Below are 72,089 nucleotides of genomic sequence, written 5' to 3' on the forward strand. Positions count from 1 at the left end.
TGTTGATGCTATACTTGCTTCCATGTTGGTGCCTGGGGCAAAAAAGGACACACTGGTCTTGGGCATGACACATGTGCGCCTTTGAGCCAGGGGTGTGATTTATGGTACATAGTGTGCCACGCACCTGTGTGGTTGTATTTTACCTATTTCCCTGGTCGCCAGATTGCTGGGAAACTGTCCTGCCTTGTATTGTATTTATAAAGCATGTAAACCACTGCCCTAAGGTATCTGGTCGCTGCTGAACGCAGGCCGGCCCGGATTAAAGCTTGGGCTTTGGTCGGACCCTCCTCTCAGGCCATTGCCTAAGGCATCTGGGCGCTGCTGAACGTAAAGACTGGTCAAGATCCCCTACCCAAGCTTAAGCAAAGAGAAATGTCACACAAACATGACTACAATAAATACATTGCACTCCACCCACTCACTGAACAGGCACACAAAACGAACTTCTCCAACAAGAGACATGCCCACATTGGGCCACCCAGCAGAAGCCAACACGTGCAGCCACACTCCTAACCCTGACACGCACAGAGCCTCGTTCTGAAAGCTAACTGCCGAACTGCCCAGTCAGGCTCTTTCCAAGGATTCTGATAGGTCTGCGCCTGGTGAATCACTGCATAAGTGGCAGCCCGAGAAGAATAAACCCCAGTGGAGAGCAGCAAAGGCATCTCTGCTTTGATGGTGGCTGTCATTGCAAGTATGGTCAGCACCATTCTGACAATGGTTTTGACAGATTGTGCTTGGTTTCTGTTTTTCCCCACCCACACCCTCAACACACCCCCATCCAACAAACCCTACTTACCTTCTCTTCACGCTGTTTCTCCTTTTTTTTTCTCGGGTGTGCTGCAAGCGTATTCCCGGCAACACCCCGCCCACTGTATCACACAGTATAGTGAGTGGGGTGTTGCAGAGGACAGCCCCGCAGCCCCCGAAGTCTTTTTTTTATATACTTACCTACAATGCTACCACCAAAGGTTCGAACTATTGGTGTTTGAACCTTTGGTGGTAGCATTTTTCTGGCTTTTTGTAAGGTTGGACCTTTTGTTTTCGGTCCGATCGTACAATTCCCTTTGGAGTATATTCTGTATGGGGGTTGGATTGCATGACCCCATATCACAGGTTTCTGCACAGGTGCAAAGAAGACATGCCACAAGACAGACAGATTGTGTGGATTAGAGCTGGGATAGTCCTGTTGGGCGAAAGCCGGCCCAGGTCAAAGCTTGGGCTTTGGCCGGACCCTCCTCTCGGGCCATTGCCTGCCCAAAGCTGGTGGTGTCCATGAGCCCCACTGGCTGCCACTGACCCTTGGAAAAAAGTAATTTTTCTGGCATGGGCCGCCTGACTTCCTAGCCCGCCCAAGCCACTCATTCCTTGGCTGGTACAGGACAGGAGGGCTTCCCGGGTCAACTGTGCAGTGACTGGTGGACATTTCATAGGACAATCAGCACAACGAGTTGGTAGGCACTGCCTACCAACTCTTTCTGCTCCTCTGGCGACCACTCCCCTTCCCAAGCGCTCCACCCCTCCCCCTCAAAATGCCACTTTCCCCTTTTCCTCTCTCAACTACCTGACCCTCCCCAAAACACCAGCGTTGTCACTACACCACTGTCCCCAGCCCTTGTCTTCTCCCAAGGAAGAGAACTGTCAGAAAGGTCAACTACAAAGAAGACGCCTTGGCTTAGGGCCTAAATGGTGAGAGATGGTAGGCTAATTGACCAAGTGGATAGTAGTCTGAGGTTGTTCCCCTGCATCTGGGTTTCATTTTGCTTACGTGCTGCTAACCAGCCGAATGTCCAAGGTTGGGAGACAATGCCAACCAATCACCAGTGTTGTTGCTACACCCCAGTCCCCAGACCCAGCCCCTTGTCTTGCCCCAGCACCCTTTAGCCCCCTTTCATGTCCCAATCCCCCTTTAGCCCCCTTTCTTGCCTCCAGTCTCCTATAGCCCCTTATCTGTCACCCAAACCCTCTTGTTCCCCTTTCTTGCCCCCTTTCACCCTTTTTCCTGCCCTAACCCCCTTTAGCCCTTCTATTCCCCCTTTAGCCCCTTTTCTAGCCCCCTTATCCGCTGTTCTTGCCTCTTCTTCTTTAGCCCCTTTTCCTGCCCAGCACCATTTAGCCCATTTTTTTGGCCCGGCCCCTTTAGCCCCCTTTTTGCCCCTTGAGCCCCTTTTCTAGCCTCCTTTATCTCCCTTTGCCACTATTCTTGCCCCAGCCCTTTTTAGCCTTTTCCATGCCCCTATTTCGCCCTCCAGTCCCTTCTGTATCTTTTCCTGCCCCTTTTAGACCCCCTTTAGACCCTTTTCTTGCCCCAGACCCTTTCAGGCACTTTCTTTTGGCCCCAGCCCCTTTTCTTTCCTCCAGCAAGGGCATTGACCTAGCACTTCTGCTGTACCCAAATTAAATAATGCAAATTAATGTAGGAAGGGGGGTTAAAATGCTGCTAATTTCCCCACGCTTACTTATGATTGCAATGGAGTAACTTTTCTGAAAATGTTGGTGGGGACATGACATTGAAAGGGAAGGGGCCTCTGCCAAATGAAGGGGACTACATGGCCTGCCATGAAAGTTGGGGGGGACCCTTGTCCCTCCTAAAAGCATGCCCATGTATGATTGATGTTGACTACCTGTATTGCCTGATGATGTGAGGTGTTCTACATCTACTGACTTATAAGGGGCAGCCATTCCAATACAGCCTGGTCGGGGTTGGTATGCAATGCCATACCTATGCTGCCTGCAGGAGAGCAGAGTCATATTTCCTTGCGAGCGCTGGGATCATACCTGTACATCCTGAGGAGGGAAGGCGTCATACCTATGCCGCCTGGTGAGAGTGCTGTCACCCCTCGCCTCGCCTATGGGGAGGGTGTACATGTACCCTATTGCTGGGCCATAGTGAGCAATAGATGGGGTAAACCTGTTGAGCAATCAGGAGGTAGGCTACTGGGATGGTCCTGAAGATCCCTGCCCCACTTTGTAAGTGAGGGCCATCTTAAGCAGTGTCTTTTACAACATACCTCCATGAACTGTTTCATCTTTATGCAACTTGCTGTGTCTCCACCTAGAGTGACGTGCATAACTCAGGGATCCAGCGGAAGAATACAAGAATGTGAGCCTTCAAGGCAAATATATTAAAATGAGTGTACAGGCCCATGGACACAGGCCAAAGTGCAGATTTTCATTAACACAGTAGGACCGCAATATATTCCAAGCCTTCAGTACCCTCTAGTGGTGACAATAGGCAAAGCTATGTGAATTGCACCACTGTAATTCCCAATGCAACAGCTTCCTCTATCTAGGAGCATTCTGTGCATTCAGGCAGCCTCTACTGGGCATGCTGGCTTCTGACAAACATACAACTGGCCTTTTATTATATAGGATATGGCCATGTCTTGTGTTCTCAGCTAAGCAACAGTATTACATATGGGATCAAAGTCAAAGGTTCATTAAACGGTAACAGTACATACACTGCCATGCAAGTTAATGTTTTGCACAGAGATTGCTTTACCCTTTTTCTCCACAAATGCTCAATCACCTTGTTCTGTAAAGCCCCTTCACCAGCCTTGCCTTCTGGGTGGTAGGCAAGCATGGGTGTGAGAAGAGAGTGTATACATTCAGCAGGCTGAAGGATGAGCCACTCACAAAAAGAGCCTTTAGCCTCAGGCAGCTGCCGAAATAAATTTAACAATGGGGCTGTTGTGATCTGTAATGAAAGTGTGTGAAGTACAGAACAGGAGTCGTGTTATCTCTTGTGCGCAAAGATACAGTATTGTAGGGGCACGTTTTCTGAACTGCGTTACGTTGCTTAGTTGTTATGGAATGTCCCTGCTCCCACCGCGTAGAATGTTATGGATTGAAGTGTTGGAGAAACCGTGAGATGGCCTGGAGGCAAGGTCTGTGAGCAGATGGCTGCAGCTGTTTCATCACGAAGCCGATCCCCAGTGTTTTGAAGTTACGATCCTTCAAAGAGACGGAATAGGGGTCTCAGAGGAATCGAGGCCAGCTTACAACAGATGGTCCTTTGTTGTTCTCAGTTCGCTCTCTATAAGATACTGCCTGCCCACCAACATTGGTTCCAGAAGAGTCGCATCTATCCTACTCTGGCAGAAAGGGACCGGGACACTAGGTGAAAAAGCAGAGCCGTCTACCTCGGTCGCCATATGCAAAAGGTGAGCTCTCTTTTATGCGACCCACCTGGTCTCTGGGATGACCGGGAACTCCACCCCTGAGAAGCAGCGTGCAGTGTGCGGTAAGAGCCTGAGGGAGTTTGCCAGAAGAGTCCATGATTACACACAACACTGGCCCTCAGTCACCTGTGAAGTTCAAACCTTCAGGGACAGCTGCACTGATAGGCCCTGCTGACTTCTCAGAGAAGGCAGGGCTGGACATAGGACAGGTGACCTTCTAACAGCTGCGCTTTGCTGAGGGGCTTGTGATGTTAGACCGGTCCAGGAAGAGTCCACTAATCAGTGAAAGGGGGCCTGCACTCCAGTGGCACAAATGTTCTGATTAATGGACTATTCCTAATACGTTGAGAAGACCTGCTTTACAGAGCACACTTATTGCAAGCTGTTCTCCCACTCCGCTATTACCTGCCGCATGTTGCCCCCAGAAGACCCGGCTCTGATTCTTCTGCAATTACATTTCATCAAAGGTTCCTTTCAAACATTGCAATTCCCCATCTTGTGCCTGGCGCGCACAAACCACGTAAGGGATATTCGTACATGTTGAATTAAAATGGTAGACAGGCATGTTTCCCAAGTACTTGCACTCCCTACTTTCCTGTACTGCAGGAGGGCAGGGGGTATTACATATAGCTGCACTGCGTATGAAAGAAGCTCCATACCTGTACTGCCTTGTGGGGACGCAGGTGTCTGAACCATATTGCCTGGTGATGACGTGAGATCATACCTATGTCGCCCAATGAAGGGCTCCAGCATACCTTTGAGGGAAGGTGCCCTGCCTAAACACCCTTTCTGCCTTCTGGTAGCCTCATTATGGTGGTAACGGTGATACCGTGTGGTACATTTACCACATGCAGTACTTTCTATGTACCCCTTCTGATAGTGGTCTTATAGCTGTATTGCTTGCTGCAATACACCATGCTTGCACCTCATTACGGTGGTAACGGTAATACCAGGAGGTATATTTACCCCATGCAGTACTTTCTGTGTACCAGTTGCAATATATATCCCATGTGACTGCAACTCATAGTTGGCTGGTATTTTAAAGTAGGACATGTTTCAAATACTAAATGTTCTTACCGTAAGTGCCATATCCTATCCCTTTAACTAAGTCTGGTAGGAAGAAGTTCAAAAGGGACATCCTGCCCTCCAACCCAGGCCTCCCTATCGCTGATACCTACACCAGTGCTTCCTCCAGACAGACCCTTACCGACATACTCTTTGTCTTTCCCTCTCCAGGTTTATGGACCCCCCATATGGTCTCTGTTCTCTCCCCCTTTTCCTCCTCTCCCATTAATGGTGGCACTCAGTGGGAGGTCCTCCTGGCCTCCTTCAACTCCTCCAAGACCATCAATAATGTCTATCTGAACGGCACCGTCTTGGTCCTGGGCCCTCAGCCCAATCTCCTCCTTTTCGATAGACGTTTCCCGCGTCTTAACTTCATTCTCCTGCTACTTTTCTGGCACCCTCCTCATCTTCTCTGGCTGCTCCGCTGCCTCCTTCCTTCGCCACCTCTCTGGCATCCTCCTCATCCCCTCTCACTACTCTGCCTTCTCCTTCTTCCTACTCTGACCACTCTTGAGCCCCTCTACCACCTCTGTAGGGCATACCTCATACCTGTATCCTTCCACGGAAGGCTTTCAAATGTGGCAATCTGCTCCATGTCGCTACCCTTAACTCTCGCTCTGCTGTCAAACACTCTTCCGCCATCTGCCGACTCTTTAAAGAACTTGATCTGAATGTTCTCGGTCCTACCGAGACATGGTTAAAGGCAGCTCTGTGACAAGTTTTGACACTATCCTCCCTGATGGCTACAAGATCCTCTCTGAACCCAGAACCAACCGTCCAGTAGGTGGAGCAGCCATTATCTTCCTGGAGTGTATCCCTGCTTCTGTCATTCCTATGCAGGCCTACTCCTCCTTTGAATGCCTGGTCTGGAGGCTCTCTATCTCTCCTGGCCTCTCTCTTACTGTGGTCACCATCTACAGGCCACCTGGCCAGGTCACCCTCTTCCTTTCTGAGTGGGCCGACCTCTCCTCCTCTCTCTTTGCCTCTACCTCTAAACCTCTCCTCAGAGACCTCAACATCCACCTAAATGCTTCCAACCCCTCCTCTGGGCTCATTCGCAATCTCTGCAACTCTCTCTTTCTATTCAACCCTCTGGCCCGACCCACTCTGCCGGGCACAGCCTGGATGTTCCCATCTCTTCAGACATCCCCATCTATAACCCTCTCACACTCCTCTCTCTTGGACTGATCACTTTCTTCTCTCCTCCCACCTGTCGCTCTCTGTCCCCCAGGTGAAGCCGACCCCAGCACTGCCACCCACCTTCTCTGTCATCCGGCACATGAAGCGTGTATCAGTGGAGGCTTTTCGCCGCTACTTTCCCTCCTACGCCTGTGGCTGACTCAACCTTGGACACAGCCCTCTGCAACCTGCATCTCTCTGTCTCTAACACTCTTGATGTCCTTGCCCCTGTCATGAGGATCCATTTGAAGCCCACATTGAAGTGCAACTTTTGGTATGATTCTGACCTTGCCACCCTTAATTGTAAGTGTAGGGTGGCTGAGAGAAAGTGGACAGCATCAGGCTCATCCTCTGACAAACTGGCCTGATGCCTGCTCCAAAGGCAATACAGACTCTGTCCTGTCTAAGAAGAGAGCTTACATCCAAGCCCACTTCTCTGCGGCCTCTAACAACGTGGCCAAACTCTTCAAAATCTACAAAGAGCTGGCCAATCCTGCTGCAGTCTCCATCTCTCCTGTTCCCTCCCAGGCCCTTTGCATGGCACTGGCTTCTCACTTCACTGCTAAAACTCAAGACATCCTCTCCCCTCTCTCCTCTTCCTCTCACTCCACCTCTCTCGACACCTCTGTGGCAGTCTCTCCTCTCCTCCTCCTTTCTCACTCTTTCCCAGTGTTCTCTCCTTAAGATGTTTCTAGACAAGTCCGATCTATGAAAGTCTTGTCCAAGAAGGTGCTCCCCTGCTCCTCCAGAACCATCAAGGACCACATCGAGACCCTCGCTCCAGCCTTGGCCGATTTCCTCAATCACACTTTTGCCACTAGAACTTTTCCATCCCCCTAAAGCACTCCCTTGTGCAGCCCCTCCTTAAGAAGCCCTCTGCCAAACCTTTCTCTCCGGAAAACTATGGCCTGATCTCTATCACCCCTTTCCTTGGCAAACTCCTGCGAAAGCTGGCCATCTCCCAGCTTACTCTCCATACTGAATCTGCTGGCTGTCTCCAGGACCACCAGTCTGGCTTTAGAGCAGCCAGAAGCACGGAAAACCGCTCCCCTGAACATCCATGAAGACTTGCTCTATAATCTCGACTCTAGCCTCCCTTCTGTCTTCATCCTCCTTGAGCTATCCTCTGCTTTCAACACAGTAAACCATGCCATCCTGATCAATCGACTCCTTGACAACCTGGACATCACGGACCAGGCCCTGGCCTGGTTGACCTCCTTCCTCTCCGATCAACCATCCCAGGTCTAATTGGGGTCCTTTCTCTCTACCTCGCTCTCCACATGTGGTGTTCCCAAGAGTTCTAACCTCTCACCCTGGCTCTTCAACCCTTACTTGGCACCTCTGGCCCACCGCATCTCTACCTTCTCGCCTAACTTTCAGTGTTATGCGTATGACACTCAGCTCTCTTTCGTACTCCTCTCAGCCTCCTCTCCTCTCTCGCTCATTCCTGACTGTCTACCTATGATTCAGGAATGGTGTGCCTCCAACGATCTCTGTCTTAATGCCAGTAAAACTGAGATCCTTCTAATTGGGACCCCTGCTCCCACTTTCCCTCTTTAACTCTGGCCACCCTCTTTGGGCCCTCTACCTACACCTTCCTGCGAGGCAAAAAACCTTGGTGTCATCTTCGACTCCAGCCTCTCCTTCTCTCCTCACATCACGGACATCTCTAAGAAGTCCCACTACCAGCTGCACCTCCTCAGAGGTATTCTTCTTTTTCTCATTTTCCCCCCAGAAGCTCGTGGTCTCCAGAACCCTGGTTCTCTAGGCTTGACTACTGCAACAGCCTCTTCCTAAATCTGTCTGCCTCTACTCTTCGCCCTTGGCAACTAATCCAGAACAGGACTGCGAGACGTGTTCTTGGCCTCAAACCCAAGTATCGTATCTCTCCAGCCCTGAAATCTCTATTTTGGCTCCCGGTGGCTGCAAGGATCAAGTTCAAGACCCCCCGCATTGTCCACAAGGCTTTCTGGGGCCGGGGACCACATTACATCCAACTCTTTCTTTCTAAGCATTTTCCTTCTCGAGCCCTCCACTCATCCACCTCCAACTCTGTGAGAGTCAGACGCTTCTCCAGGCAGAGAGTGGGGGGTAGATATTTGTCCTCGGCTGGGGCCTCCCTCTGGAACAGCATCCCTGCTTCTCTCAAACTTGAGCAGGACCACCTAAAGTTCCGGAAGCAACTCAAGACCTTTCTTTTCACTTCTGTTTTCTATCTCTCACCCCTGCTGATGCACCTATCTGCTGCGCTAACTGAACCTCTGAACCATAATGGGCACCAGGCTACTTCACAACATGTAGCCCCTTGCACTGCCACCGGGCCTCCCATGCACTTATGGACTGTATCTGCAACCCTACAGTCCCCTGCCTCCTTGCACTTACTTGAGCCAGCCACCCCGGCAGCACTTACTTGAGCTTGCCTATTGAACTCTCCCTCCTCCCTTCCCTTGGCCCTTCTCTCCCTTCCCCCTCGCACTTGCACGATCTGAATGACACTAGGCCTAGTAAGATTGTTTGTGTTGTCCTCCCTTTGTCTCCCCTTCCTTGTCTTGTTGCGCCTAGAAAAACGTGTGTACAGGCACGTCATAAATGATATATCATATTATGATAGTGATGCTGTATGGTGTCTGATTCAAAGACTAATCCAGCTCATTCTGCCTTTTGAGGTAGGCGTGGCTGCTATACTGCCTGGTGGGATATGCCAACTGATACTTTCTAATTCGGCATAGTGTCATACCTGCAGTGGCCTTTGAGGGTACGTGAGGTAGGGGCAATGTCTGTTGGGCCTGATGTGGGGGTATCATGCCTATTTTCCCTAGTAATTATCTCCCATACCTAAATTGCCTTAGGAGGGAAGGTGTCTTGCCTATACTGCCTGTTGGTGAGGGGAGAGATCTACCCATACTGCATGTTGAGGAAGGTGTGTAACTATATTATACATTACTTAAAGTGTCTGAATCCCCAGGTACGTGTCATGCTTGTACTGCCTGATGGGGGTACTTCTGTACCTATGGTTCTTTATGAAGGCAGGTTTATACTCTTCCTGATAATGATCATTAGCGCCTGGGGCAGGGGGAGCAGCCAATCAGGTTTCGTGGATCGCGGGCTGAAATCGCTGGTCTTAGTCCGTGTTCCACTGAACCCACATGCTGCTTCCCCGGCCCAGACCGCCAACTTGTCCCCACCCTCCTTTCCCTTTTTTTATATTCTCAACCTCCCTCCCCAGCCCGATTTACCTGATTAGAGCGGCGACGGCGCCTGCCGCCCGCCGCAACAGCTTCCCTTCCTTTTGCTTTTCCGGGTGCCATGGAAATGGAAGAGGGGATCTGTATGCAGCCCCGCCTTCTAAAACCATCGCGGCCATCTTGGCAAAGTATTTTCATTCATTGAGAGGGACGGGTGACATGTCCCGTTCACTGAATGAAAATACTAGATTTTTTAGTACCCTGGGTTATGGCTTTGGTAACCTGGGGTGCTAATGGCATTTTAACCTGTTCCACGGGCTACACTGAGGGGGGGGTAACAGGCCAGCGGCCTCGTTAACCACCCTTGCTTCCCTCAAGCATTAACTTGGACTGCCAGGCCATACCGCCGGTGTAGCCCATGGAACGGGTTAATAACACCTTATAAGTAAACTCACACCGCCTGTGCGGGCCAATCCTATACTGCCTCTTGGCACTCAGTCGTGTACTGCCCAATACAGAGCTCTTACCTTTGCCGAGTAACAGGATCCAACACGAGCTCAGGCCTATACAAGTGCTCCACAGTGCAAAGGGCAAAACGATGCTTGGTTAAACCTTGTAATGACCATAAGAGTAAGGGGAGAACCCATTTTTGTAAATGCACTTTTCCGTTTTATTGCTTTGTAGCCAGTGCTCCTCAGTCGTTCGCTGTTGGGCATGGTGATTTCTGGACACTTGACGCTGACAGGAAGGTTAGATGATGCTACGCTATTCGCCGCCGAAAGGGGCACATCTTCCTGCACCCTATCTTCTCTTGGAACGGTGGCGCCTGTATGCTGGGGAAGAACAGAAGAGAGGTAGATGAGCCGCCGTGGGCAGCTTGAGAGCTGAGTGGACATGCGAGGGCTAGCGGTCACTCAACACATGGTATTATTATCCAGTGCACTGCTGAGACCCTTAGCTGGCTGCCTGGCTGCTGCTGCCAACCCTGCTATGATCTGATCAGTTTGTCCTCCTATGCACCTGGTGCGTTCATTATAGTACAACAGGTTTTATAACTTGAATTGTATCCAATTTTCAATGCAAGGCATTATTTTAAATACAAGACATTGGGCCTCATTATGAGTCTGGCGGTAGCCATGCCGGTAAATACCGGCATGTTACCGGACCGGCAAGCTTATAACCAAACGTATAAGCTTTGCGGTCCAGTAACAACGGTACTGGTAAGCTTGCCGGTACCGGACCAGCAAACTACAAGGTCTGCTCACGGGTGCCTGGCGGGCGGAACGGCACCCACGAGCAGACCATGTTGGATGCACCGGCACCATTCACGAATGGTGCATGTGCATCTGACCTCCGCATTCCCATTGAGTCCCATGATGCTCAATGGGAATGGGGACTAATAATTACTGGCACCCGGCAATGGGCAATTACGGGGTCTGGCGGGACCGGAATGCCCTGGTAATTGCCCATTGCCGGGTGCTGGTAAATTCATGAATCCGGCGGCAGCCATGCCGGTATTACCGCCGGACTCATAATGAGGCCCATTGTTGTTACTTTGGGTGCATCAAAACTTGAATTTCACCTGTATTATTACAATGTTTCTCAGGGCGGTGGAAGGTTTAGCATTGTTTTTGCATGTCAGCTTGGGGAATCTATTGATCACTTGCAATAACCCAAATTTAAATGCATATTGATAGATTTGAGTGCCATAATGGTTCAGAAGATAGCTCAGTGTGTTAAGAATGTGTTGCAGCTACCAACGCCTGGCAAGGCAGACTCAACTTTTTCTCTTTCTGAGGTTGATAAACTTTCGAATATAAACTTTGCTACAAAATATTTTACTGCCACCAGAAAACGCTAAAAACAGACATAGCAGCAGTACATTGATGCCAACTTTTCAGTCACTTATGCGTTGCTCACACTCCCCACGGCCACACTCCCAAAATGTACATAATTTGAATAGCTCTGCCCATCTCACTCAAAGGACAAAATGCTCTGTGAACCCCCCACATGAAGGACAATTCAATTATAATTAGAAACAAGCACAGATAAGTATATTTGCCACAGTAGGTGACACTTGTGATTAGTTTCAAAGACAAGCAATACATTTAATTTGCATCACTCAGCTGAAGTATGCACTGCATTGCACTTCTGAGTTACCATTTAACAGTTATACAGAAGTGATGGGATTGCACTGGATCGCCCTGTGATCTTGGGCAAAACTGTTCTGAGAAGGTGCCTCCACTAGAAGTGAGTTTCTTGACAAATTGAAGCATCACTAATTAATATATGTAGTGCTGGGACAGACACAATTATATGGGCTGACAATGGACCGAGTTGTAAACACTTGTATATCATGATTTATTTTCTGAAATCAAAAAGAAACCTTTTTGTTTCAACCCAATCCCTCCAAACTTGTGTGCCTGACTCCAAAGCACTTAAGCTGTTTTTTTGTGACAGATTTGGCAGTGAAGCTATACACTTCTGGGCTAAGAAATCTGCCATCTTTGGGAAATCATAGGAGGTGAAAGCTCTGTCGCTGGCAGAAGCAGACCTCAGTAAAGACATTGCACGGAGATGAAAGGATCGCTTTGTATGTATAACGATCATCGTTTTAATACGCGAGGACCCTTTTTCTCAGCCTGCCTTGCTCGCAGGACACGTTTGCGGCCTCAAGAGTTTGTAGTTTTGTTGCAGGTCTGGTTGGACTTTGTGGTAGAAGAGAAGCTTCCTCACACTTTCCTTTCAATCGTGTTGTTGGCTAACAGGGGGAAAGGGGGCAAGGCTAGGGGTTGTGCAAATTGGATTAATAGAGGTTGGTTTTGGCGATGAAACAAATATTGCGAGTTTGGAAATCCAGGAAGAAGCCGAGTGTGGAGGGGTGGCTGTCGGACATGCAAATCTTGTCAAACTGTGATAGAGTTATGCTATTTGGGCAAGGAAGGGAAGGGCGCTATTCTCGGATTTGGGGACCCTTTAACGATCTATATGGTTGAGGGTGTGAGTTCTAGCTTTTGATGGTTAATACTTTGGTAGGGACTATTTCTAATGGTGGGGGACTGTTGGTTGTTGATTTTTTGTTTTGTTGTCTTGTTGTCTTGTCTATTTGGTTGTATGTCACAGGTCTTTTGAAAAATTGATTTTATTATTCTATGGCTATTATGGTTGTTCATATTGTTATGTATTGAATTGGTTGATTCAACTGTTCTTATAAGTTTACAATTTGAACACAATGCTGTGTAACCGTGATAGTTATTTTGATGTTTGATGTTTAAAATGTTAAATAAAGTGATAAAAAACAAAAACCTGCGAGTCGCAAGTCAGTTGGCAGCTGTGTAAGTCTGGTGCACGCTTGGACCTCATGACCCCGTAAATGATGGTTGTGAAAACTGCCCAGCCACCCCCAAAGAAGAACATAACACATTAGTTGGGAGAGCTGATTCGGAAGCATCATTTGAGGTGAATGTCCCAGTTTTGCCACTTGAAGATGCCGTGATACTGGATACACCATCTTATCTCACTGTCTAGTACTGTACTGTCTTGACTGGAAAGGTTTGAGTTCTGACATTCTGGTGGCATTGCCTATCCTATTGCTTGCTTTTTCGTATCAAGTTAGGTCATTTGAGTAGAAGGGGTCTTGAGACAGGAGAGAGAAAACCAAATGTTGCAGGCTGTTAATTGTCATGTCTTTCGATTTGACTTAGGAATGATTTCCTTATTCTACAATTTCAAATGTTCTTCTTGATGGCATGAATAGCTTTTTGCAACACTGTGACAAACAATGATTATAAGCAGGTGATATAATTACACTTTATAATATTGTGTGTATTTAAATTAAGAACAATAGTAAAGCTGAATTGTTTAGGCTCCTATGAATTGGTATGCTGCTGCATGTATATTTACTTTTATGACAGAGTAAATAAGGCCAGAATCATTCTCCTTTTGCATAACATTATTTAAATTGTCATGTTAATTTAGCATGTGAGTTGTGTACTGTACAAGTCAGGGTTAAAAAAAACAGGTTATTATTTTAATTCATGAAAGGGAAACATTGGCAAGAAATTGCTCCTTGCTGTGTGAGGAGAAGTTGCAAACAATGTGGTAGAAAGCTTGTGCAACAAATCCCGGCTTCATCGCGTAACCAAAGTCTGTGACCCTGAGAAAGTCATTTAATCTCGTAATGCCTAAACTGTACAGATGCCAGTCCCTAAATATTTTAAAATTGTCAGCCTATAAGAGTGATTCGGTTCTGAGGGTTCACTCTTCAAAAATAAACAAGCTTGAACTCCACATAAAATTATGTTTCTAACCCATGTCGGTCAAATTCTTCCACTTTATTTGGGTTCTCTGGCAGTTCCTTACTGCCCCAATCTCCATCTGAAGGCACCCTTCCCTTAATGGTACCAATGTTCAATTTGACCTCTATTGGAGGGGGAACCTTTGGCTCTGATCAGTATACAAGTACAATTAGCATAACATAACACAACACAAAAACACTCATGGTTTTACTGGTTGTATTGGACAACACAAAGCCCTCTTCTAATCTCAATATGTGCTTGGATACACGCACTCATCTTCCTGGTAGCGTCTAATCCGCACCCACTAGCTTCCCTGTGTGCGCCTTCCTCTTGGCTGTCATGCTTGAGCACCTGTACACTCTGTGAGGCTGCTAATCTAAGTTAGTTCTGTGCACTTTCTCCATACGGCTACTGATCTCTGCCCAGCATCTATACAACAGCCAGGATCTTCAGTCAGGGCTACTCATGTTAAAATGAGCCCAGCACTCATTCTAGAACACAGGTGCCCTCTTTCTGAACTGCTGTTTCTCTTGGAGGGGGTCCCATTCTTACTTTGATTGGCCAGGGAAACAAATCAAGCTAAGAGCTGTGGTCGCAATGAAGGAATGAAGGGTCAGTAGGGCTGTTGGGGGGAGGGGACCAAATTCTTGGAGCCTTTAATTTTCTTGGGCTTGTCTGTTCCCAGTACCTGATATTGCATTGTTTGATCCCAGTGCCCCAAAATGGCATAAGATGGTAGTGGTGTGCCATGGACATTAATTCATGCATGCAACCTGTTTGGTACGTGTATATGGCTCCCAGTTTTCCGTTTTGACTGATTTTTACACATAAATACAGACGGAAATCAATCTGCTTTCTGTATGAATTCATTTATAAAAATGGAAAAAAACGGAAAAACAGGTCTTTCTGCTTGGTTGCCTATACTGTCAATCATGCATCGTAGGCCAATCGCATTGCAGGTTGGCAGCATGGAGAGTGTAAAAGTGTACAAAAATAGCATTAAAGTACAAATTGCAGACAGCATACACCTTACATCGCAGGAGCAACCATTTGTTGTTATGGTAAAAATGGAGCTGGCATTTTCTTTATGGTTGCATATGTGCTTTACTAAATGCATTTTTGTATTCAAATAAATGCAGAAAAATACTAGTTGCAAATTATTTTTTTATATGAGTAAAAATAAATGTGGTTAAATACCATAAAACCGCGACCCTTATTTATAAATTTACTGTGTTGTCCCACCTTTGTAAGTCTCGAGAACTCTGGGATTGGTAGAGCCTATGAATATTACCACTGGTCAGGGTCGGATTGGCCCCACAGGCCGGGCCGAAATCATCCCTGGGGAGTGGGGGCCGGTTTCTGGCCATGCCTGGGCCGGTTTGGAATAAAAAAAAATAATGTGATTATTTATTAATTTTTTTCAAAAAGCTTTTCATACTTCTTAAGTCGATAAATGAGTACCAACACAGGCTGGGTGATATTGTATGCATATTTGTTCTATAAAAAAGAGTTTAAGCGTAAGTGCTATACAAAAACATATTATCATTTGGCCTTGGACGTCTGCTTGGATTCCCAGTAATTGGGGTGAAATGTTTCATTGCTTCCCCGGATGTCACTTTGGGGTGGGGTCAAATGACATCACTTCTGGTGATGTCATCAGAGGTCAAGGGTCGTGAGGTGTGGGGTGGGCCACTTTTTTGAGGCGAGGGGTGGGCCACTTTTTTTTGGGTGTCCGGGCCTATTTCTTGTCCCAGTCCGACCCTGCCACTTGTAGGGCTTCCCTTCAATTTTAGCTCCACAGGTTCTGAGCCGCCAGATAGGCCCGGCAGAATGGCGGGGGAGGGAGTCTACTTGACTTCTCCCTAGTGTGCAAAGAAAGAAGTGAATCCACTAATGTAAAAGAAATAATGATTCATGTCTTCCTTCCTCTTACTCGATTGACCCCCTCTGAGAACACTGTTTCAATGTATGTACAAGTATTTTTGAGTAAAGAATTAAATCATTTGTGTAGTGCGAATATTTTTTACTGGCCAGTTTTTTTCACCCTCTCAGCTAAGTTTGCACTTTTTTGTTATCTGAGAATCCAGATAGACGTCTACAGTATGTGCAATCAACTTGCAGTGAGACCTTTTTGGTACCACTTCAATCTCCTCAAAGCCTCCACAAATCTACCCCAACTGACAGACAATAAACAGCATCCTTCTCCACTAAAGAAAACCACTGCCAAACCACCACTCACCAACCCTAAATAGGAAACACCATTGGAAACACATTCAATATTCAGCTCGATGAAAAAATCTCCCAAACAATCTTCTTTGGGATCATCAGACTGAGTTTCGAATCGGCTTCCCTCTGCGGGTCCAGAACACACTCCCTCTCCCAGCTCCTTCCAACATAGATACCCGCAGTGCAAGCGTCCCTCTGCAACGGGTCCAGAACACACTCCCTCTCCCAGCTCCTTCCAACATAGATACCCGCAGTGCAAGCGTCCCTCTGCAATGGGTCCAGAACACACTCCCTCTCCCAGCTCCTTCCAACATAGATACCCGCAGTGCAAGCGTCCCTCTGCAACGGGTCCAGAACACACTCCCTCTCCCAGCTCCTTCCAACATAGATACCCGCAGTGCAAGCGTCCCTCTGCAACGGGTCCAGAACACACTCCCTCTCCCAGCTCCTTCCAACATAGATACCCGCAGTGCAAGCTTCCCTCTGCAACGGGTCCAGAACACATTCCCTCTCCCAGCTCCTTCCAACATAGATACCCGCAGTGCAAGCTTCCCTCTGCAACGGGTCCAGAACACATTCCCTCTCCCAGCTCCTTCCAACATAGATACCCGCAGTGCAAGCTTCCCTCTGCAACGGGTCCAGAATACACTCCCTCTCCCAGCTCCTTCCAACGCTTCCCTCAGCAACGGGTCCAGAACACACTCCCTCTCCCAGCTCCTTCCAACATAGATACCTGGAGTGCAAGCTTCCCTCAGCAACGGGTCCAGAACACATTCCCTCTCCCAGCTCCTTCCAACATAGATACCTGCAGTGCAAGCTTCCCTCAGCAACGGGTCCAGAACACACTCCCTCTCCCAGCTCCTTCCAACATAGATACCTGCAGTGCAAGCTTCCCTCTGCAACGGGTCCATAACACATTCCCTCTCCCAGCTCCTTCCAACATAGATACCTGCAGTGCAAGCTTCCCTCAGCAACGGGTCCAGAAAACACTCCCTCTCCCAGCTCCTTCCAACATAGATACCTGCAGTGCAAGCTTCCCTCTGCAACGGGTCCAGAACACACTCCCTCTCCCAGCTCCTTCCAACATAGATACCTGCAGTGCAAGCTTCCCTCTGCAACGGGTCCAGAACACACTCCCTCTCCCAGCTCCTTCCAACATAGATACCTGCAGTGCAAGCTTCCCTCTGCAACGGGTCCAGAACACACTTCCTCTCCCAGCTCCTTCCAACATAGATACCCGCAGTGCAAGCTTCCCTCAGCAACGGGTCTAGAACACACTCCCTCTCCCAGCTCCTTCCAACATAGATACCCGCAGTGCAAGCTTCCCTCAGCAACGGGTCCAGAACACACTCCCTCTCCCAGCTCCTTCCAACATAGATACGCGCAGTGCAAGCTTCCCTCAGCAACGGGTCCAGAACACACTCCCTCTCCCAGCTCCTTCCAACATAGATACCCGCAGTGCAAGCTTCCCTCAGCAAAGGGTCCAGAACACACTCCCTCTCCCAGCTCCTTCCAACATAGATACCCGCAGTGCAAGCTTCCCTCAGCAACGGGTCCAGAACACACTCCCTCTCCCAGCTCCTTCCAACATAGATACCTGCAGTGCAAGCTTCCCTCAGCAACGGGTCCAGAACACACTCCCTCTCCCAGCTCCTTCCAACATAGATACCCGCAGTGCAAGCTTCCCTCAGCAACGGGTCCAGAACACACTCCCTCTCCCAGCTCCTTCCAACATAGATACCCGCAGTGCAAGCTTCCCTCAGCAACGGGTCCAGAACACACTCCCTCTCCCAGCTCCTTCCAACATAGATACCCGCAGTGCAAGCTTCCCTCAGCAACGGGTCCAGAAAACACTCCCTCTCCCAGCTCCTTCCAACATAGATACCCGCAGTGCAAGCTTCCCTCAGCAACGGGTCCAGAAAACACTCCCTCTCCCAGCTCCTTCCAACATAGATACCCGCAGTGCAAGCTTCCCTCAGCAACGGGTCCAGAACACACTCCCTCTCCCAGCTCCTTCCAACATAGATACCCGCAGTGCAAGCGTCCCTCTGCAACGGGTCCAGAACACACTCCCTCTCCCAGCTCCTTCCAACATAGATACCCGCAGTGCAAGCTTCCCTCTGCAACGGGTCCAGAACACATTCCCTCTCCAAGCTCCTTCCAACATAGATACCCGCAGTGCAAGCTTCCCTCAGCAACGGGTCCAGAACACACTCCCTCTCCCAGCTCCTTCCAACATAGATACCCGCAGTGCAAGCTTCCCTCTGCAACGGGTCCAGAACACACTCCCTCTCCCAGCTCCTTCCAACATAGATACCCGCAGTGCAAGCTTCCCTCAGCAACGGGTCCAGAACACACTCCCTCTCCCAGCTCCTTCCAACATAGATACCCGCAGTGCAAGCTTCCCTCAGCAACGGGTCCAGAACACACTCCCTCTCCCAGCTCCTTCCAACATAGATACCCGCAGTGCAAGCTTCCCTCAGCAACGGGTCCAGAACACACTCCCTCTCCCAGCTCCTTCCAACATAGATACCCGCAGTGCAAGCTTCCCTCAGCAACGGGTCCAGAACACACTCCCTCTCCCAGCTCCTTCCAACATAGATACCCGCAGTGCAAGCTTCCCTCAGCAACGGGTCCAGAACACACTCCCTCTCCCAGCTCCTTCCAACATAGATACCCGCAGTGCAAGCTTCCCTCAGCAACGGGTCCAGAACACACTCCCTCTCCCAGCTCCTTCCAACATAGATACCCGCAGTGCAAGCGTCCCTCTGCAACGGGTCCAGAACACACTCCCTCTCCCAGCTCCTTCCAACATAGATACCCGCAGTGCAAGCTTCCCTCTGCAACGGGTCCAGAACACATTCCCTCTCCCAGCTCCTTCCAACATAGATACCCGCAGTGCAAGCTTCCCTCAGCAACGGGTCCAGAACACACTCCCTCTCCCAGCTCCTTCCAACATAGATACCCGCAGTGCAAGCTTCCCTCTGCAACGGGTCCAGAACACACTCCCTCTCCCAGCTCCTTCCAACATAGATACCCGCAGTGCAAGCTTCCCTCAGCAACGGGTCCAGAACACACTCCCTCTCCCAGCTCCTTCCAACATAGATACCCGCAGTGCAAGCTTCCCTCAGCAACGGGTCCAGAACACACTCCCTCTCCCAGCTCCTTCCAACATACATACCCGCAGTGCAAGCTTCCCTCTGCAACGGGTCCAGAACACACTCCCTCTCCCAGCTCCTTCCAACATAGATACCCGCAGTGCAAGCTTCCCTCAGCAACGGGTCCAGAACACACTCCCTCTCCCAGCTCCTTTCAACATAGATACCCGCAGTGCAAGCTTCCCTCAGCAACGGGTCCAGAAAACACTCCCTCTCCCAGCTCCTTCCAACATAGATACCCGCAGTGCAAGCTTCCCTCTGCAACAGGTCCAGAACACACTCCCTCTCCCAGCTCCTTCCAACATAGATACCCGCAGTGCAAGCTTCCCTCAGCAACAGGTCCAGAACACACTCCCTCTCCCAGCTCCTTCCAACATAGATACCCGCAGTGCAAGCTTCCCTCCGCAACAGGTTCAGAACACACACTACCTCTCACAGCTGCTTCCAACATAGATACCCGCAGTGCAAGCTTCCCTCAGCAACAGGTCCAGAACACACGCCCTCTCCCAGCTCCTTCCAACATAGATACCCGCAGTGCAAGCTTCCCTCCGCAACAGGTTCAGAACACACACTACCTCTCACAGCTGCTTCCAACATAGATACCCGCAGTGCAAGCTTCCCTCAGCAACAGGTCCAGAACACACTCCCTCTCCCAGCTCCTTCCAACATAGATACCCGCAGTGCAAGCTTCCCTCAGCAACAGGTCCAGAACACACTCCCTCTCCCAGCTCCTTCCAACATAGATACCTGCAGTGCAAGCTTCCCTCTGCAACGGGTCCAGAACACATTCCCTCTCCCAGCTCCTTCCAACATAGATACCCGCAGTGCAAGCTTCCCTCAGCAACGGGTCCAGAACACACTCACTCTCCCAGCTCCTTCCAACATAGATACCCGCAGTGCAAGCTTTACTCTGCAACGGGTCCAGAACACACTCCCTCTCCCAGCTCCTTCCAACATAGATACCCGCAGTGCAAGCTTCCCTCAGCAACAGGTCCAGAACACACTCCCTCTCACAGCTCCTTCCAACATAGATACCCGCAGTGCAAGCTTCCCTGTGCAACGGGTCCAGAACACACCCTCTCACTCCCAGCGCCTTCCAACGTAGCTGCTCGTAGTGCAAGCTTCCCTCAGCAACAGGTCCAGATCACAACCTCTCACTCCCAGCTCCTTCCAACGTAGCTACTCATAGTGCAAGCATCCCTCCTCAATAGGTCCAGAACTCACAGTAACACTCCCAGCTCCTTCCAACATAGATAACCCCATTGCAAGCTTCCCTCTGCAACAGGTCCAGAACACACACTACCACTCACAGCTCTTTCCAACCTAGGTACCCGCAATGCAAGCTTCCCTCTGCAACAGGTCCAGAAAACACACTACCACTCACTGCTCCTTCCAACATAGATACCCACAGTGCAAGCTTCCCTTTGCAACAGGTCCGGAACACACTCTCCAACTCCCAGCGCCTTCCAGCATAGATACATACAGTGCAAGCTTCCATCTGCAACAGGTCCAGAACACACTCCCTCTCCCAGCTCCTTGCAACATAGATACCCCCAGCGGAAGCTTCCCTCAGCAACAGGTCCAGAACACACCCTCTCACTCCCAGCGCCTTCCAATGTAGATACCCGCAGTGCAAGCTCCCTTCCCAACAGGTTCAGAACACTCTCCCTCACCCAGCTCCTTCCAATATAGATACCTGCAGTGAAAGCTTCCCTTCCCAACAGCTCCAGAACACACTCTCCGACTCCCAGCTCCTTCCAACATAGATACCCGAAGTGCAAGCTTCTCTCACCAACAGGTCCAAAACACACTCTCCCAGCTCCTTCCAACACAGATTCATCCAGAACAGGACTGCGAGACTTGTCCTTCTCTTCAAGCCCAGGGATGGTATCTCTACAGGACTGAAATCTCTGCACTGGCTCCGAGAGGCTGCAAGGGTTAAGTTCAAAGCCCTCTGCATTGTCCACTGCCTGGAGCCTCAATAGCTTCAACTATCTCTTCCTAAATATCTTCCCTCTCATACTCTTCGCTCATCCCCCTCGAACTCCCTCAGGGTCAATCACTTCACCCAGCAACAAGTTGGTGGTAGATCTCTTTCTTTGGCTGGGGCTTCCCTCTGGAACAGCCTCCCTGCCTCCCTGAAACTTGAGAACCATCTCCGGTTCCGGAAGCACCTCAAAACCTTTCTCTTTGCTTCTGCTTTCTCTCCTCTGCACTGGTCACCTGGCTACCCTCTGATCTCAGGCCCAGGTCCCCTCCCCCGCCAGCTGCACAACTGCACTGCCTCCCGGGCAACCCCTGCACTTGGGGGCTGTTTCTGTACCCCCCAGCCGCCACCAGCTCTTCACTCTTGATGTCAGAACTTACTCCTGCACTTGCCACAAGCTAGCCGCACTTCTTACCTATTGTTTCATTTATTCTATTTATTTATTACTGTTGATCCTATGTACTGCACTGCCCTCTGCCCCTTCCTCCCGGCACTTTCCCTTTCCCCACTCCCCTGCACTTGCGCGATCTCAATGTCGCTTGGCCTTGTAAGATCGTTGTCTCTGTCTTCCCTGTGTTCCCCCTCCCTTGCCTCGTCGCGCCTTGAAACACTTGTGTATAGGCGCGTTATAAATGCCATATGATATCATATCATACCCACAGTGTAAGCTTCCCTCTGCAACGGGTCCAGAACACATTCTCTCTCCCAGTTCCTTCCAACATAGATACCTGCAGTGCAAGCTTCCCTCAGCAACAGGTCCAGAACACACTCCCTCTCTCAACTCCTTCCAACATAGATGCCCACAGTGCAAGCTTCCCTCAGCAACAGGTCCAGAACACACCCTCTCACTCCCAGCTCCTTCCAACGTAGCTGCTCGTAGTGCAAGCTTCCCTCCGCAACAGGGCCAGAACACACACTATCACTCCCAGCTCCTTCCAACATAGATACCCGCAGTGCAAGCTTCCCTCCGCAACAGGTCCAGAACACACACTACCACTCACAGCTCTTTCCAACCTAGGTACCCGCAGTGCAAGCTTCCCTCCGCAACAGGTCCAGAACACACACCACTCACAGCTCCTTCCAACATAGATACCTGCAGTGCAAGCTTCCCTCAGCAACAGGTCCAGAACACACCCTCTCACTCCCAGCTCCTTCCAACGTAGCTACTCATAGTGCAAGCATCCCTCCTCAATAGGTCCAGAATACACACTATCACTCACAGCTGCTTCCAACATAGATACCCGCAGTGCAAGCTTCCCTCCGCAACAGGTCCAGAACACACACTACCACTCACAGCTGCTTCCAACAAATATACCTGCAGTGCAAGCTTCCCTCAGCAACAGGTTCAGAACACACACTACCACTCACAGCTGCTTCCAACATAGATACCTACAGTGCTAGCTTCGCTCCGCAACAGGTCCAGAACACACTCCCTCTCCCAACTCCTTCCAACATAGATACCCGCAGTGCAAGCTTCCCTCCGCAACAGGTCCAGAACACACACTACCACTCACAGCTCTTTCCAACTTAGATACCCGCAGTGCAAGCTTCCCTCCGCAATAGGTTCAGAACACACACTACCACTCACAGTTGCTTCCAACACAGATACCTGCAGTGCAAGCTTCGCTCCGCAACAGGTCCAGAACACATTCCCTCTCCCAACTCCTTCCAACATAGATACCCGCAGTGCAAGCTTCCCTCCGCAACAGGTCCAGAACACACACTACCACTCACAGCTCTTTTCAACCTAGGTGCCCGCAGTGCAAGCTTCCCTCCGCAACAGGTCTAGAACACACACTACTCACTCACATCTGCTTCCAACATAGATACCCGCAGTGCAAGCTTCCCTCTGCAACAGGTCCAGGACACACTCTCCCACTCGCAGCTCCTTCCAACATATATACCCACAGTGCAAGCATCCCTGCGCAACAGGTTCAGAACACACACTACCACTCACAGCTGCTTCCAATATAGATACCTGCAGTGCAAGCTTCGCTCCGCAACAGGTCCAGAACACACTCCCTCTCCCAGCTTCTTCCAACATAGAGACCTGCAGTGCAAGCTTCCCTGCGCAACAGGTCCAGAACACACACTACCACTCCCAGCTCCTTCCAACATAGATACCCGCAGTGCAAGCTTCCCTCTGCAACAGGTCCAGAACACACACTACCACTCACAGCTCTTTCCAACCTAGGTACCGGCAGTGCAAGCTTCCCTCTGCAACAGGTTCAGAACACACACTACCACTCACAGCTGCTTCCAACATAGATACCTGCAGTGCAAGCATCGCTCCGCACCAGGTCCAGAACACACTCCCTCTCCCAGCTCCTTCCAACATAGATACCTGCAGTGCAAGCTTCCCTCCGCAACAGGTCCAGAACACATACTACCACTCACAGCTCTTTCCAACCTAGGTACCCGCAGTGCAAGCTTCCCTCCGCAACAGGTTCAGAACACACACTACCTCTCACAGCTGCTTCCAACATAGATACCTGCAGTGAAAGCTTCCCTCAGCAACAGGTTCAGAACACACACTACCACTCACAGCTGCTTCCAACATAGATACCCGCAGTGCAAGCTTCCCTCCGCAACAGGTCCAGAACACACACTACCACTCACAGCTCTTTCCAACCTAGGTACCCGCAGTGCAAGCTTCCCTCCGCAACAGGTTCAGAACATACACTACCACTCACAGCTTTCCAACATAGATACCTGCAGTGCAAGCTTCCCTCAGCAACAGGTCCAGAACACACACTACCACTCACAGCTCTTTCCAACCTAGGTACCCGCAGTGCAAGCTTCCCTCCGCAACAGGTTCAGAACACACACTACCACTCACAGCTGCTTCCAACATAGATACCTGCAGTGCAAGCTTCGCTCCGCAACAGGTCCAGAACACACTCCCTCTCCCAACTCCTTCCAACAAAGATACCCGCAGTGCAAGCTTCCCTCCTCAACAGGTCTAGAACACACACTACCACTCACAGCTCTTTCCAACCTAGGTACCCGCAGTACAAGCTTCCCTCCGCAACAGGTCCAGAACACACTCCCTCTCCCAGCTCCTTCAATCATAGATACCCGCAGTGCAAGCTTCCCTCCGCAACAGGTCCAGAACACACACTACCACTCACAGCTTTCCAACCTAGGTACCCGCAGTGCAAGCATCCCTCTGCAACAGGTTCAGAACACACACTACCACTCACGGCTGCTTCCAACATAGATACCTGCAGTGCAAGCTTCCCTCAGCAACAGGTTCAGAACACACACTACCGCTCACAGCTGCTTCCAACATAGATACCCGCAGTGCAAGCTTCCCTCCGCAACAGGTCCAGAACACACACTACCACTCCCAGCTCCTTCCTACTTAAGTACCCGCAGTGCAAGCTTCGCTCCGCAACAGGTCCAGAACACACTCCCTCTCCCAGCTCCTTCCAACAAAGATACCTGCAGTGCAAGCTTCCCTCAGCAACAGGTTCAGAACACACACTACCACTCACAGCTGCTTCCAACATAGATACCTACAGTGCTAGCTTCGCTCCGCAACAGGTCCAGAACACACTCCCTCTCCCAACTCCTTCCAACATAGATACCCGCAGTGCAAGCTTCCCTCCGCAACAGGTCCAGAACACACACTACCACTCACAGCTCTTTCCAACTTAGATACCCGCAGTGCAAGCTTCCCTCCGCAACAGGTTCAGAACACACACTACCACTCACAGTTGCTTCCAACACAGATACCTGCAGTGCAAGCTTCGCTCCGCAACAGGTCCAGAACACATTCCCTCTCCCAACTCCTTCCAACATAGATACCCGCAGTGCAAGCTTCCCTCCGCAACAGGTCCAGAACACACACTACCACTCACAGCTCTTTTCAACCTAGGTACCCGCAGTGCAAGCTTCCCTCCGCAACAGGTCTAGAACACACACTACTCACTCACATCTGCTTCCAACATAGATACCCGCAGTGCAAGCTTCCCTCTGCAACAGGTCCAGGACACACTCTCCCACTCGCAGCTCCTTCCAACATATATACCCACAGTGCAAGCATCCCTGCGCAACAGGTTCAGAACACACACTACCACTCACAGCTGCTTCCAATATAGATACCTGCAGTGCAAGCTTCGCTCCGCAACAGGTCCAGAACACACTCCCTCTCCCAGCTTCTTCCAACATAGAGACCTGCAGTGCAAGCTTCCCTGCGCAACAGGTCCAGAACACACACTACCACTCCCAGCTCCTTCCAACATAGATACCCGCAGTGCAAGCTTCCCTCCGCAACAGGTCCAGAACACACACTACCACTCACAGCTCTTTCCAACCTAGGTACCGGCAGTGCAAGCTTCCCTCTGCAACAGGTTCAGAACACACACTACCACTCACAGCTTCTTCCAACATAGATACCTGCAGTGCAAGCATCGCTCCGCACCAGGTCCAGAACACACTCCCTCTCCCAGCTCCTTCCAACATAGATACCTGCAGTGCAAGCTTCCCTCCGCAACAGGTCCAGAACACATACTACCACTCACAGCTCTTTCCAACCTAGGTACCCGCAGTGCAAGCTTCCCTCCGCAACAGGTTCAGAACACACACTACCTCTCACAGCTGCTTCCAACATAGATACCTGCAGTGAAAGCTTCCCTCAGCAACAGGTTCAGAACACACACTACCACTCACAGCTGCTTCCAACATAGATACCCGCAGTGCAAGCTTCCCTCCGCAACAGGTCCAGAACACATACTACCACTCACAGCTCTTTCCAACCTAGGTACCCGCAGTGCAAGCTTCCCTCCGCAACAGGTTCAGAACACACACTACCTCTCACAGCTGCTTCCAACATAGATACCTGCAGTGAAAGCTTCCCTCAGCAACAGGTTCAGAACACACACTACCACTCACAGCTGCTTCCAACATAGATACCCGCAGTGCAAGCTTCCCTCCGCAACAGGTCCAGAACACACACTACCACTCACAGCTCTTTCCAACATAGATACCTGCAGTGCAAGCTTCCCTCAGCAACAGGTCCAGAACACACACTACCACTCACAGCTCTTTCCAACCTAGGTACCCGCGGTGCAAGCTTCCCTCCGCAACAGGTTCAGAACACACACTACCACTCACAGCTGCTTCCAACATAGATACCTGCAGTGCAAGCTTCGCTCCGCAACAGGTCCAGAACACACTCCCTCTCCCAACTCCTTCCAACAAAGATACCCGCAGTGCAAGCTTCCCTCCTCAACAGGTCTAGAACACACACTACCACTCACAGCTCTTTCCAACCTAGGTACCCGCAGTACAAGCTTCCCTCCGCAACAGGTCCAGAACACACTCCCTCTCCCAGCTCCTTCAATCATAGATACCCGCAGTGCAAGCTTCCCTCCGCAACAGGTCCAGAACACACACTACCACTCACAGCTTTCCAACCTAGGTACCCGCAGTGCAAGCATCCCTCTGCAACAGGTTCAGAACACACACTACCACTCACGGCTGCTTCCAACATAGATACCTGCAGTGCAAGCTTCCCTCAGCAACAGGTTCAGAACACACACTACCGCTCACAGCTCCTTCCAACATAGATACCCGCAGTGCAAGCTTCCCTCTGCAACAGGTCCAGAACATACACTACCACTCCCAGCTCCTTCCAACATAGATACCTGCAGTGCAAGCTTCCCTCCGCAACAGGTCCAGAACACACTCTCCCAGTCCCAGCTCCTACTGATATACAAACATTTAGCTTGGCTCGGCACGAGACCTTTTCTGCCAGAAACCCTTCTGCCCATCCCCCCCCCACTGCTCTGCAAGCGCTGGCACTTCATAGTTTCACTTCCGGAACCTGATGCCTATTACCTACTCAACTGCCCGAGCCTCTGTCATATGTGATACCAACTCACCACAAACACAGACTCCTTCCTGAAGCCCACTCACACGTCCATTTGAGAAAATATGCGTCTGCGACAAATAACATTCAAGTTTGTGCAGTATCAGTTCCGGAGGCGGAGCAATGGCAATGCTGTAAAAGCGGAGAAGCAGGCTGTAGCAGGGCTTTGCAGAGCCGAGGTTAGGACACGTGGCCCATCCTCCATTTTGAAACGGAATCTCTGTCAGTCGGCTGGTACCCTATGAAACTTTTTCGCAGCCACGCCTGGCCAATCCTCTGTTCGTCTCCCATAGCCGTCTTTTCCGTCTGCAGTTTTCTTCAATAATATTAACTTGTTTTTTGTGTACTTCACGCTACCATAACTTTGCTGATTCACTTAATTGTCCATAAAATATGTTACAATCAGTGGTGAAAACGGAAATAATGTACTGGGGATCCCACAAGTGCCGGCTATGGGGCGGAGTTCGCAGGGCAGGCGGAGGTGGCAGTTGAATTCCACCCAAAGAAAATGTTCGAAATAATTGCTTAACAATGGTGCAATTTCTTTCATGCTGCTTCTGAGATTGTACACCAATTCCACCTTAACTCAACTCCATGGAAGCGGTGTCCCCAATATATGTTATCACCGATGCTCTAAATCCCGCAAAAGCGCTCACCCTGAGTGCCCCAGACCTTCCCTGTAAGGAGGCTGTGCGTGCGATCTCACTATAAGGCAATCATGCAGTTTGCAATGCCCGTTTCCCGCCCAACAATCCTCAGACCAGCTAATGCACAAATATTTGTTTGTTGTTTTATAAAGCACCTAATACCATACCTGAGTTTGGTTTCTAAGCGTGGATCTGGAACCCGTGGTCTGCTTCCAACACCAGCACGTTGCCCCTGTGCTATCCTCCGTTCGTAATCATTGCCTGTATGATACGATTGGTTATTTATAACACGCTTAATACCCAGAGGTTTCTAAGCGTGGACCTGGGAATAGAACCTGCATTGCTCTGTGTCGTCTTGCTTCCCGACACACTAGCATCTGAAGTAAAAGCATATTGCTAGATTGGACAACAATTGCGAACCTGTTGGGACAACACCAGTTAACTTCAGTTAGCAAAACAATCACCATGTCTTTGCAATGAATTCCACTGTGAGACCTAAAAACAAAATTCCTCCTTAGGAACGCTCATGTGTACTCGAGAGGCTTGAGTTGGAGACTGGCTGGACCCTTACCAAAAGGTGCGCTCCACAACAGGCCCCAGGCCCATTTAAACTTGATGGTTGGAGGCCCCCTTTGGTTAGAACAGATAACTGTCGGTGGGACCTGTGGGGTGAATACATTATAACAGAGACAAAGAAAATACACCCAGTGGTTAATAGCCGCAGATTATCACGAGACTGTCAGCCAGCGGGGAGATGAAATACTAAATGCCCACTGATTATCACCTCAGTACCTTTTAACGCTGCTCCCTCCTCATCAGCCTCTTGCTGACAAAGAAGAATTTATAGCATTTCAGTGGGCACTTAGTGTTTCAGCTCCCTGCTGTCTGTCCGTCTCATGATAAACCCTTTGTGCATTTCTTTGTTTTAAATGTGCACTTTTCAGCACTCCGCTTACAGACTTAATTTGCTCGATGGCTGAAGCGCTCCAGCAAAAAAAAGCTTGTAACATGAGTGCTGCAAAGCAAACATTTAAAGCCCCAGAACGAAAATAATATAGATAGGATTCTACTGCTGTGTTATAAGACTAATACCTGGCAACATAGGGGCAGTTGCTGGGGGGGCCCCCTGAGGCTTGAGGCCTCATTCAAATGAAATAGTTGAAAGGCCGTGACGTGCCCCCCTTCACACACATGAAAATCTTCCTTATTTCCCTTCAATGAAGTGCAGAGATGGCTCAGCAATCACTGCTCTCTCAAGGTTAACGAATGACCTGGGATGGTGTGGAGTCTCAGTCCCTTGGAGCAGCTGCGGGCTCAGTGATCTAATCTCCATACCCATGCTCGTCTCAATTGTTTCAAAACACCCCCTTTCCTTATTTTCAACATTCATTTTAAACAACCCATATTCCCGAAATCAAGGAGTCAGTAAACCAATTAGAACACTGTATGGGAGAACAGGTCTGTAAGACCCCGTCCCCCACATTCCCCACCTATGTGAGGATCGTGGCTCATCAGCGGCCCCCATGCACCTGGGCCCAGGAGCAGGATGGTGGCTGATCGACACACGTGACCAGTACTGTAACTTATCATAGACACCATTTTGAAAGCACCAAGACTCCATTTTAGATGGGCAGACTAAACCCCAAGCGAAAAAAGCCTGCACGCGAAAGCTGTAGCTGTGCCTCTGCCCACCGCGCACAGGGAGCCATGCACGTTCCCCGCGCCTCCACCTCATGGCAGATCTGCTAAAGGCCCGTTCTCACGAGCAACCAGACACGAACAAGTAGCAGAACAAACACTGTATCATTTACCTTCCGCAGTACATCACTGTCCCGGCAGTGACCTGACTTGTGGCTTGAGTCTGGAAAATAAGAAGAACAATCCTAATCGAACAGGCCTCGACCCAGCATTTAACCCCTAACATTTAAAATATATGGTGTCAATAACCTTCCTGAACGAATCCCTGCCCACATTCCCCAAATGAAGTGTTAACCGCATAACGAAGCCCAACGATTCACAAGGTTGTTTGTAAATTATAACACGGTTGTTGGAAAGAGACAAAGCTTTTAACGTTAATAAAGCAAGAATGACCTCAGCCCATTGCAAGATACCGTGTGCCTTGAAGGCTTAATGAAAGGGCTCGATAGAGTCCACCTGATATGATATGATATGTCATTTATAATGCGCCTATACACAAGTGTTTCAAGGCGCGACGAGGCAGGGGGGGAACAAAGGGGAGACAGACAACGATCCTACTAGGCCAGGTGTCATTCAGATTGCGCAAGTGCAAGCGTAGAGGGGAAGGGAAAAGTACAAGGGGAAAGGGAGAGGGGAAAGTGCAGTACAGGGTTAGTAGAATAACAAGATAAATAATAACGGCCAGCTGGTGGCAAGTGCAAGGTAAGTGCAGACAAGTGCTGGGAAGGGGGGCTGTAGGGATACAGAGACAGTCCCGCAGTGCAGGGGTTGCCAGGGAGGCAGTGCAGGGGAGAGTGGCTGGGCCAAGGACCGAGATCGGTGAGTGGCCCAGTTGCAGATTCAGTGCATTTTCACTAAATTTTAGCAGGGGAGAGGGGGAGAGAAAGCTGAGGCAAAGAGGAAGGTTTTGAGGTGCTTCCGGAACCGGAGATGGCCACCTAATGCTAACTAATGACTGCTGCTAATGTACAAAGGAAGGTGAAAAAGCATTACTAAAGAATATTTGTGTGTAATACAGTGAAACACGTTTAAATTGTTATAACCGAGAATGTAACTGCACAAATGTATATGAACATATTGCTTTCATGCTCCTGAGTACATGACCCAACCTGACGCTACCTCACGTTGCTATTGATTTGTTTGCCTTATGAATCACCAGAACGTGTTCAACTAATTTTATGTACTGCATGTGCCACTGGGTAAGTCTCTCGTAACCAGGACTAATGTCTGGCAGAGAGACTCCCAGGACCCCCCTTGTCAATTTGCATATTCAAGTAACTTTGGGTCTTACCCTAAGTTACTAGGGGAATCCAGACGTGGACCCCTTGCTCACTATTCTTAGAGAGGCACAGCTCCTCCCTAGTTACTAGGGGAATCCAGACGTGGACCCCATGCTCACTATTCTTAGAGAGGCACAGCTCCTCCCTACTGATGAGGTCCAACCAGACCGAAACACATGTCTGGGGATGCTGTTGGTACTCTTGTTCAGAGGAGAATTGCCTAGCATTTCGGTGCTGGACTGCCCCAGGGCAGGACACAGACTGATATGTTTGGGATATTTCTTCTCTGTGAAAGATAGTGAGCTAAAGACTCTGGGTAAGTCTCTCGTAACCAGGACTAATGTCTGGCAGAGAGACTCGGAATCAATCAATTGACCTTGTCAATTTGCATATTCAAGTAACTTTGGGTCTCACCCTAAGTTACTAGGGGAATACAGACGTGGACCCCTTGCTCACTATTCTTAGAGAGGCACAGCTCCCCCCTACTGATGAGGTCCAACCAGACCGAAACATGTGTCTGGGGATGCTGTTGGTACTCTTGTTCAGAGGAGAAGTGCCTAGCATTTCGGTGCTGGACTGCCCCAGGGCAGGACAACGACTGATATGTTTGGGATATTTCTTCTCTGTGAAAGATAGTGAGCTAAAGACTCTGGGTAAGTCTCTCGTAACCAGGACTAATGTCTGGCAGAAAGACTCCCAGGACCCCCCTTGTCAATTTGCATATTCAAGTAACTTTGGGTCTCACCCTAAGTTACTAGGGGAATCCAGACGTGGACCCCTTGCTCACTATTCTTAGAGAGGCACAGCTCCTCCCTACTGATGAGGTCCAACCAGACCGAAACACGTGTCTGGGGATGCTGTTGGTACTCTTGTTCAGAGGAGAATTGCCTAGCATTTCGGTGCTGGACTGCCCCAGGGCAGGACAAAGACAGATATGTTTGGGATATTTCTTCTCTGTGAAAGATAGTGAGCTAAAGACTCTGGGTAAGTCTCTCGTAACCAGGACTAATGTCTGGCAGAGAGACTCCCAGGACCCCCTTTGTCAATCTGCATGTGCCACTGCCAGACCCTCATTGCTGCTTATGAAGAAGTAAATGAATTTATAAATGATGTAACTATGTAATCATTCTAATGCTGTTATCTATACTAACTGTTCCCTCGTATGATATATTGTGCAGCCCAGACATAGAGAATCGCTTAGAGCCACAAGGCCATCTGCCCCTCCCCCCGCCAAGGCCTGCCAGGGCTTGCTGGTGCTCGAGCAGTACAGCCTCATCTCCCCGCATTCTGTTGGACCCGCTTCAAGTATTCACCTCCCCCAGGTCCGAGGCCGCCATAGTCGGCCGAATGATTTATTTACAACCTGGTCCTAAACCCCACCGCCTCGAGGGCCAGAGGTATGCCCTCGCTGATACAGTAATACTCCAGTTCACCCCAAGTTAATGGGCCTTGGAGATAGGTATTCAACCCTGAACTAACATATGATAAAGTAATTCCTCACCACATCTAACAGAACAGAACGACAAGGCAGCTCACCTCGTGCCCTTTGACAAGACACCCAGACTTGTGACACCTGGTCAATAGGTCATAAGTAATTGTGTAATGATGTATTGGTGAAGTTTCACATTGCATACTGCTTCTCCTGTCTCCTAAATATTAATTGAATAACATATTGTAGGATTTGCAGGACAACAAGAGTTGTTTAAGGAATGAGTGTTTGTGTGTGTGGCCACAAGGGCAACATGTTAGCACAGTCACCAATCATCAACACAGACCGCGCCTGGCCTGGCAGCTCCACCCCGACGAGCCCAGCTGACCCGTTCACCCCACGTTGGCACCACGCAGATGTCCACCAATCCTGGAGCAGCTCATCATAGTACCACCTATAGCTTAGTCGACGCCTCCCAATCCCTGAGACGATGTGCCCCGTATAGCTTACAGGATTTATGACGTAGTTTTGTAATAAATATGATTCTCTTTGCTATTGTCAGACAGAGCGCTCTCGGAGCTTGCAGAGTCCTTTGCATGCCCTATTTTGATTATATAAAAACCCCTTTTACATCACCCACACTTGGTCTTGGTCTCATTCCCTCCTGGGGTGTGTCCTTATTGCCTCTCATTGTGGGGAGGGTACTGCCTTTTGGGGACGCTTGCTTTCAGTGGTGACCCCGACGTGATAGATTCTTTTATCCTCCCATCTGGCACGAGAAATTCTGGGCGGCAGTGGAGACACACGGTGCGCCCGCTGAAGAGAGCTGCCTGCCTACAGCAACTGGTGCGTTTAGACGTGCGCATGCAGTAGGCCAAAGGGTACGGGTCCCGTTCCAAAAAAAACCTTAGTACCACTCGCCGGAGCCGCAGGCGGCCATTGAGTGTGAGGCAGTGCCACCTGGACGGACCCAGTCCGGAGGATCTTGAATCAAGACGGGCACGTGACTATTAAGTGCGAGTGATCATAAAAGGAGAAGGGAAGGGAGCCAGATTATACAAGGTAATTTAAGGTGTGCTTTCAACTATTATTGCTATCTTCTTTCCTCTGCATATGGCCATTAGTATAAAAAAGGTGAAATAAGGGAAGATAAAGACGGGAACCTAACATTGCAAGGGGGTAGAAGGCGGCGCCGCATAGTGCTCTCTTGACTAGTAGTGGGAATGAGTTGAACAGTGGAAAATAAAATAAAGGTGTCTGAGAATAGGGAGATACAGTGTATATATTAGAAACTGCTTTTTTCTTCTTCTTTATTCTGGGTCCTTCGATACTAGAAAAAGTGCCATAATTCTTAGGGGGGAAGGGAGAAATATTGGGCGAGGATCAGAAGGCCTTGTCAAAGAGAGAAGTCCAGGGCAAGAAAAGGAGGAATAATTGTTATGTGTTGTATGTTAAAAGTTTGTTAAATGTCGGTTTCATGTTGCATATGCTAAGCGTGTGGCTTTTTAGAGGATTGTACTGTATGTATTGTACTGTATGTTAAATTAGTGATGCTAAACAGTTTGTGGTTTGGTCATTGTAAGTGTGACCCGGTAAAGTTTTAAGATAGTAATATTGTGAACAAGCTTAAAAAACCAAAAAAAAACAAACAAAACAACAACTGTTAGAGATAAGATACACACGTACACGAGCCACAGTGAGAGTTACGAGCAACACAGGAAGGTGAGCAACGAAAATACAATATGGGGGCGGAAACACCCCTAGCCCACATTTGCAAAAATCTACCTGGTTATGCTGAACGTATAAACAAATACCATGACCATTGGGTCACGGAATTAAAAGGAGAAGGATTACCCCAAGTATGGCCACAAGGGGGATCATTTGATAAGAGTGTTTTGGATATGGTAGCCACGTGTATATTCATAAAATACAAGGGAAAGCAGTTTCATAATAGGAGGGAGATACTAGATCTGTGGAGGCTGTTTGAAGAGGTGCCTCCACTTAAAAAGAAAGACGTGGCGCCCAATCAGCCCACCATCACTAACACTCCCTTAGCGGCACATGAGAATGAAAGCGGAAGTACAGGGAAGGAAGGGTCAATAGAAGTAACACGATTGTATCCTCTCCTAAACAAACCAGTGCCAGCAGAAGGGTATAGCGATCCCACATATGTGCCCACCACTGCCCCCACAGCTGCCCCACGTCCAACTGCACCGCCACCATATGAGTGCCCCAGACAGCGAGGACAGGTAAGCACCCCAGCAGTAGGTATTGAAAAGTTAACAGAGGACCTAGGCGCTAGGCTCTCAATGGCCAGAGATGAGTTATCTAGAATAAGAGATATATGTGAGCAGAGTGGAACAAGTGTCGTAAGAACAGAACAAACACCTAGGGCACAAACACTCGACAGGTCTTCTGAAGAAGGGTGGAAGAAGGGCGAAATACTATTTAGAATTCAGGAAGAACCAACTCGAATAATAGAACTGGGACCACAAGAACTGGAAGAAAACACAGGTGAGGAGGGAATGGCCACTGGGGGTATGGAAGAGCTGTGGTGTGATATCAAGGATGAAGAACAGGAAAGTGGAAGGTTGGGCGTGGCGGCAGGAGGGAGATCAGGTAGAGTAGACGAGACACCGCTGGGAAGAACCATGGAAGAGGAGTGGACGGGGAGACTATGGAATAGAATGGGAAGAATGGCCACGTTAGGGAGTAAAGGATTGAAGGTGAGTACAGGCAAAATGACAAAGAGCAAACTACAACTCCCAGTGATACATAGGGGAGGTGGGAGGCCAAATTACATACCCTGGGCCCAAATGGACAAAGCCAATGTGTTAAAGTCCTTTCCCCCGCTATTGGGAGGGGCAAGCAAGTGTATATATGCATTCGAGAAGCATACCCCGGTAGTGCCATTAGCGGTAGGTGATGTCAAAAGTTTACTGGTGTCGGCAGTTGGTGACCAGGCAGATAGAGTGTGGGCAAAAGCTGGTTTCCCGGGAGTAACATTGGATTGTGACCGCCATGATGGAGCTTCGTTTAACACAGTGCGTGCAAGGGTATGGGATGCATTGAGAGAAACGTTTCCGGACACACCAGATTTACAGTCAGTGATGCAGTGCACCATGAATGATGGGGAGGATGCTATGGATTTCATATTTCGGGTGCAGGAGATGTGGAGAGCCGAGATGGGTACGGCCTGGGACCTATTACTTTATAATAGAGAGAGGGCTTCCAAAAGAAGTGCAGAAAGCACTCGACAAAATAGCAGGGATTGAAGCAAAGGGGTGGCCAGAAAGTCAAAGCATAAGAGTTCACCACTGCAAAAGAATAAAGGAAAGGGAGAAAGAAATTGCACAAAAAAGGTTGGCAGATGAGGCGAAGTTAGTACAAACGAAAGTGGTGAAGGTCGCCGCAGCTGTAGCAGCACTCCCCCAAGACAAGGAGGGGGAGGAGGAGGGACTGGTAGCGATACAGGGGAGGATGGCAGCAAATTGGGCAGGCAACGGGCAGGCACAGTGGAATGCACAGGAGCAGTACGGAGGACCGCAGTGGTGGTGGTCAAGGGTATTGGGGAAATGGCAGATATGGAGGGCAAGGTCCTAGAGGGGGACAAGGGAACTGTTGGAATTGTGGTAGGTGGAACATTTCTCACGGGAATGCAGAAGCAGACCAAATAATATATACCAAGAGGATCAATCCTATGGTCATCCACACCCGGGAAGCCCCTACGGATTACCCATGGGAGGGGCACAAGGGCAACCAGAGCAAGGGTATGCAGAGCAATGAAGGGAACCACCTCATAATGTGCAGCAGCACCCACTAAGCCGCGAGTTCATATTTATGGTGGACTTGGGAGCTGAAAAATCATGTTTACGTTAAGGCCGGTTCCCCGCTATCTAATCTTAAATTGGTGACGCAGGGGTTCTTTGGGGCCGTTGTTGAAGTTCCTTAAACAGAAGATTTAGATGTCACCTTGGGGGGTAAAACAGTGAGGGCAACCCTACTGTACTATGAACAGTCCCCGATTAACTTGCTGGGAAGGGACCTCCTCAGTAAGCTTAATATGACTATCTCCTTTAGGGAGAGAGGGATAGTTTGTTCAACTCCAGGGATCTGTCCCATGCGCGTAATGCTGGTGGTGCATGCACGAGCAACAGCACCAGAAGTGCGCGGCATACCGGTAGATGCCGATGTGTTCATTCAAGGGCTAAAAACATTGGCACGGGTGGTTACAGAGTTGAAAAATCTAGACTGGCGAGTACCCGCAGAGTTCATCTTCCGACCAATAGCCCACCCAGAGATTGTGCCCGGGACAGTGATATCCTTAGACCTGCATGCAGTTCAGATCTCAGCCAAAAGAATAGCTGTCATTGCAATGGACATACATGGCTGTGAGTGGCGCACAGTATTGTGCATCAATGCTGACATTGCATTGCGAGATCTATCAGATGAAGACCTTTTCTCAGACTCAGAAAGTGACGGTGAGATAATCATGGAGATAGCCATACCTTGTGATATCATGATACAGGAAAGACAAGTGCCAGTACAACTAATAGCAGTGGTAGGAGCACCTCCTTCCTTTTTTGATGACGACATGAAATCAGTGCCCAGTAATTTGTGGACCACAGGCCCCCATGACGTGGGGTTATTGCATGGGGTCACACCAGTTAAAATAAAACTCAAACCTGGAGCCATTTTACCAAGGATAAAACAGTACCCCCTGTCCCGAGAAGCAGAAGAAGGGATAAAAGAAACAATCAGTGCATTACTGGCCCAAGGAATAATAGTGCCCTCAAATTCGCCATGTAATACTTGTATTTACCCAATTAAAAAAGCAAAAGGTGGGGCGTGGAGGATGATCCAAGACCTACGCCCCCTCATTGACGTCATCCAAAAAGAATTCCCTTTGGTCCCTAACCCGGCATCCATCCTGTACAGCATCCCAAAGAATGCGTCACATTTTACAGTAGTGGATTTGAAAAATGCTTTCTTCTCCATTCCACTTGCAGAAGAGTGCAGATATCTAACAGCATTTACATTGGGGGGAAAGAGATACGAGCATTGCAGGTTACCCCAGGGGTACTGTGAAAGCCCCAGTATATTTAACCGCATCCTACATGAAGATCTAGGGAATATGACAGCAGAGAGCACGATTATTCAATACGTAGATGATCTACTCATCTGTGCAAAAAATGAGGAAGAATGCAGAAAAGACTCCATTGCTCTCTTGACATTGCTGGCCCATAAAGGCTACAAGGTCGACAGAGGAAAACTACAATACTGCCAATGAGAAGTGTTGTATTTGGGACAACTAATCTCACAGGATGGTAAGAAAATAATACCAGACAGAGTAGTTGCCATCACAGTAGTAAGAAGGCCAAACACAGTGAAGGAAATGCAAAAGTTTCTCGGCATGTGTGCCGAGCATGGATACTAGATTATGCAGCGTACACAAGACCATTATTGCAGGCACTCAAGGAGGCCCAACGAGAAAACACAGAAATACAATGGTCAGCGGAACTAAGTGACGCATTCACGTCACTCAAGGAACTGATCTCGAGCGCGCCCGTGCTCGCAAACCCAGACTACGAACGCGAGTTTTACCTGTTCTCCCACTGTAAGGGTATCCTCATGACTGCAGTACTGACACAAAAAACGTCCTTAGGACACAAGCCTCTTGCCTACTACAGTGGCACAATAGACGCAGTAATGCAAGGACACTTCGCTTGCGAGCAATCTCTCGCAGCCGCAGCATTCACCATTGAAAAAAGTGCAACAATAGTGATGGGATGCTCCATAACACTATTTGTGGAGCGCTCCCTGTTCGCTATCTTAGAAAGATCAAAAAGCACACTCACAACACAAAGAGCAACTGCCTATGAAATCATACTATCCAGTGCAAACATACACGTTGCTAGATGTAAAACAGTTAATCCCGCAAGATTCATCACAGAACCATGCACATTAGAAGATATGCAGGCACACGACTGTACAACTTACAAGGGGGAGGAAGGAGAAAGCACGGTGGTGAGCGAAAATGCTTAAAGCGAAGGAGAGGTTTTCTTCATAGACGGGTCAGCATCAATAAACCCAGACACAGGGGAAAAACACACGGGAATAGCTGTTGTGAGGATGGAAGAAGGTGAGTACGAAGTGATAGTACAGCAGCGCCTGCCAGCCCATTACTCAGCCCAAGCAACGGAACTCATAGCACACATTGAAGCATTACATGCAGCAAAAGGGTGCGCAGTCACCATCTACACAGACTCAGCTTATATGACCACTACAGTACATGGCGGATTAGCAAAGTGGGGACGGAGAGGGTTCCACAGAGCAGATGGGTCCCCGGTACAACATGCAGAGCTCCTAAAGGAACTCATTGAAGCTTTGAAAGAGCCCACCATGGTAGCCATCGTGAAGTGCCAGGCCCATACTACTAACACAGATGTTATCTCTTTGGGAAACGCAGCAGCAGACGCTGCAGCCAAGGAAGCCTCTTATCTAGTGAAGGAACGGACAGGTGAGTACTTAATGCACCAACAAGTAGAGGAAGAGCTCCCAGATGGTTACAACACTATGCCTGTGTCACAAATACTAGAGTAAACGTTCAAGTCTTACCCATGTGTTAAAACCACATTTCACCAATGGAGTCCAATGCAAACCCAAAATGGGGAGGACTCATTTAAATAACCCACAAACCTACTGCTACCACGTGCGGTAATTGGGGAACTACTGCCACACTCCTAATGAGGCAGTAAGACTTGAACGTTTTGTTCAGAGCGGGCCTATTTGCAGGTTAAACAATATGTTTGTAACTCATTGTACTTTTCACCCAGACACAAGGCGGACAAGACCGCTATTGGCAGGTGGACTGTTTTTGCATATCATGAACTATTCCATGACTGGATTGACACCAAATTAGCAAAGGCACACTTTTAGGATGAAGCCACAGCTCCTGACGCAAATTTGATGAAAATCCATCCAGCGGTTTGGGCTGTAGGCATGAGCAAGCATTTTCATGCCATTGCATCTTTGGGAAAAACCACAACTTTTGGGACCCCCCTATAACTTTGCCCCCCCTGCATGAAACCAAACTATGCAGAAGCAATCTGACTGAGACATATCCTACTTTTGCAAATATTTGTGAGGATTCATTCAGGCGGGGTGAAGTTATAAGCCCTCCAAAAAGTGCTCTTCCTATGGGTTGAGCAACTTAACCATAACTACACGGCCGCTACCACAGGCTGATATATATATATATATATATATATATATATATTTTATAGGGCAGCAGTCACAGCAATGTAATCTGTGATGTTCATCATTGTGGTCATACGTAGAGCAACTGGGCCTGAATTGTCTGCCGAATTTCAAGGGTTTGTCACGTTAAAATGTCCTCTTAACGTCTCTTTAACTAAGGTTTTTTCACAGATACTGATAGATCTATATACATAATAGTGCAGCGGTCGCCACAGTATAGTTAAGGTGAGTGTTGAGTTCCATGGGAAATTGTTAAAAAATGAATCGCTAATATATTTTGTCTCATACAATGAATTTGGCTGACATTTTGCAGACAATTTTGAACACACGTCCACCCCCACTATCCGCCCCCCATACCAGCTGACTGGAAATTTTGGGAAAGATCCATTCATTTTCTCATAGATAAAAAAGGTCAATTGTTGCAGGACCTCCCAGCAAAAACCTTTGGACGAAATTGGACCAGGTCCGAAACAACTTGGCACACATGCTGACTTGGGATCCTTTTGGATCTGGGTTTATGGCGTTCTGTTTTATTTTTAAATATTTGACATAGAAGGGGGGGCCTCTTTCCCTAAAAAATAGAGATACTTCCCATGGAGAGATGCATTTCAGAAATGAAAAAGCAGCCATTTTCTCCCAAATTTCTATTGCTAATAACTTTTAACTTGCTTAATGTATTTGAATGAAATTTTCAAAACAAAGTTTGCCAAGGCCCCCCCTCCCCTCAACTGCACATTTTGGAAACTAAACATCATAAAATGAAAAAGTTATTGAAAAAACATATATGCAGAGGTGTTGCTGCAGAGTGGGGGGTTAGGGGGTTATAGCCCTTGGTCTTTTGGTTTTAGCCCTGGATGGAAGCTCAGAGACTATTGACTGTTTTGGCAGTCGTTTTCATTTCTGGTGTGCCTTCTTCATGTGAGATCCCAGGGGACATGGTACGCTGCACCAGGAGGGGTAAGGGGAGTGTGGCTGAGGTGATTCTACCCCAGATCCTGTCTAAGTCCCCCGCTTGCAGCCACCGGTGGGCAGGACCAATCAAGATAAGAGGCCACGTGAATGGCGCGAAGGAGGCTCTCTCTCGCCCGGTGAAGCACATAGGGCATCCAGGCCTTCTGCTGTGGAGAGACGTCCCATGAGGCCATCCTCTCACCAGGCCAGCAATTTCTCTCTCCCCTACCCAGGGACGAGGGTGCCTGTGTGCCGCAGAAATGAGAAAAAAAAGAGGGCTAGTATGGCCCACAGGTACCGGCACAGCGGTGAGGGACGGAGCCATGCCGCGTGTTATTTTCTCTCAAGTGGGAGGAGCAGATATTTATGTACAGCGTGTGAGCTGGATTTCTCCCGCTGCTGTCAGTTCCAGACAGGCGAGCTGGTCTGAGTAAGTCCCGTCATTAGGTTTTAGCGGAGAGCACCCCCATTGTACTAATAGCCTCTGTGACACGTGTTGAAGTATTTCACTTCAGACCAGTTAGACGTGCCGGTCTGGGCAGGTTCTGTCAGCAGGTGATTCTGGAGAGCGGCCCCAGTTTTACCGTTGGCCACGGTTACTAGTGGGGGTAAAAAAAGGTATCTTCCCTCATTACAGCTTTGAGAGCCCTCTCAGGGGTGCGTGACTTGGTGGAGGGCCCTAGGGGACTCAAACAAAAGAGAGAGGGAGTGTGGTGACTGACCCATACTCCTGCCTTTACCCCATGTGTGGCTGCAGAGGCCCAGCTTGGCCCTGGGGTATTTCTGTAAGAGATTGGAGGGCGGCAACCCAGTGGAGAGGAGGAACTGTGGCCTGATACATCTTGGTCTCTTAGGTTTACCCGGGTCCTGGTTTAGTCTGATTAGTTATATGTTGGTCTGTGTCCTATGTGTAGTGTGTCTTTTGGTATTCTGCAGCTACTAGGGGAGGGGTTAGGAATACTGGAGGAGCTTAAGTGAATACAAAGGAGAGGGGAGGCCAGTACTCCTACAGAGTACTGAACCGATGCTATTTAATTATTTATTTGTCAAATGTGAATGAACCTATGCCCAACACCCATCCTCCCAGAGTACTGAACTGATGCTATTTAATTATTTATTTGTCGAAGGTGAATGACTTTATGCCCAACATCCATCCTCCCAGAGTACTGATGCTATTTAATTATTTATTATCAGATGTCAATGAACTCATGCTGCCTAGCCATTTATTTATTTATTAAATATCCCCATCCAAACACCCCCCTGCCCAGGTGCCTGAATTGTTGCTATTTAATCAATTGTTATACAAGGTAATAAAATCATGTCCATTAAATATTTGTTTAGGTCATGTATTAATGGGGAGCGTTCCCACTCTAGGGGCACAGTGGTGTAATATTACACATTTGATACAGAGGTGCAGTTACACAAATTCAGTTATATAAAAGAGAAGCTGTTCAAGATTATCAAATGAAATAAGACTGTGTCTGTTTATTTGTCCAGGTGCACAAGTACCACTGTCAGTCATCAGGGCTGACCTACCCTAGGAGAGGTCAAAATCTCCCCCAGGCCAGCCTGCTTAGTTATTGGTGCTGCCATAGGCCATCATCTGAGGGTCCATCAATTATCCCCCAGGGTTTTCTCCCCAGGCCAGCCTGCTTAGTTATTGGTGCTGCCATAGGCCATCATCTGAGGGTCCATCAATTATCCCCCAGGGTTTTCCAATTGTGCATGTGTGCAGTAAGATGTAAATATCCCATGCTCAGGTCTCCTACAGGTTGCTGCTCCCCCCTTCATACGGGAACAAAAGGGAGAAACACCTTACACTCTTGGAGGCACTGCTGAGATCCCAGGAGGCATTCACACGACTCAGAGAGAGCTCTGTTTGATCTCTGATGTTTACCAGACCGGAGCGCTATTTAATACATTAGTGGTTAATTACACATAGTCAAAATGGTGCATTAATATGTGTTACACTGGGTACGAGCCGAAGGGCTTAGTCCAGAGGCCTGCTTCATAGTAGGCGATGTCTCCTTACATATCACAACAGATGAAGTATTAGTCATGCCTGGTCCACTGGAACCCATCACTGGGAAAGTGAAAAGTGTGGGGCGCATACCTGATCAAGATACCAAATGTTATATTCTATGTTATGTCGGAGTTTCTCTTACAGGTAGAACCTTGCCCAGAGATCTAAGGCAGGGAAGCTTGTATTACCTGCCCTGTCTGGAACTTAGACACTTGGCCCGGAATACCTCAGTGTCCAGAAGCTACTACCCCCATCAAATATGCCATAGTCATTGCTGCTGCAGTGCCTGAGGCAGCAACCATGGAGCTGCAATCCCCAACATCCTTGATTAGTGAACATGGAACCTACACCAACTTATGACCCTTTTGAAAACCTGTGCCTAAAGGAGAAGAGGGCTATGAACTATGGGCAGATCTCACTCACTTATGCTACACGACTGGAAAGTGTTTGACCAAGAGAAAAGACGATGAATAATAGAGGCACTGAGAGGGCCTGCACTGAGCATTGACTCCAGATCCAACTTCCCTGCAGGTGATGGGTGCACTGGAATGAGTGTTTTGCACTTCCGAACCAGGAGAAGACCTCATGATGAGGTTTCATGCCACCTCTCTGAAACTGAGAGAGAAATTGTCTGATTACCTGGTGAGGATTGAGCAAATTTTGCATCTGGCACTCCATGGGGGAGGAGTAGCGACTTCCCGATTGAAGCAGTGTCAATTGAAGCAAATACATAGAGGGGCCAAGGAAGCTGCCATCCCCATTCTGCAACTGAGACTGCAGGAGAAACTGGACACCACTCCATCCTATGAAGAGCTGCTAAGATCGATAAGGGCACTGGAAGAAGAAACAGGCGATATCAATGTCCAGAGCCACCCAGTACAAGGCAGGATCCCAGCACCCAACATGCCATTTCTCAGCAGAAGCAGATTGAGGAGCTGCAGCAGCTAGTCAGGAGATTATAGACATAGTTGCTGATCAGGGAAAGCCTGACTGCAAATCAACATCGAGGCAGAGAAGCTTTCCCTTCGTCTCGATAAAGAGACCATCAAGTATTTCGATGAGCACAAGAGCCTCGAGAATATTTCCCTCAATCCTCTGCCCCGCTGCCACCATGGAGATTTTGCCATCGATGTGGGGATGACAGCCACTCAGCTTGACTGCGTGACCAAGACCCAGACTATGCCTGAATAGCTGCTCGCTTTAATGCACACTGAAACCCACTCCAGCCCAGCCATTATCGGGAAATGCACAGGAGGTTGTAGTGGAGGAGCAGCTAGAACCCCGACTACAGAAGTAAGCTCCACTGCAACCAACCCCCCCGCAACTCTATAAGGACCCTGAATTCTGGACTACCAACTACCAAGTATTGCAGTAAGGCTCAGGAGGGTCCCACAGTTGACCATCTACATCTAGTAAATGAGCTCTGCAACCCCAAGAAGGTGCTACCAGCGAACTGTAACAGACTACAAACTCAAGCCTGTATCCCCCGAGGCATTCCAGCTGGCCTCATTGGGCCCACCCTGACCATCTCAGTTGATCTTGAAGGGTGAAGGACTACAGCACTACTGGACAGTGGTTCCCCAAGTCACCATAGTTTATGAGCCCTACTATCGCCACCATATGGCCCATCTACCCTTAGAGCCGTTGGAGGGAACACCACCTTGGCATTAGTGTGCACCACGAGGAACCAGAATCCGAAGGTATCCCTAGTCATGGGCACCAACTCTGCTCTGTTCGGTAAACTAGCCAAGATGTGCATGCAGGTCTACAGTTTGCACAATCATTGAAGATGCACCCAGTTTGCCAACAGGACTACCTCAAGAAAGGCATAGAGAATGCAGATCAACCTGACGGACCAGTGGGAGACGTGACTACCACGGTCAAGTTGAAATACTGCCTGGCCAGACGGTGATGGTGCCTGGCCATGTGTGCCTCCAAGGACAAAACCTTTAGAGGAGATTAGTGATGGATGCTCATAAAGGTGAAGAACTGCCTGGAGGTCTGATGGTCCAACGCACTCTGATCAGTGATACTGGCCAAGGAGTGAAAAACATTAGAGTCCCTATCACTAATATCACTGACAAAATAGTGCACCTACCTGGAGGTCTGACAATCGCACAGTTTCACCTTGCTGACTCAGTGGCCCAGGGGGCTGGTACCAGAAGGAATATATCCTCCCTTGGATGTGGGAAAGATAAACTTTGGGGAGTCAACATTGTTGGAAAAAGATCATCTACGAGGCCAACTATCCATGGTGCAGATGTGTTTCAAACAGTGGCTGGGAATTGGGTAAAGCAAAGGGAGTAAAGCATCACATCCATCTGAACAATGTCACCCCCTTTCGAGAAAGGTCACGGAGGCTGGCACCTGCTGATGTGGAGGGCGTTCAGCGTCATCTTGAAGAATTGCTCCATGCAGGTATCATCCATGAGTCGAGAAGCCCTTATGCTTCACCCATCGTGGTGGCACGAAAGAAGAACAATAATGTGTGGCTGTGCATTGACTATCGGTGGCTAAACAGCAGAATGGTGCCCGACCAATACACCACCCTCCAAGTGGAGAAGGCTCTTGACTGTCTGGTTGGAAGCAAGTGGTTCTCAGTCCTAGACCTACGGAGAGGATACTATCAGATCCCCATGTTGCCCGAGGACAAAGAGAAGACTGCATTCATCTGTCCCCTGGGGTTTTACCAGTTCACTCGTATGCCACAGGGGATATTGGGAGCACCAGCCACGTTCCAACGCTTGATGAAAAGAACTGTGGGTGACATAAACTTCCTTGAGGTGTTGGTCCACCTAGATGATGTGATTGTGTTTGGGAGGACCCTGGAAGAACATCACCTAAGGTTACTGAAGGTTTTGGATCGTCTCCAGCAACAGGGACTGAAAGTATCCTTAGAAAAGTGCAAGTTTTGCCGAACCAGTGTAAAGTATATTGGCCATGTGGTGTCAGCCGAAGTAGTGCATATGTATTCCACCAAGATGGAAGCCCTCAAAACTTGGCCCTGTCCACAGAATCTGCAAGAGATGAGAAGTTTTCATGGGTTCTGCAATTATTACTGAAGGTTCTTGTCAGGTTTCCCCAACATAGCCCGGCCACTCACTGAATTGACCAAGGGCTATCAGCCCCACAGAAGACTGCAGCTAGCATAGGAACGCATTCCAAGGCCGTGTAACATCCCAGAGAGGATTTTGGACTGCGATGGAGTGAGGAGTGTGAGCAAGCCTTTGCCTGGCTAAAATTAAAAACTCTCTCAGAAGCACCGGTCTTGGCGTATGCCGATCCACAACTGCCTAATTTCCTACATGTACATGCCAGCTAGAATGGGCTGGGTGAAGTACTTTATCAAAAACAGCAGGGCGCAGTCAGACCTGTGGCTTTCGCCAGCCGTCAGTTGAGCCCCTCCAAGATGCACTATCCCACCCACAAGTTGGAATTCTTGCCCCTGAAGTGGGCAGTGGCTGACAAACTGCATGACTATCTTTACGGAGCAACTTTTACTGTGAGAACAGACAACAATCCACTGACCTATATCCTGAAGTCGGCAAAGTTGAATGCTACGGACATCGATGGTTAGCAGGTTTGTCCATTTACAACTTCCAGTTGGAGTATCACCCTGGAATCAATCATATCGATGCAGACACCCTGTCCAGAAGACCCCCCACTGAAGACAGCTCAGAGTCTCTCCCCATGGAGATGGCTTCTGTGGCAACAATGAAAGCCATTTGTAGGAATGAAACTTGCCAGCAAGCTGAATTAGCGTGTTTTATTGACTGTCTTGGGGGAACAGCTAAGAGGATCCCTGTGAGCTGTTGCGATGCAACCATTCTAATGGCTCCTGAACTGCCGCACATGACCCAGGCTGAACTGAGACAAATGCAATTGAAAGACTTGGAACTGCGCGAAGTGCTCCATGCCAAGGAAAATAACGCCAAGGGGCCAGCAGACAGCAGAAACCTGCCCAATCACCAGATCCATCACAAGGAATGGAAATCGTTAGTGATAAAGGGAGGAGTGCTGTACAAGGAGAGTCAAATCCAAGGGTGATTTATACACCAGCTTGTGCTAATACGCTCATTACATCCACTAGCACTGCGCGCCCTTCATGATCAACATGGGCATCTGGGAAGTGAATGAACACTAGAGTTAGCCCGAAGCCGATTTACTGGCCTCACTTGGGCCCAGAAGTAGAAGAGTATTGCCACACCTGTGCCAGATGCATCGCCTGGAAAACTCTCAGCCATCCAGCCACAGCACTTCAACACCTACAGAGCTCTGGACCCATGGATTCTGTGTCTGTGTCAACTTCCTGATCATTGAGCTTAACAACAGTGGAACTCAGAACATTTTGGTAGTGACAGATCATTTTACCGGATATTCCCAAGCATATCCTACTAAAGATCAGAAGGCTACCACCATAGCAAAGGTACTCTGGGACAAATTCTCTGTGCATTATGGCTGGCCTGCTCTCCTACATTCCGATCAAGGGCGAGACTTTAAATCCGAGCTCATCAAAGAACTCATGCAGTTGATTGGGGTGAAGAAAACCAGGACATCCATCACCCACAGGGGGATGCGCAAGCTGAATGTTTCAATCGCACGTTGTTGTGTATGCTGGGAACGCTGAATACCGAAGAGAAACCCAAGTGGAGTCAACATGTGTCCACTCTAGTTCATGCATACAATTGTACAAGGAATGACAGCACTGGGTTCACAATGTATCAGTTGATGTTTGGAAGAGATGCCAGGCTACCCATAGACTTGGGTTTTGGGGTCTCCTGTGATGGAACTGGTGTAGAGAACTACCGCAAGTATGTGAGAGACCTTCAAGACCAATTGTCCCAAGCCTTCCAACTGACACAAGCCGCTGCTGAACAGAGTGTTTAGCAAAACAAGAAGAGATAGGATGAAAAAGTCAGGTTCCACAACCAATAACCTGGTGATCGGGTGCTCATCAGGAGTTTAGGGAAGAGAGGACAAAACAAGTTGGAAGACCTCTGGGAATCTCAGCCCTACCTTATTGAGCGACAATTGACATGGTTGCCTGTGTTGTTCAGACTCAGAAGGGAAGGCACCCCAAGGGATTTGAAGACCCGCCACCGGAAACACCTCCTACCCGTAGGGGATGGTGTGGAAATGGATCTGACAGTTGCTGAAGTTCCTCTTTCCCCCAGTAAGAGGAGCACCAGAACTCATCAACAGGAGTCAATCCACAGGGAAGTCCTACACCCTGCAGGTCCAAGTACTGTATCGTCTGTAGCCTCCAGCTCAAAAGAGAAGGAAAATGATGAGGATGAAGAGACTCCAACTCCAGAAGGTGCCCAAAGACTCTCAGACATTCAGGCTAATCAAGAAGATTAGGAAGGAGATGAACATTCTGAGGGCTTAGCCATAGCCTACTGGAATGAAAGTGTGGATACAACTCTGGGTCCCTCAGGACCGTCTGAGAACAGGAGAGAGGTATTGGCATTTGGGCATACTGACATTTTCGTCCCACCACAAGAGGAACACATACCAAAGCCAGACTCTGCGACAATGGACAGGACTCCTACAACAGTAGACCATCAAGAAGCAGCATCTGAAGATCACTCGGAGGCATATGGTGAGCTCTGGCGATCTCACGGAAAGGTCAATCCAGTCAGAATGTTGAGCTACGATACTCCTGGAGCACAAACTGAAGCTATCAGATGGGTAATTCCGGTTCAAGCTACTACCTGTGCTGATTCATACCCTAAGAAACCCATCTGTTATGCTCAACCATGGTTTGATTGGTAAAACATAAGTTTCTCTCTATGTATGCATGTATGTATAAATGGGATTTATGAAGTGCCAACCTAGCTCTGAAGCAATGGAGCATTGTACAAAGGGGGCATACCCGCAGGGTTGCAAGCAGGGAGTAGAGGTAGCGGAGGATCTGGGTTGGGTAGTAGGAGGGGTTGATAGGGTTGAGTTAAGTGCTCAGTGTTTGGAGAGATGTTCTTTGAAGAGTAGGTTTTTCAATTCCTTCCTGAAGTGTGGGATGGAGGGAGGAAGTCTTATCTGCACTGGTGAGCTGTTGCAGAGACAGGGGGACTGGCAGGAAAGTCTCTTCTTGCTTTCTCTTCCTGTTTGTAGGTGTTTTCAGCCTGGCGATGTGGTGGATTCTAGTGGTTTGCTGGCCTCCGGAGATGGTGAGCTTCTCTGCCAGGTAGAGTGGTGTTTGATGCGTCTGCTTTATAGGTGAAGCAGGAAGTCTTGAACATGATGATTGCTTGAAGAAGTAGCCAGTGGTCTATGCAGCATGCGGGGCAGCTTTCAGAGGGGCCAGGGTGGCATTTGCAACTGCTGTGAGTAGGGGTTGATACTATCCAGGCCTGAAATAAATCATTTTGGTTTTGACACTAAAGTATAAGGTTGTATTCCTCCTTTTCAAAATTCTGATTTCTTGTACACATTGGGATCCCCTAACACATACAACCCATGCAGGAATGCAAGATGCATCAATTGGTATAAAGATTTGTATTTTTTACCATCACCTGTCATGGCATCATTATTATGCTGTAAGGAAGCTGTGTAACTGTGGAGAGAGATGTCTGCGTCTGCTTGAGTGCATTTTCAAGTCTTATGTTACTCTTTATTGAAAACTGCGCAGCATTTATCTTTGTGTAGTTTTGCTGATTTCAGAAATTACCCTTTTATATGCAGTGTTGAAAAGAAATGACATGGCTCAGTAAAGTGCAGGCTGCTACAATAGTTACTGTGCTAATCATACAGCCAGCCACAAGGGATGAATTGCAGCTGGGCTGGCTCAGCCTTTCAACATTCCAATGTGGAGAAATTGTTTAATATTATGATGGTAAACTGTGGCATCTGATATTTGCGAGGCTATGAAATGGAAACATTGGCCCTCATTAGGACTCCGGCGGAAAACCATGGTGCTATTAGCACCATGGTCGATGCCGGAGTCCGCCATGGCGGAATGGGGAATTACCACCCCATTCCAAGGTTGGCGGGGCGGTAATTTCCCATGCCACCCTGGCCCTTCCCCATTCCCATTTTTGCCCCATAGGGCATAATGGGAATGGGGAAGGCGGTAAGTACGGTAGCGCAAATTGCGGTACCGTACTTACCTCGAGAGTCCCTTTGCGGGCCCCTACTTTAACGGCTGGTCTAGACCAGCCGTTCAGGTTGGGTCCCGCAAAGGGACCTCGTAATCAGGTGTTAAGGGTTTAACAGCGCTGACACCTTTTACGGCGCCGTTAACCCCTTAATGCCAGGGTCCTAATGAGGGCCATTATCTTAGTAACCAAAGCAAAAATTAAGTAATGCACAAATATTGTATACTTAAGGCCTGATTCACAGAAACCTTTTATAATGGCTCAATCCCATTGACAAATGCTCTGTGAATCAGGACCTTATTGCATAGAATTAATTTTGTTGATTTCAGGGATAACATATGAACACAAAGGCCTTTACTTCTAATGGTGTTCATTTGTATCATCGAAGTGAACTACTTTGTTGTAATTCACTTTGATGCAGTTACTTTGTGGGTAAGTCATTCATAAAGGTATGTTTGGGAATACAGGTGGGTTGGGAGGGGTAGAGGGTAGCTGTGAGGTGGCTAGGGGAAACGGGGCAACTCACCATTATAGATAAAGCAACACACAAAGAAATCCAAGTAACTGCATTGAATTGATTGACAACAAATCAATTACCTTTGATGAAACAACGTAGAACCCAATTCAATTGTTTTATGTGTTTAGAAATAACACAAATTCATGACATTTAAAAGCAAATGGGAGATAATACTTCTTGCAATTTTAATGTGAAAAAATGTTTTTCTTTGATAATCTCTAACACCCTGTTTGCCACTCTTTGATAAGCCATCACTTAATGGTATGGACTGGCACTGCCCCTTCCTTGCAGATGTGGCCCTGTAGCCCTGGGTGTAACATGGGCCTAGAACCTTGCACCTGTCATTAGTCTGGCTGCAGTCTCGAGTACAGCCCAGGAAGATGCAGAAGTAGGTTTCGGAAGACCCACTGGCAAGTACATTTCCAGACCCTACCGCGGAAAAGACCAATGGCCGATTATTGTACGAAATTGGTCCTCAGTCAAAATAAGTGTAGAAGAAAAAGTTGGATATTGCATATAACAAAAAGTTGAATATTGCATACAACAAAAAGTTGGATATTGCATACAACAAAAAGTTGGATATTGCATACAAAAAAATATGGTATTGCTGGCGAAGGTCCTGTTATCTCCACGGTTTGCCACTAAAAAGGGTGAGTCCGGGGTGAGACCCAGAGATGACCATACATTGAGAAAGATAGGCTGGTCCTACTAAAACAATCTTGTCAGTATGAGAAATAGCTGTACAGTTGCCTGGGGAACCAAATGAAATCAGAGTTCAAAGTGAATGTAGGCAAGACTATAAGATTTGGAATGTCCAAGGGTAATGAGATGCAGAAGATGATGTCATAATCAGAAATTCCAAGGGAGATGAGATGCAGCGTGGCATAAAACAATCACAAACTTCCCGCTGCAGGCGAAAAAGCATCCTTTTTCTACCCAGATCTTGAACCTAAAACGCAAAGCAGCTGAATTCCTTCCTTCACTGAATGTGAGTACTCCACACCTTTGACTATGCTGTATTTTCGAAGGTTGACTCCCTCCCTTTAAAGAACGCCATATTGCCTGAAACCCTACAGATGCATTGTGTGCCTTCCCCTCACCACCCAAGAAGTGTAACACAGTCCTTGAAACTTTTGTGTGACCCCATGCTGGACTAAAGTGCCAGAGGGATCCCAGAGACATGGGGTACTGGGTGTACTGCTCTCCCTCAGTTTAGGACGCATACATATATATATACTTATAGTAATACAAAATATAAGAACATTTTTTAGGGCATTTTTATAGTCCTTAAGACAACACCAAAGGTTAAAACAATCTTTTGTGTGTAGTATTGTGCATGTACATTTATATATGTTCTTGCTCAATAAACAGCCTCCTCTTCCATCATTATTAACCCCTGGAAAATTACAATAATGTCATCAGATATTGGTAGGATTTAGCAGTTGTCATTGATGCTGATGTGTCAAAAGTGTTGCAACGTTTCCAATTGTCATGAGTGTAAGGTATTGCTCTAGTTTTCCACTTCACCTTGAAAACTGGAATCCGGAATGGACTACTATGCTATGCATCTTTAATCTCCAAAGAAATCAGGGTTTCATTGATTTTCTAGAGCAACATCAGAGCTCTGGTCTGTAAGGGATATATAGCCAGTGTCTAACTCCATCCGTGGTGGGAACTCTGCATAGCCTGTGTTCGATACGTTTAGGCAATATATTCTGTAAGTTGACTATATACCTCTCGGCCTAATTGTCTGGAACCTGTTCATGGCCCGATTCTGTACCCAAAGATCTCAAAACCTTACTGTGTCGATGTCCTAGAGATTAGATGAGTTATGGTAAACACACTCTACAGATGAGCAAACCATGAAATTTCAGCCAGTGATACCACTGCATTTGTTGAAATTCATTAACATCAGGGGTCTCTGGTTCCTTTGGCTTTGAATGTAGGGAATGACCTTTGAAAGCCTGTGTGGCTTCAGTAGGAAAATGAAAGGTGCTGAAGTAATGTTACTAAAATGATAAATAAAGCTCTGCTGGAAGCTGAAGTTAGACAACAATTGCATGGAAAGGCTATGGCCCTTTTGCCTGCTAATGAACTCTGCCTTAGAGGCGGGATGAAATAAAAGTGAGAGAAAGATTCTGTGGCACCGACTTGACATGCAGACGTACCTTTCCTACCGCGCGACCTTCTTCGCCTCTGGATCCTTCTCTTGTGCCTTGTTGAGGGTTTCTGCCGCCTGTGTGGAGAGCGTGTACCACTGTGGCTACGGAATCGATTATACCGGGCCATTTTCTTGGGTAGATTTGATTAAAATGAACTGGCAGCTTTGACAGGTGGCTGTGTTGGTTCAGTCCTTAAGGCTTTGGTTGGCAGTGAGTAGGTCCCATCCTGCTGTCACTCACCAATGTGAGCCTCATTGTTAGGTATTTGAAACTGCTGCTTTACCTAATATTTTGACCTTATAAGGAGTCGGCTGTGCAGTGGGAGGAAATTTTGTTGGATATATTTTGCAATTGTATTGAAACAAATAGGAAATCGATATGTTCTGCCTGTAGAAGTCATGGATCAAAAAAGGACGTTAATTACTGAAAGGGGTGGTAAATTAATGGAAGGTCCTTCTAGCAATGTCGGTGGGGGAACAAATCCGGGATAGAACTTAATAGACAGAGTGGAACTTTCCAAGCAGAAAAGCAAAGTTAGCTTTGGAGAGTAAGCAGAGCTTACAGCATTATGGCAGAAAAGGAATGATCTGTCTGGATAGGGCTGATAAAATATTATATATAGGTATCTCAGACACCCTCAGATGTCAGCAGGCCTTGGAACGTCTTGTGGGAACCCTGTAGGAAGGATTGTACCCACGGAAGAATCCTATTCATTTATACCGGTCTTGGATACTTGGATGTTATGAAATCCGAGTCTATTAGATATGAAAAACTACTCTGTAAAACTGGATGTAACCACAACATTCTGAAAATCTGAAGCAAAAGAATCCAATTGGTTGAGATTTGTTTCAGAAGGCACGCCTGCCAATAACTTGTTTTTCCTCATTCATCTTAAAAAGGCAATCATGGAAGGAGCTCCAGGTACTCCAGTCTTGCTTAAGGTTAGGAGGAGAAATCTTTAAATCTAAGCCTTTCTGTACTACACATAGATGCCTGACACCAATTCTACAATGGATGCTAATTCAGTGCATCTGGAAAAGGATTTTCATATTTCAACTTTGTGCTCCAATGAAGAAACTGACCCCTCTTCAGGACATTCATGATAACCATGAACATATAACATTTGAAAACAATTGACAGAACAGTAGTTCGTGTGCAGAGCGTACACCTTCTGCCTGCTCCAGATCACAACGAAAGGAGTGCTTTAAAGTGTATAAATGTAGAAACCCAACGTTGAAATCATAAAATGCTTCTTGAGAGGTCATGGCATACCTTCTGTGGGGCGTGCCTTGGATATTCGTCACATTTAGAACTTGCCATTGTATCAGTTGGACTCCACTTAGATGTAATGGTTCCAACTCACAATGATTTGGTATGGAGAAAAAAGGTAGGTGCCCAGAGCATGTAAGATTTCTAAAGTCATGTATATTTGCAATCTCAATGTTTTGGGCTGGAGAAAAACAGGAGATTCATAAGGCAACTTTCGATTGCTCATTGGCCAATGGAATGCACAAATATTTGTTCAAGTACACCGTGAGGGTCCTCCGGACATCTCCTGTGCAGGTCAAGTCTTCGTGAATGTGATTTAAGATTGGTGGTTTAATCCTTAGATGCTGCAGGCATCTTCTCAATTACACTGGAAGAAGTCTTTGTTAATTGGTTCCAGTGTGCTAGAATTAAGGATCAACTAAGGAAAATGAAGTCAACAGTACAATTATGAAATCACACACCTTTGCAGGTTTTTAAGGGACAAATACACACATGTGGCAAACAGCTACACAATTGTAAATGATAATAGCATGTATAATTATGAAGACAGTCTTTTTTTAAATGAACGGTAATGGAGATTTTGCTCCTTTGGAATGGCATAGTTCTAACCATCTTACTGGAACGATATGACTTTACTAAAGCTCCTACAATTCTGTGATATTAAAATAAGTTCCACATTTCTTTAAATTAGTCTGTGATTGTTGAACCTCTTTAAGGTGCCACTTTGCTGGAAGAATCCCTGTTTAAAGTGTTATTTTGAGATCATGACATTATTCTGAGCTGTCAATTAAAATCATGGAAGCTCTGAAAATGACATCAAAATGAGACCTCATTTGTAGTTTGAGCCACTCAACATTCTTCCCGTTCCAACCAGGATGGGGTGATCTGGACTGACAATTGATGCTACAAGGGTTAGACCTATATGAGATGCTCGAGATGCTGGAATGGCACACACGAAGTGTGGGAAATGAGTGGTGATGTTCAATCATATTTCTCCTTAAGTAAAAAAAAAAAAAGAATATCAGCGAAGGATGTTGGAATGATATGTCCCAATGCCTGTAAGTTTTAGTAAATTGAATAGCTGCAGGCCAAAAATGGACATTAAATGGCTTCCGGTCTTCTACCTCTGAAAAGAGTTAATTAAAATGAATAACAACAATGGAATTATTTGCTGAATATGAGACTGACAACATTTTAGAAGACCTAAATAAAGGTTCTATCGACAGCATGGTGAATGTTAATTACAAGGGCCCTGGCTGCTACATACTCATCCCATGTAAAACCATTGAGCTCCGGCCTTTGTCAGGTCCCACCACTTGAAATGGCTTAATATCCCTTAAAAGGACATTGACAAAAGGCAACTATTGACACAGCGCACAGCTGGCTGATGTCATAATGGCTGCTGGCTATATATTTTGAGGGAGCCAGCAAGAGCAAGTATTCATCAGCTGATCCTGGCACTGAAAGGATAACAACAAGAAGATGGCATACCGAAGGGGGAGAAGTAGGAGCAGGAGTGCACGTAGGAGGAGAAGACGACGCTCCCCCCGCAGGAGGAGGAGGCACGGGGGCCACAGGAGAAGAAGACACTACTCTAGAAGAAGGCGGCACGGTAAGTGAGGAAATCCATTTTGGGAGACCTAAATGGCAATCTTTGGGGAAGGTGCTGATTACTTGCTCTTTTAAGTGTTGTAACGTTGGGCTTGCACTTTCGTCATAGGGTACAGACGCAGGAGACGCGGTAGAAGATAAACTGCAAATGTGGCCGAATTCCTGTTGCATGCTGCCTGGGTCATGGAAAACCGACCAGTCCTGTCCTCTTCTGAAAGACCACGGAAAGCTGAGAAAGAGCAAATGGAAGAAACAGTAATAGATCCAGAGATAACAATGATCAGATACAGCAGGAAACAGCAAATAAATTTAGCAAAATTCAATGACTTTTGTTCCTAGATTCATTTCAGCTGCTCTCTGGGGATGTGTATAGGGTGTGTTCTGGCTTATTTGCTTCCTAATGCAAAATGTGCTTTGGTGCTTTGTGACAGGTATAAGACAATGGTACAGGTGACGGTTTCAGGTGAAACCTAAATATGCTTTTAATGATGACCTAAACCGTGAACTAAAGAGGCAAAACCAAGGGGGTTCCTTGAAATATATGAAGTAGTATACAGTGTGAGAATCCTAAACATAGGTCTTGAAACCGTGTCTTGGTTAAATCTGGTACAATATTTAGGATATCAGTCCTGTTCTCGGCCAAGACACTGTTGTATTCCCGTGGATGTAAAAATCAAATATGGGGGTTGATGCACATTGTAAATTTAGACAAGGTTTCCCCGATTATTTTAGACCAATTGTGGGCAAAGGTAAGCATGTGTTAGATATGCCTTGCCAGGATTGGTACATATTGAATGCCCCCAATATCTGAGGATCGTAAAATAATGGTTGGGAGTTTAGTGAGCTCACAAAAATTCTGTATCATGGAATACACACAATGTCCAATCATATTCAATTTAAAATATCTTTTCAGAAAATACACATGAGCATTATATTTAAAACCACCAAAAATCTGCAGATTTACAGCTTGTATTCCTCTAACCTGTAGCCAGTTAATTCACATTCATTAACATAGTACGACATAATTCATGGTAGCCAAACACCTGTAATTCATGGTAGCCAACACCTGCCTTTGTAAATGCTATATCTATTTGCAGAATAAATAGATCACAACAATCGAAAATACTTACGACACTGACAGCTCCAAAAATATTGAAGTAAAAGAAAAAAGTAAGCCAACAACATCAATTCTGCCTCAGTGTTATTGTACGATAGTTCATGATGGTGTTTATTGTCATCCATTAATGTGGGGGCATTCATACTTTATTGCAAACAAGGGTGAGAGACCAGAGGCCCAAAGTATTAGAATGTCGAGAGAGCTTTGATGTACCCAGGCATGTGCTTTCCAGGCCATTTAGATACTTAGGCCAACCCTTGCTCCTTACACCTCCCTTGCCTTCCATGCAACACATACCAGCTTTCCGCATCCAAGAGGATGAAGGCCATGTGATGGTATGGGACCTTAAGGGGGTAGCAGCAGTTCTCCATGCACCTGCCGCAGCCACTCTTGTGGCAACTCTCCTTATAGTGACCATATTTCCTGGTGAAGAGTAGTGAGAGACAGCAGGGCCACTAGAGCATATGTTTGCATACGTTTCTCTCAGGTCTTTAATCCAACACAGCACCCTCCACCACTGAATCTAAAATGAACGTGCATTGTGAAAATGTGAAGAAAGAAAAACATCCCCCAAACCGCCAGAGTGCCTTCGGGCCGCTGGGGGCTTTATAAATCCAAATAAATAAAATAAATAAATTATTCAATTCTAAGGGCCGTGGGACGTTTCTGTGGGGGAGTGTTACTGTATTTGAAAAGAGGGCGGTTACGGCGGACACCACTAGATACTGGAAACATAAGTTACTGAATTAAAGATGCATAACTGACATGTCTAGAGCACTGCAGTAAACAACTGCCCAAGGCAGTAGGGCAGACCATCACAGAACCATGGCCAAACCAAGAGAAATCTCCCGCCCTGTGGGCTCTTCTCCCAGTACTGTGTGCTCCCTCTTAGGTCCTAGGACTATTACTGAACCTCGGAATTGAATCAGAAAACCAGGAAGTATTCGGCCAGAGCCTAGAACTATTCGAAGCTTAACTTTGGTACAGCCCTAAAATAAAGCACCTGTAACCGCCTCGTTCTTCACAGAAAAGGTGCAAAAAATGAGGGCATCGATTGCCCAGGCTTCGTAAGGCTCTGACCCGCCCCATCAAGAACCCAACCCAGAGGACAACACAGTAAGTAGCTTCTCATTCTCAAAGCATACACCACTGAAATGCCCCCCACACCTCAGGAGGTTCAGGCCAGGCAAAAACATTGCTGCACCCTAAAGATCTTAACATTTGCCGCACCCAATCTTCATTAGCACACGTTACACTCGAGCATCACACTGGATACATGCCAGCCAGTCATTCATCCCTACCATGGAAATGAAACCTCAATGGTCTCCGTTTGGGATGACTTTGTAGACATGGTGGACCAAGGGTCTTCCGTTATTGTGCTCATGGCCTGTAAGAATGTCCCTTGCTCCCTCCCTTTCTTTGAAGCGCTTTGAAACACATTGTGTATAGGCACTATATAAATAAACTATCATATCATATCATGCTCGACCTATCCACTGCCTTTGGCTTAGTAGTCCCCACCCTTCTACATCTCTTGCAACACATTACAAATGTCGTGGCTCCCACAGAGGTGTTTCATGGCCTTTTTGTCTAATCACAGCCATCATGAGTGTCTAGAAAACCCATCATCAGAATCCAAACCTATGGACTTCCAAATACCGCAGGACTATCCCTCTACCCCTACCTTTATACACTTGCGTCCATCCGCTCGTGTCTACTGTGCAAATATCAACTCCACATCCACTCCTATGCAGAAGACATTCAAATTCATGCAAATTCACCTAAGGGCCACGGATGACCAGGACCAATGTGCAATCATGTCAAATAGTGCCGAAATTGAAATCCTAATCCTTGCACAACCTAACCTACATAGAGAAGCCTTCTCACTATCCCTACTACCCACCTATTCTGGATAAATATTACCCACCTAAACCAAGCTACATCAAGAGTCCCATAGGGCTCCATGTGGAAAGTTGTTTCATTTATGGGGTTTTCCTTTGGGGATGCAACTTGACATCCTGCGGCTTAGCCCTTACTTTGCTTTTCTCACAGTGACATAACTACCAGGAGTCAGGTTCATTAGTCAGCTTTTGGTGACTGGGGTGTGGCATTCTTCTTCGAAGGTGGCAGAGCTGTAACCTATGACATCAGCTAGCCTGGGGGGGGGGGGGTGGATGCCAAAAGACAGGTAATAATCTATTGAAATGCAGTATTTTGACAGTTGGTCCTGACAGGATTCTGTTCTTTGAGGAGAAAGGAGAAGGGGATTCAGGGTAGAGGTGTTTTTGGCAAGAGGTACCGAAAATATGTCCTTGGGTAGGAGTTTTAAATGAATAAACTACTGGGGCTCCTTCCTCGTGAAAATAAGTATGAAGAGGGAGCCCCAGAATATACAACTTGGGGGGTGTTTTATCTGCACTTGACTGTCACAGTTGATATCAGTGGAATGTCTGAGTATTAGAGTGGGCATAGCCCCTAGCAAACTTTGGGCACTAATGGTTATGATGTATATTGATAAAACAACAGCTGGTTTTACGGTGCAGAGGACAGGAGTACTAGTGTTGAGTTTGAAGGAGGGTGGACTTTAGAAAACGTACTGCTTACATGTGTATACTTTTGTCAACACAAATACCAGCCTGGTGTTTAGCGACCCCAAGCATGTGTAAGGGAACCTTCTATTGGAAACTTCTGAACGCCATAGTGGGTATTTCTTCTGGGTTTTTTTATATCTGTTCCTCGTGGCTAGCCTGCCCCTCAAGAGCACCTCGCAAGCATCCAGTATTGCAGAGAGGATAGCGTATTTCTCACACTGAGAGACATTCTGGAGCATCAGAGAGTATCACATCAGTACTCCAGAACATAATGAGCGTAGGTCTAAGTGAATCTTGTGGTGTAAAAACACCACAGTGGTTAGGTTTTTGCCTCAACAAAGAGCAGGTGCTGGGAGCGTTGTCCAAAGCAACTGCCATGAATGAAGTATTTAAGGAAATCCCATTCATTTTTATGGCCATGGGGTTCTCGTGACTAAGTCACCACCCAGGAGTTGTGAGGACCCCATCCTCTAATTAGGGGTCTGTCCCTAGGCTGGCAGGACCCTATCTCATTCACTCTCCTGGAGAGCCTTGGGGTTCTTGCTCTTTCTGGTACCCAACACATCAGTGCACATAAAGGCGAGATTAACTCACTGGAATGCGGCAAACCAAATGTATTAATTCACAGAGCTTGTGGAAATGTCCGCTCCTCCCTAGAAGGGCATAGATTATATCTCTTCCGGTGGTCTCTGGGGGGTGCCTCTCCTCGCCTACTTCTGACGTCACTTCTTCCATTCCATGGTTGAGCTTTATTTCACATTTGTAACAAGTCACTTGTTTGCGCATCTGCTTTCAAGTGGTGATTTTGTGGGTGTGTCTTTGTCTCTAGTTTCTGCAAAGCAAAACAACGTAGAATACATGTTTAATATTTGCAATAAACTCTATATATAAAAGTGAAAATTTGTTTGTGGTGGAATTTGTGGTGAATCGTTATTCCTATCACCAATCTCCACCAAATTGTGTATAATTGCCCATCAAGACCCTCTGGATATTACTGGCGACATGACATTTGGACACCCCATCCCTTTCCCCGGAATACAGCAAACGTCAACATTAGTTTGTGGGTTTGTTGTTTTGTGGCAAAGCGTTCTTCCTTATACAATTCCACACCGTTTCACCAGGGGTGTTACTAGGTCTGGAAAAGATCTGGGGCTATGCTAATTTTGGGACTATCGGGACTTGGGGCTAGATAGTGTTTTTGGTTCTAACCCCTGAGCTTCTATCCGGGGCTACAACTAAAAGACCTGGGCTATAGCCCCATCAGGCCCCCGTAGCCACGCCTCAGCGTTTCACCAATCTGCACCAAATATTGTATAGTTAGCTGTTAGGACCCTCCGGACATTACTGGCTACATGCCATTTGGACACCCCACCCCGTTCCACGGATTTCAGCACAAGTAAACATTTATTTGTGGGTTTGTGGCTTAGCAAAGCTTTGTTCCTTATACAATTCCCACCGTTTCACCATTCTGCACCAAATTATGCATAGTCACTTATTAGGACCCTCTCGACATTACTGGCTATATGACATTTGGACACACCACTTCTTTCCCCGGATTTCAGCACCTTCACACATGAGACGGTTGCCTAAAATCGGCAAAACATCAATGTGATCGTAGAAGGACCAGTCCAGACATGAGGAACAAAACTCAAGGTCCAGGTGCTAGGATGCACCGTTTCCAAGATATTTGCACTACAACGAACTTCACCATGCCAGGGTGTGGCGACAGGCGGGGAGAGAGCACAGAGGGACGCAGTATGCAGCAGCACACAAACTCTGCCTCCCTTCCAGGTCTGCTCCGGGGTATGTCAGCCAGCCACATGCACCCATTCACAGTGTAGTTTACTTCAGAGTGCAAAGCACATCAAGCGATAAGCGAATCGGACAGTGACCTACAGAATCAGTTTTATTGTCTGTCTACAGAACCAGTTTGGAGAACGGGTTCTTCTGCTAGCTTTTTTTATAAATCTTCAAAATTTCTAGTTATACTTTCTGAAATTCCCTCTGCTGCTTGTCTATTGCGTTAGTTCTAGACTAGTGAATTGCTCTCATTCTGGGTTCTCAGTAAGTGACCTTGTTAAGGACACCTTTAACTGGGTTGCTTGTGAATGTATCATTAAAACAAAACATTTTCGGACTGCGACAATGATATAAACAAACACCAGCCCTCGAGTATGTGGGAACATTTCTGGATAGTAGGTACAAAAAAATTGTTCCCCCAACTATGTTTTCTTTTAAACGATAAAATCACTTGATACCATTTAACTTTACTGTTGTGCTGTGCTTTGCTTGTGGATGAATGCATGCAAGACTGGAATGTATGAGGTCAGAGTGAATGGTGGAATGTTAGAATGTGCACGGATGAGTGAGAGAATGTTAAGAAGCTGGCGTTTCACCACAGGCAGTTGGAAGATGTAGCCTGAGTGATGGGAGCCAGCGGGTTCCTGTCTTAAGCTCTTATGGACTCTGGATGTAACTGAATAAAGTAACTCGATTGCAATTTACCTACAGTGTCCAGGAACTTTCGTTCATAGCAATGTACATGTGTTGCTTTTCCATGTACGGAAACCCTTTCACTCTGGGACCTTATGTTTCACCAGCAAAACACTAGCTTCTCAAAGCCCCCTCTGCCCTCCATGTTGAGTTACCTGCAGGAAGGCTTCTTAGCCAGCCACGATGCTCTTGCTCAATTCCACATTAGTTGTTATATCTCAGGTTCTGTATGCACTAGTAATTAAGGGTGAAAGTTGTATCATACTACAAACTATACCACACCACGTGATGCTACTTTTTGCATCATGACATCATAGCTTAACAATCTGTTTCAAGGAGCCACTCCTGGTTGGTTATCCGAGGAGTAAATGGGCCCCGATTTGAACAATGATGAGATTTATTGGCATAATGCACCACAGTGGGAACTTACTCTATGTTTCCATGTTACTCAGTAAAATCCTATTAAACACAACCTGACTAGGTTGGTACACTCTCCAACCTTTTCAGTACTTACATAAAATAATTGCACCGCTAGGCCATTAATTATAGGAATAGTGTAACACCATCAGTCAGATCTTTGTCCATAATTCAGCACACCTAATACATATATTTATATATTTATTGAATTCCTGCCTTTCAGAGTTGTACCAAATTCTCACTACATTTTGTGATCTTTCTGTGCATGGTATTAATTTAATAAGTCTGAGCATGTATTTTAGAAATTGCTGGTTATGTCATCTTAAATATCAAGGCACCTGCTGCCGTATTATCATCCCACACATACATTCTATCTTTCTACACATTCATGCACACATATTCCTCTTTTATCACACAGCATCAGGGTGTACGGCAAGTCCCAAATCGGTAATAAAAGTCAATCCAAATTGCCAAAAAATAATGCATGAGATGTGAGAAAAACAAAAGCTTATTACAACACAGCCTAGGCCAGGGAATGATCAAAAGACCTTCAACAGTATGTCAGAAAATGGCTGGTTTTATAGCAAATTACAGAAGAGAGAGAAATGACAAGAAACGTTACAAATTATTCACACGTTCCCAGGTTCTGATTGGACATCGTCATTTACACTATAGGTGAATATATACACTACCTAGCCTAATTAGCTTATTAGCTTATTGTATCCTCATGACCAGATCAATATATCAGTTAAGTAATTAGTATTAAAATCTACTTTCCCATGGTACTGATTGGATGCTACTCTTTTTATTTTGTATCCCGTGAACTTGATATTTGATTGGCTGTGCCAGGAGGAGTACATCTGGAGTGAGTGGCTGAATAAGTGTATGGGAGCGAGGGGTCCTCAGGCCCCCTTGCGTCGTACGCTCCTCAGTACAAAGCTTGGACCACGTGCCTCCGGTAGTGGGATTGCCCCTTGCCCTTATGTAAAGTTAACCACGGTTGACTACTGCATAGATGGGACTACTGAGCAGGACACGGGGCATCCATCTTTTGTGCCCCTTTTCGACTCCATCTTGGGTAAACAAGCCTCACTGCGATAGTACAGCAATGCTCAGCTTCCTTTCAACCGCAGCAGCCAAGGACAGAGACACACACACACACACAAGGCGCGCAGGCAGCTGGCTGGCCCCCACCCTTGCACTCCCCCTGCGAAGGAAAGCTCTGCGCTTCCATTCTCACGCTGAAGCTGGAGAAAGTTGCAACAATCAATATGATACAGTTTTCTTCCTCTGAGATAGCTGTTCGTCTGAGAACCGGCATGTGAACCAGGATGAGCTAAGCACATTCTGCTCGATTCGTCCTCATAAATGTGTAAGCCACCCACCCCCATTAGAACCATTTATTGCCATCCTGACCCTGCACCCCCTGTAAGGTATTTCTTTCAAGTGCCAGACCCACGCCTGTACTGCGAAACCCACCCAATACACTCCTTACTAACCTTAAGCATTTTTACTACTATATATGTTTTTATTTGTACTACTGAGTTTGAAACCTAGGAAAAGATGTGAAACATAGCCTGATTCTCCTACACAATAAGGTCAATGCCTCCAATTAAAGCCACAAATGACCCAATTGTACTGACAATAATCATTGTGTGTGACTTATGTAGAAATGTGACAAGTAGCATAACATGTTTTAAATAATTTGGGGGACGGACCTGAGCGAGGTCCGGCCGTGGGCAGCGACCCTCGGAGTACCTGACTGAACACGTGGAGTCCCGGTTGCAAAGACCCCAAAGGAAGGTAAGGGGAAATACGGGAAGAAGGGAATTAGCAACAAAGGGAAGGTAGCTAAGAATAGGGTCTGCGTGAGTGACGGTGAGGCTTTTCTGATCTATCCTTTATATGACCATTAGGTGTTGTAAGAAGTGAGAAGAAGAAGAGAAGTGGTATCCTAGCCCGTAGGGGGTAGAAGGCGGTGCCGCATAGCATTTGTCCTGACCAAGTGCAGAATAGAGATAAAGAGAAAAATAGTAGGGGTCTCGTGTAGGCTCGGAGTAGTTTTTAGAATATTCTTTTTCCGTGAAGGTAAGAAATCTTGAGATATAATAAAGGTGAAAGAGGTGAGGAGTGAATACGAAATAGTAGGTAGAATAGGGAAGAAGAAAAAATAGGGACAGTAACGGGAATAGGGAAAGAACAAACGCGCGCAGGTAGTGCATGTGTATGTTGCATGATTATATGTTTGTTGGTCTGCTTTTGTGTACATGTCTTGTTGAACACGTTAAAGTATTTTAGTATAAGTAATTTGTGATTGAAATAAGGTAAATCAAAGAAATAAATTGTGAGAGGTGATCAGGTAACACCTCTCAGAAAGCTAATGCGACATATGATAATTGTGAGCATTGATAAAGAACGTATCATTTCCACATATTGTAACTGACATACTGTAGGGTATTTTGTGGAGATTTGGGGTCTGACGGTATTTTCTTACAGCCGAAAAATAACTTAGCAACAATCACTCCTTGTATTCAGATTGGGCCATGTACAACAATAATACAGTGGACATGCATTATTTCAGCACACAGACATGCGTATTTGGTATGCGCGGTTGGTATGCGTGGTTGGTGGTATTTTGGTGAGCATAATTCCCTTGTTTTATTTGTGGCCCCAATATCCAGAGCCCCTTATTTTTGTTTAGATTTTTCTCGTGTAATCACTAGTTGCATTTAAACACGATCTCACTCTTTACAGAAATAAATAAAATAGCACAGTAACAGCATTGTCTGTGATACACTGAAAAGCGAGTGGCGGAGACAAGAACTCAATTTGCAACATTAAACATGTGAGTAAAGCACAGGAATCTCCTTTCCTACACTGACTGAATATTCTTGTACACACTCAGCCCCCACACTTCTGTAATTACCTTATCTGTTCAGCATGAGTTTTCTTCAGCTGTTCTCTTTCTGAATTTGGCTCCCTTGAAGATTAACCCCAGTGAAAACAAGCGTCTTTCATTCTCAAACCGGGGTTATTGCCTGGAATTCTCAGCTTTTGCAGCAAGAATGCTTCAGCCAGGAAACAGGTCCTTCTCCCAGCTCTGCCAAATCTCGATTGTTCTCCCCCTCTCCTCAAGCTCCCCCAGCAAAACTCTAATCACTGCCTCTAGCAAGATACTTGCTATGACGCTGCTCCAATCAGAAACAATCATGCCATCTCCTCCCTCACTACACAATGGCTCATTTCTACAGTAACCATTTGTAACCAACTGATTTCCTGTTCCTTCGAGCTCTTTGCTTCCTGTAGTTATGTGGACAGAGCAGCAGAGAAAAAGAAAAAAAATGAATGTGCGTTTAAAAGTTCACTTTCAGAGTAGGCCTAATTCTGCAGTGGAGACACATTTTTATTAGTGGGTTATGTTAAATGCAGTTTTATTAGTCAGGTTAGTTATTCATAAGGTTAGTTATTAATTTTCAAATGTGTCTCTTGCACCATAGGCATTTCAGGTGAAAAATAGTGTGCATTTTTGAATGTGCACGTGTGCTTTTAACTGTAAAAATAGATTTGCATCTTATGTGTTAAAATCGATTTTGACTGAATAGCCTGTCTTTACTTATATGTCCATGTTAATCTGGCAACACATATAGCAATGCACCACACCCATGTGGTGGTGCTGCATCAAAAAAAATTGCTACCTGTGCACTAGTGCTGTACTCTGTGCTGTAACACGCCAAATATCCTTATATACCCTCCTTTTGTTTTTAGAATTTGGCTACGATCCAAGCCAATTCCTAAAAACAACTTGTTTTTTTCTTTCTTTTAAAATACATGTGTATTGGGATATCTTTCTCTTCCTGACGTAGCTAGTAAAATCAGTAACATTTTCATTTTTACTGATAGCACAATCAACCATCCACCCATGATTAGCACCAGGACAGCCAAACCCACTATTGAGCGTTCCCCCCAGGTTCCCCAATTAAATTTTTCCACTTCTATTATCCCCAGATTACTAATTGTAATATTGTTTCTTTTTCAAATTCATTTTTATAACATGTCTTTCTTTGTGATTCAATAAATATTCCACATCCGGATCTATTGGAAAAGTATCCCTTTGAAAAAATCGATATTTTCCACTTGGCTTTCCCAAACATCATTTGTTACATGAAACAATGTTATAACCCCCCAATTGACACAATTGTATCCTTTGGAACCTGTAAATAAAAAACATTATATTTCATCTGTTTAACCACCTATGTTCCATGGTTTAAATGTACTACCATCATGTTCTTTAAACAGGTGCTGACCAACCATTTACCTCTGATCATCTTAGCCTGTGCCATTTCTTCACTCCCCATATTGCTAATAATCACTTCACATCCCTCTGATATACTTGGGTCAGATTTCAAAGCACAAATAGCATGTGTGGCATCAGGAACAAACGGTTTACCTGGACACATATAATTTTGTTCTTTAAATTTTACACATGTTTCCAGGTTTGGTATTAAATAAACTTCAGGTTCCATTGACTGAAATGCCACCACTTCTGGAGTCTTAATCTTAATAAATTTGTCCTCTTGCCAAAATCCCACGTTGTGTACCCACTTCTTTGAACTTCTCTCATATAATTCGTTAATAGTCTATCAACAGGACTCATTATGTTCAATATTTCATTTAAAGTTCTGTCATGCTTAAGTATTATTTTAGTCGCCCGTTGCATTACATCCGCTTGTTCATTTAGAATGATTGCAGTTTCATTTATGAATCTTACTTGTTCATCCAGTCCCCCTCTAATTCCATCTAATGTTTTTTGTATTATTTCTAGGTCAATACTCAGTTGTTGCGCTTTAGTACTCAGTGTTCCTACCGAAATACAATTGGCTGTTGATATTGTGGTACCTATTATGGCTCCAACTGTAGACATTACCAATGATATCGCGAGCATCACCGCACCTCTCTTTCCTCTCTTCTTCTTAATGTCTGCTGAATTCACAAATGTTTTTTCCAATTGCATTAATATATCTCTTATTGACTGCTTAGTGTCCTCTTTTCTTATTTCCAGCCACTCTTTAGTCTGTTCAATCTTAATTCCGGTATTGTTCAAGTGTTTCTCAATCAAAATCTCAGGATTCAATGGTATGTATATATTTTGGAAAATCATCCTTCTATCACTCATGATGAATCCTGGTGCCTCTTCCACCGCGATACCAGATGCTGGTCCAGGTTCAATGACAACCTGTGCTTCTGAATTCTTGAAGATCCCTCCAAATATCATCATCATTAACCATATCATCGGTATCATCTTCAATGCTGATCGCTTTGCAGCCTTGGTCTTCACCCCTCTTTGGGGCTTTCCCGGAATCCGTCCACATGGGCTCCAGGACTCCATCGTCTCCCGTGGGCTCTGATCCCGGAACCTCCGACCAAATAATGTTAATTTTCTAAATCAAATAGAAAATAAAAAAATTAAGTACATAGCACAATACTAACTTCACCCTTTTGCCAAAAATAAAACATGCTTGGTAAAAATATATATATATTTTTTTTTTTTTTTTCTGAAATTAAACACAAGTTAAAAAGAAAACAAGCACATATAAAACAGCATTCAATATTTAATACATTTTCTCTCTGCACACCAACCATGAGCTTCCATTTTATATATTTATTTATTTATTTATTATATATTTTTACATATATTACAGTGTTTATGTGCCATAATAACAATCAACTTTTTAACTTCTTTGTCACTGCCTCCTGATTGTACCCATTTATTTTCTCTTTTTGTGTTCAAGGGACTTTATCTGTTTCTACATGCTCAAGCTGCCTGATCTCATGTCTGGGATGGCATGGTTTGATTTGATTTATATGGACAAACTGCTCTATTGCCATTTCACCTTCATTTTTCAAAATTTTATAAACTACAGGAGAGACCTTATCTATAATTCGAAATGGCCCCTGCCAGGCTGCTAGAAATTTAGAATTTTTCTGTTTACTTTTTCCAAAATGAAACTTGTACACCTGATCCCCTACACTGTATTCCTATACTGATGTCTTTTTGTCATAATAAGACTTTGCACTGTCAGCAGCTCTTTCCAGATTTCTCTGCACAAAAGCAAATGCATGTTGCAAATGCCTCCTCAGTTCATCAATATATTCATGAACTGTGGATGCACTCACAAGTGTCTGCTCATGTGTTCTGTATAGTAGGTGTTGTGGTAACACCATTTTCCTACCTGTCAAGACCTCATGGGGGCTAACACATGTTGCTTTGGCAGGAGTTGATCTGATTGCCATCAAAACCAATGGTAAACGTAAATCCCAGCTGGAACCTGCTTCTGCCACACATTTCTTTAAAATATCCACAACAGACCTATTGCTTCTTTCAACTGTACCTGAAGACGCTGCCCAATATGCAATATGTAGTTTCCTTTTCACACCTAGTATTTGCCATACCTTACTCATTAGAGTACTTGTGAAATGACTTCCTCTGTCTGACTCAATTCTTTGTGGCAACCCAAACCTTGAGAACACATGGTTCACCAGCAATGTGGCTGCTGTTTGCGCACTACAATCTGGTGCAGGAATGCATTCAATCCACTTTGACATCAAACATACCACACTCAAAATATAACGGTTTCCCCTGCTCGACCTTTTTAAAGGACCTACATAGTCTATTTGCAAATCTGACCATGGGAGAGTTAGGCCTCTTTTCATCAATGGTGCTCTATGCATTGGTGAAGCAGGTTTAAATTGGGCGCATACTAGACATCCTCTAGTATATAATTCCACATCTTGGGACATATGTGGCCAGTAAGCATAATCATTTAGTATTTCTAATGTTTTTTGTGAACCTCTATGGCCTGCAGTTATGGCATCATGTGCATGGTGTAGCATTAGCCCTCTGAATGAAAGGGGTACTACCCACTGTATTTGTCCTGTTATGGACTCTCTAATCATGAGTCCATCCTGTAATCTAATTTGTGTTTTGTTCTTTAATAGCACCCTCAACTCTTCTTTTCCCATACAATCATTTTCTGTTAAAGAATTTTGTTCAGGATCTATCAAATGATTATATAGATTCCCAAAATTCGATCATTCTTTTGTGCCTCAATCAAATCTTGGTCTGGCGTGTCATGACTCCACTGCACCACCGGTTGATCTACCTCCTTTGGTGCTTTAGAACGTGTCACTGCATCAATTTGTATTTCACCCATTAAATAATCAATAGGTAGCAATTCTCCCATCACAGCCCCAATCTTAGCCAGGTGGTCTGCCTTATCATTGCCCTCCTTATCCTCTCCTGGTGTTTTTAAATGCCCACAAATTTTTCTCCAGTATATTATTAAATTATTCTCTGACACCAATTTTTCTCGATGGCTTGTATCATTTTTCCATGTTTAAGTGGCTTTCTGTTGTATGTAACCATGCCTCTTGCTTTCCAACCAGGCAAATACTCCACAAAGCTATTCCGTGCATAGTCAGAATCAGTCACCAGGACAATTTCACTGAACTTTTTATCAACTGCAGTAGCAATTGCTTTATAAATGGCTGCCAATTCCGCCACCTGACTGCTCCTATCTCCAATCCTCATCCCTATACTGGGGACGCCTTCACATTTCAACCAGACATTTCCTATTCCTGCCACTAATTGTTTATTACTGTCATTTTCAATGTGAAAAGCACAACCATCCACATATACAGTTGGCAAATCCTTGCATGTTTTTTCATCAAAAGCTTTGTGTGGTGATTGTTCAAATTCCTGCAAACTAATTTCCACTTCCATTTCATTTGGTATTTGTTCAGCTGCGCAGTCATGTAAGTCAGCTAACCCTTGAGCAATTGGGTTCTTTTTATTTTGTCCATATCTCACTTCTACGGGAAAACCTTGTAATGCCAGCGTCCATGAAGTGATTCTGGATTGCGCTAGATTACCTGATCTAATTCCTTTACTCTCTAAAAATTGCAAAGGTTGATGATTTGTTTCAATAATCACCTTTTCTCCCTGAACAATGGGGCGGAAATGTTGTAGCGCCCACACAGTGGTTAATAGGGCCTTTTCACATTCATTAATTTCATTTCAACTTGGGAAAATGCCTTACTTGCATATGCAATGGTTTTGTGATTCAAATCGTGTTTTTGTGATAACACTGCTGAAATGCAATGTTCAGAAAAACCTATTTCTATAAAGAAATCCCTGTCCTTTATGGGGTATGCTAAACATGGTGCCTTTACAAGACATTCCTTTAATTTAGCCACTGCATCAGACTGCTCTTTTTCCTATTTCCATGGAGTATTCAGTTTAAGCAGTTTAGTCAATGGTTGAGTGATTTCTGCATAATTTTCAATGAACTTTCTGTTATAGCCTGTCATCCCTAATAAACTTTTTTTTACTCCTTTCACATTTTTAGGATCTTTTAATCTTTGTATGGCCTCTATTTTCTTCTTTTGTGGATTTAGCCCATGTTCAGTCACTTCATGCCCTAGAAAGTTCACTTTTTTCTTGCACCATTGTGCTTTTTGCAAAGATACTTTGGCGCCTGCTTTCTGCAATTGGCCAAGTACATGTCTTATTTCATCAAAATGGCTTTTCAGGCTTTCATTTTTTATCAGGACATCGTCCACATAAACTATTGTTCCTCTTTCCGCTGCATCCGGCATGGCCTTTCTCAAAAATATGCCAAATTCACTCCCACTATTGATGTACCCGAACGGAGCTCTAAGCCAGGCATATTGAGTCCTGTCAAATGTAAAGGAAAATAAATGTTGTATCTCCTCTGCCAATGGCACGCACCAATTTCCAGAGGTGAGATCTAATGTGGTAAATACATTTGAACCATGTACCTGAGCTAGGCCCTGATCAATGAATGGCAGTGGCCATCTAGATACTGGTACCCTTTTATTTAACTCTCTCAAGTCTGCACATAGCCGCCATTGACCATTTGGCTTTAACACACCTAAAATAGGTGTATTGGATGTGCTATGAATGGGCCTGATGATTCCCCGCGATTCCAAATTTTTAATAATCTCTGCCAATGATTCTAAACATGCCAGCGGTAGTCTATACTGGCGTACAAACACTGGATTTCTGCTACACCCTTCTGGTAGTGTGGCCACATGTAAATCAGTTAAACCACAATCATAAGCATCTTTTGCAAATACATCCTTAAACTCCATAAATATCTCCCTCAGATTGTCCCTATCCTCATTGCTTTCACACGCATCCGCTAAGGAGATCTGCTCTTCTACCATTTTGGAAAATTCTGGAAAATCTTCTGGTAAGGGAATCTCGGCGCTTTTCTCTAACTGTGTGGCTGTGTCTTTTTGTAAAGCTGCCACTTTTAAATATTTTGGCATATCAGCTTCCACTTCAATGGACTGATTTTCTGTTTCATTTTCATTTAAATTAAATATTATGCAATCCTCTTGATGGCAGCACACTGTCTCATTTGAAACATAAAGATACACAGAATGAATTTTAAATATTCCTTTGGGCTGAGAGTCCAGGTGTTCTAGCAACTCACCCTTGGCATCTACATACTTTTCAGGAATATTTCCAATCACCATGTTATTTAAATCTGCCGTATAATGTGATTTTTGTATGGCCATTCCTAATGGGGAGTTTTCCTCTAAATGAATATCCTGACAACCTTTATTATTTACCATAATTTTTACAGATCCTTCACCAATATCTACCAATGGAATGTATTCATAATCCAGGCCTTGCTGTTTTATGGATTCATTCAGGCATACAAATGCTTCAGAGCCTTTCATCTGCTGTCCATTTTTGCATTTCAGTGTTATTGCAAACTGTTTTGTAAATGCAGGAATAATAGTATCTTTCCTCACTTGTAATTTGATTGCATAAGGAACCAGTTGTGCACAATGATAAGCCCTTCTTTTGTCTTCAAATTCAGGTGCCGACACATTCTGTGCATGATGTCATTGCCCATGTAAAATTCATTTTGTGCTCCACTCACTATCCATACATTATGGTAAATTGTTTTCTGCCCAATGCTAATTTTAAGCATGCATCTGCCTGCAATTCGGTTTTCAAAGTCTGGACTGTCCAACCCAGAAACATTGGTTTTTAATCCTAAATCTCGGGATTTCTTCCCTTTCCATTATTTTTTGCAACAATTTCTCATTAATGAAACTCCTTTCATGTCCAACCGCTAAAGTGGCTTTTATTGTTTTAAAATAGTCATTTATACCAACATGAACCCATGGTTGCTCATCTTCCATGTGTATTTCTGCCAGAGTGGTAATGTGTTTTTCTGAATCTGTTTTAGGAGCAATATTCTGTTTGCATGTTTTCTCTTTTAAATAAAAACGTAATGTGTGCTCATCTATGGCAGTCTGCCAATTTTTCCTTGGGT

At 46.4% G+C, this 72,089-nt stretch overlaps 2 long non-coding RNA genes across 2 annotated transcripts; one reads left to right on the plus strand and one right to left on the minus strand.

Moving 5' to 3' along the window:
• Window positions 1-10,256: 10,256 nt before the first annotated feature.
• Window positions 10,257-52,460, minus strand: LOC138568680 (uncharacterized). Its single transcript, XR_011302981.1, has 2 exons — window positions 52,225-52,460; window positions 10,257-10,443 (listed from the first exon to the last, which is right to left on the minus strand). It is a non-coding gene; the product is annotated as an uncharacterized lncRNA (long non-coding RNA).
• A 2,462-nt stretch (window positions 52,461-54,922) lies between these two features.
• Window positions 54,923-55,421, plus strand: LOC138568694 (uncharacterized). The gene is made up of 2 exons (XR_011302982.1): window positions 54,923-55,099; window positions 55,208-55,421. It is a non-coding gene; the product is annotated as an uncharacterized lncRNA (long non-coding RNA).
• Window positions 55,422-72,089: the final 16,668 nt, after the last annotated feature.

This window comes from Ambystoma mexicanum, chromosome 1p (genome assembly GCF_040938575.1).
Source record: "Ambystoma mexicanum isolate Mex_15411 chromosome 1p, UKY_AmexF1_1, whole genome shotgun sequence".
Taxonomy (NCBI): domain Eukaryota; kingdom Metazoa; phylum Chordata; class Amphibia; order Caudata; family Ambystomatidae; genus Ambystoma; species Ambystoma mexicanum.